Source organism: Ostrinia furnacalis, unplaced genomic scaffold, assembly GCF_004193835.3.
Source record: "Ostrinia furnacalis isolate ACB-3 unplaced genomic scaffold, ASM419383v2 OfSCF5395, whole genome shotgun sequence".
In the NCBI taxonomy this organism is placed as follows: domain Eukaryota; kingdom Metazoa; phylum Arthropoda; class Insecta; order Lepidoptera; family Crambidae; genus Ostrinia; species Ostrinia furnacalis.
Genome location: NW_021135634.1, coordinates 89,337 through 161,425, shown reverse-complemented (window position 1 = coordinate 161,425; position 72,089 = coordinate 89,337). Strand labels below are relative to the sequence as shown.

At 37.4% G+C, this 72,089-nt stretch overlaps 1 protein-coding gene across 1 annotated transcript; it reads left to right on the top strand.

The window, feature by feature from the left end:
* The first annotated feature begins 38,233 nt into the window (after positions 1-38,233).
* On the top strand, positions 38,234-50,218 carry LOC114361041 (uncharacterized). Its single transcript, XM_028315957.1, has 7 exons — positions 38,234-38,364; positions 38,847-38,937; positions 40,904-41,039; positions 43,216-43,349; positions 45,119-45,318; positions 45,881-46,026; positions 50,034-50,218. Exons 2-7 carry the CDS (start codon positions 38,893-38,895, stop codon positions 50,102-50,104), a joined length of 732 nt encoding a protein of 243 aa, XP_028171758.1. The 5' UTR covers positions 38,234-38,364; positions 38,847-38,892; the 3' UTR covers positions 50,105-50,218.
* Positions 50,219-72,089: the final 21,871 nt, after the last annotated feature.

Below are 72,089 nucleotides of genomic sequence, written 5' to 3'. Positions count from 1 at the left end.
CGACTTGATACTGCTACGAACCGTTTCCGGGTTGATCGGTGTGCTTCGTCCTTAATAAGGTTTTCCCTTACCACTCGGCCACAGAAGTGACGGTGGTTGATAAACCTACTGCTCTATTTTATACTGTGCCAGGAAAGTTCGTTGGAACTTTGCAAAACTATAACCAACTTGATTGTCTGTTCAAATATTTACTGCGATAAAAGTTTAAATTAAACTGCTTCTATCATTTTCAATTTTAAACTAGCCGCGAATGAGACCGTTTGTAGACGTTTACTTATTTAATTGGTGCGGTTAAAATTTACATTTTAACTTTAACTTAAAGTTAACCGCCATTACGAACTTCGTTAAATAGACATGATGTCTCAGTAAATCTGCAAGGCAATTAAGTATTGAATGTAAATTGAGTGCATCAAATTTTACTAACATTATTAATGTAAAAGTTTGTGAGGATATACCTAACTTATGTTTGTAACTCTTTCACGCATAAACAACTGAACGGACTTCGATGAAACTTTACTAATAATAGTATTATTGTTTACGCCAAAATAACATTATAGGCTATAATTTATAACAATCTGTGACAAAATGAATTTAGCGAGATGTGGGCAAAAACTAGTATTATTATACTGTTTACATATAATTAGTAGTAATGTTAGATATAAATAGGTACGACAATCGTATCCTATAAATAATCCAAAAACCCACACTAGAAGACCATCTATTTATTCTTCCTACTTAGCCGCATCATTATCAAAGTATTAAGAGACTTCCAAATCGACGAAACATGAGCCTGCCCTAATACCATTATCCTGAAATAAATACTGATCGGCCAAATTACGAAAACAAAGGCCGATGGCGAAATAATTCGACCTAACACAGGCTGAAGCCGACCTTAAATTGTAGACGAAAGGGTACACTTTCCCTGATGAAAAATGTTTTTCTGGGTTATACTTCTGTGCGGGCCGGTATCAATTACTCCTATTAATATAGCATTTCACTCATCCACCGAGATTTGAAAGGCAAATAATGGATGGAAAATATTGAGCGCTTTGCAAGTGACCGGGTGAAGGTAAAATACTATACTAGTAACCTACATTAGTGGTAAATTGTAAAAGAAGGTAAAACGAATTTAAAAAATTGTTCAAATTTGGATCATCATCATCATTACAGCCATAATACGTCCACTGCTGAACATAGGCCTCCCCCAATTGTTATAAAGGCTTGCATCAAGCGCCTTCTTCGTCATCGATCCACCTTGAGGGTGGGCGTCCTGCGCTGTGCTTTCCGGTACGTGGCCGCCACACCAGAACCTTGCTGCCCCATTGGTTGTCAGTTCTGCATACTATGTACCCTGCCTTTTGCCACTTCAGCTTGCTAATCCGTCGGGCTAAGCAACTTTAGTTCGTTTACGGATCTCCTCATTTGGCTGGCAATGTTTAAGCAAAATAATTAGTTCCTCTCCATTGATTCCTCCAAAGCTAATGACGGATATAACGATAAGTATAGGTATTATTTTAAGAAAAATGTTTTATTCTAGAGGCAAATACAATAAGAACATGAGAATCGACCTTTATTTAAATATTTAAAAACTGTAAGAATTTGATAATGTAAAAAACTTCTACTGAAATCTAAAAAAGATAATTTTACTTTACATACTAGTGTTAAAGATCATCTATGTACTTAAATTATCATAACCAGTGTAAGAAGAGCGGGGCCTCCTGCCACAGGTGTATCCATATTGTAGGGGCCTCGACCGGGAATTGAAGAAATGAAGAACGTAATGGACTGTATTACAGGTTTATTAAGACTACGTTAAACACAGTTTGGCAATTACAAGCAAGGGAGCGCGCGCGGTGTCTGCGGTGGCGTGAGGTGAAGTGGGCGGCCGATCGCCGCGGGTGCCGCGCGCCCGCGCCTCTGGGCCGAGAGCAGCTGAGGGCAGCCGAAGGTGCTCGAACAATATACTTACTATAGTCTTTTTCACGTAAGATGATCCGTATGACACTTCAAGGTTATCCATATTACGCATACTACATATGCAGAATATTTTTGAAAAAATATTTGTATTTTATTAGCAATATAATAAAAAAAAAATAACTACCTTGTCTTGAAATATATAGTAAAATCTGAGTTTATTGATTATATTTTAATTAAATACGATGTAAAAATATTATTTATTTCATGTACGCAATGTGTGAAACGGAATAGATTTAGTGCTGGGGTATTTCTTGTATAATAAAATCGATTATTTCCGCGGTTCATTAATCGATTGCAGTGAATACTTAGTTATTAAAAACATCACAAAAATCAACTATATTTGTCGATTATTGACTTTAATTAACGCATTAATAAATAAATTAATGGTTTTTAATTTAAAGAAACAGAACCAGTACTTTTTAGGAATCGTTTTTTTGAACATGAACCATGAAATTTGAATATTATCAATAAAAAATTGTTACAATAATATTTGTAATTGTAAAAAACATGTTTTTTTGTTAAATAACACCTATACAAAATATTTCTCTAAAAGTAGGTTTTACTAACTCTTCGAAAAAAAACGATAGATAAATCGCTATGGTTTAGTTATGTGACATCTCTAAATCTTTCAAACTCGAAACGTCATACGGATCATCATAGGTGAAAAAGACTATAGGTAGGCCCCAGCCTCAGATTAATGTACCTGCTTGTAAAAGTAAATAATTTTTTTTTTTTAATATAACCTACTTAGTTTGGAACCATTTTTTAGAGCTTAGCAAAGCGGAGCGGGCTTTTTAAAGATTTAACGTATTTAGGTAAGCGGACACTCCGCAACTCCGAGTAAAAAATTGACGATTTTGTGGTAGTGGGTGCTAACGACGTGAGCCAAACTAAGAAGAAATTTACTTAAAAGCGAAACATTCTGGGTTTAAGTCCCACTCCTAGGATTGAGCAAAGGATTTTAAAATTTAACATTATTTTACCTAAAACATTCCTCCACGAAAACATTGTTTATACTTTTGGCAGTCATTCTTCAATGTCGTTGCGTTAATAAAATATAAGGTCCGTCTCAGAGGACTGGCAGATGTTAGAAGTATCTCGTTTCATAAAAATTGAAGCCATTGTCTAGTTTATTAATGACTGGATGAAGGCCACGTCTAGAAACGGATGGCGAGCTTTTGGGAGGTTTTTATAATCATGAATCATAGAGATGAAATGTCTAACATAAATAAATAAAGTGAGTGACTTTCACAATAAATGTATAAAATATTATCGACATAATTTAAATTCCTTGTGGTTTTCCCAAGTAAGTAATTGATTGTAGTCGATAATTAGATCATCGATAGTTGTACAAATCATACTAATAATGCGAAAGTAATTCTGTCTGTATGTCTGTGTCGTTTTCACGCCTAAACCACTGAACCGATTTTGATGAAATTTAGCATATAGTTTGAGTCCCGGGAAAGGATATAGGATAGTTTTTATCCCGGTTTTTGAAACAGGGATGCGCGCGTTGAAGTTTTTCTGTGACGGACAAAATTTCACGCCGGCGAAGCCGCGGGCGGAAAGCTAGTTCATAATTGTAGCGGTAAGCAAAACTCTTTGCGCCGGGTATAGGCTACGGCGGTTGCGATGGTAACCAGGTTGTTGATGTCAGGAGAACGTCAGGTAGTAAAATAGGAGATTTTACAAGATATTATATTTTATTCAAAAGTGACTACGTGAGTTTCCATATTAAGCCACGTACCCTTTATTGGTGACCCCGATTTTCGTCCAATTTGTCTACAACTGTACTGCTTAATTGCTGCAACGGACAAGGACTACTTTTACACCTCAGACCTGAACTCCCGACCAAGGGTCGAGTAACGAGTTCCAACTTCATTTTGGAACCGCATCACCCCGTGCCCGAGCTCACACCTAGAAGTTGACAGACAATTTGTTCCGGGTTGTTCGCTCCGTGCTCCGTGTTCCGGGTTGACACACCACGCCGCGTTCACCACAGAGGGAAGAGGCGTTCACCTGCCTTGTGAATGCTAAAAAGCACCTACCTGTTTGCTGGACAACGCGACAGATTGCAAGTTTTTGAGTGTTTTTATTTTTTATTACAATATTTAATTAATGTAAATAATTACAAAGATGTTTTAATAATTTAGTCTAAATATTTTACAAATAAGATATACGTGCATAAATACTTAAATAAGCTTTATTTAAAGAAAACATATTATTTAATAACATTAAGTTACAACTTCAAATGTTTGTCACGAAAAACATTATTTAAATTAGCAATAAATCGTGTAGCAAATTAAATTATAATCAATTTGCAGTTTTGATTTTGTTTGTTTCTCTTGACGCCATGTCGACATGTGCGTTTCTTACGAATGCGAGGCAACACTGGCTGCACGAAGCTAGCGTGGGGTGCGGTACCAGGTGCGCAGGGTACAAGGTGCTTCGACCTGGTTTCGCATTGTGAAGACATTTTATTACTTCCGTGCGGTACCAGGTCTAAAAACCTGGTATTAAGGTAGGTACATCATTGGATTCTATTTTAAGAATACATCATAGAAATATATTCATCACTTTCCTACACCGGACCCAATTGAAGTTATGCCTTTCGCACGACAAGGAAGACTATAATTTTCTTAGCCGCACGGTAAGCGAGACGTGCACAAGGTCTATAGACCTGGTTTCGCACTCAACGTGTTAATAGACCTACTGTATTTCTTCATGTTAGGTAGGTATTTCCTTGGATTTTACTCTCGCATTTTTCGTAGTATTTCAATTCTCGTAAAAATAAAAATAGCAAATTCGCGGTAATGAGCCAGAGTCCTGACTCTTCTTGACGTATAATATAAGGTACTCGACCTGTAAGTACGTCATTGGCCATGAAAGGTCACCGATTCATTTGGTTTGTGAATCGCCTACGCGTATGCCACATTTATTTGTATTCCATTATTTCCATTCCAAGTGAAATAAAGAAAGAAAGAAAGATACATTTATTACAAGTGGGACTTAAGTGATGACTGATTATATTATAATTTTGATGGATTATAGAAACGAGACTTAAAAAGAGGTACAGATTTTAAAGTCTTTATTAAATTCTAGAACGGGGCTATTCCCACTTCTCGTTCCCACCGCTGCAACTACTGTGTAGCCAGGATCTACAGCTTGACTGCCAATAAAAACCCAACCAGTGAAGGTCAAGTTTGTCCCGGGGGTAAATTAAACTGTCATTGGACCCGCAACGAAATTAATCAGAAGAACATAATAATAATATGAGGTGTTCGAAGATAAGGTTCGACTTCCCTCCGTTGCAAATTCTAGAACAAATTTATTTAATACGAGTAGGTAAGTTTTTTAGCAGTCTTAAGAATATTTTGGGACACTATTCAAAATTTCAGGTCATTTGAACCAGTAAATGGGTCAAGGACTTGCGCCAAGTGAAAGTAAAATAAAAGGTGAAAGAGAACTTGTGAAAACAATCAAAATTAGCAGAAACCGTATCGATCTCGCCCCTTGAGCCTCCAAAACTAACTTCCCCCTGAATTTCTTTCGGCGAACTCGTTTAATCAACCCGCCAAATTGCGCGAATTGTGGCTCGGGACTGATCGGGAGTATTCGGGAATATTCGGGAATGGCTCGGACGCACCTGGAGCGGCGACGCCATGCGACTCTATTAGTCTTGAAGGGATGTACCGCAGCCATAGTTGTCGATATTATTGTAAGAAAATATTTCCTTTATAATAAAAATATTTTAACGTGATTCAAGAATACATTTTTAAATAATTTGTATTATTAATTTGAAACGCCGTATTAAAAAAGTATAGTCAAATACTTATGACCGTATTTGTCATTTTTAACACGAATTAAACACAGTAACATTTTGATTGTTTACATAATTCCTTTTCTATGATAGTTGGTAATATGCATAATATTATAAACCCCTGACTTTATTTATTTATTTATGATAAAAAAGAGGACATTTCCAGACAGCCGGCAGTTTCATAGTTTTTTTATACAAAAAATATATTTTCATATGAAAATCGTTACGCAGATGACAGATTAACAGTCTAAGACCGGGTTGCACCGTCTTCTGCACCAACAAAATCTGTCAAACTACTATACAAAAAACGCCGGTTATCGATAAAGTTACGGTCAAAGTTAAGTGGTGCAACTCAGTTCCAAATACAGTTCTAAAAAGTGTATCTTAAGTTAATCGATACTCGTTATCGACACCGCTCGCATCGGCACATCCCTCGCTCGTATCTCAGCAGGCGATCGCTTTGTCCCAATCAGTGGCGATCTCAAGACGCTCTGCCCGGGGTCGCTGATAACAGATTACAACCGGTATTCTCTTGGAGGTCTACCAAGTACCTACTGCAGAAATGTGAGATGTTTCTGTAGCTTAGAATCGTTCTGTTTCGAAACAATTAACTTAGTATTAAGGAACGTAGGTATGTTGTAGATCAAACTATACCTACCTACTAATTGTTCTAGAATTTTCGTTGTAAAATCGCCTGTTAACTATATTGAGAGACCACAATTTTCACTTTAGCTTGACACGCAGACGTCTGTATTGTTGAGAACGATTGTAGAAAAAAAAAGATTTTATTCATTGTGATGACGTATCTACACATGCCACTGGGTTTGCCGCGGGCTTTTAGACTGCCTTGCCAGTAAAAGATGGCGTATCAGCCATAAGCAAGATTTGGCACTTATGAACAATATGAACATCTTAAAAGGGCAAGAACACCTTAGGGCTCTTTACATGTCTCCTCATGTTTTAGCCCATAGAGTCAAGATTATAGAAATGGCAACCTAATGGCTTAGCACCAATTAGCATTATTTTCGACCCACAAAAAGTTTTTCAAAATTAAACATCAAAGCAGATTACAGATCCCTGCCTCCATTTTAATATCGACGCAAAAATTACTGCACCGAAAATGATAAAAACGAAGGAAGCTCCGAAAATTACCGAAGAATAAGTATCTTTTTACAACTTAATTAAAGTTCGGAGGACAAAAGCTCGCTCATTACTATACGGCGTCGTAAAGTGAAACGAAACCAAATAAGAAGGAAATCATGGGTTCCGTACATAATATTACACAGAATAACAGTCGTATTCAGAAACAATGCTTGCTTAAGTGAAGCAGCAAATCGAACGCATAGAGTTAAAGCACTGTTATTTGATCGTGCGTCACCCTGTGCGCACTGTGAGACCATAATAATTATGTTTGTGAATACGTGAGTAATGCCCGTTTTCACCATCAATCCCTAATTGTTAAGTGCCCCTTATGGTAACACATAACAGGCATTTTGTTTTCATAGGAGTCGCTTAAAAATTAGGGAAAGATGGTGAAAACGGGCGTAAGTCTCTGTAATGACCCATCTTCTGGTGCAGTCGGGTAAATAGGAAAAGCGAAGGTAGATTTGACTCTACTTCCCTTCCAAAATAAAATTAAAAATTCGAACGTGCAACGGTCGAACGTTGTTTAGAATTGAAATAAAAATTTACTTTGTTACATTTTGACGTCGGCAACTCATGTTGCAGCCAGTACGGTCTCCTTCTTGTTTGTAAAATTTACAGAAACAGTTACACGTCAACGTTTGCTTATTTTCACAAATTTTGATATGTTTGGGCTACAAAAATGAGTATCCCTCTCTATAAATGAATGAAGCAACGATAGCTGAACGGTGAAGGGGTCGGACTGGCCGACTCGTGATCCGATCCCCGCCGCCGCTCGACTATTGTGGTGAACTCATTCGTGACACAAGCATATTTAGCTTAGTACGAGGGGCTAACGGGAGTGTTAGTTAGATTCGTTCGTTTCAGCCAAATGACGTCCACTACTGGACAAAGGCCTCCTCCAAGGTTTTCCAAAATGTGCCACTTGGAAATCAAGTAGAAAAGTTTATCCTCAATTTTTAAGTCTTTACATCGAATAATAATTAAAGAACCTCCCGCGGATTCCTGAAACCAGTGAAAAGCAGTATTTGTCATTAGGAAGGTAATGAAGCGTCGGCTGCATAGTCTCTTAAAATATCTAGAATATTATACGAATTCACTTAGGGATATTTTGTAATTACGACCTTAATTATTTAGGCTGAGTTGCACCACCTAACTTTGACCGTAACTACGAGTATAAAGATAACCGGCGTTTTTTGTACGGAGTTTGAGGTTTGGGTGTTACTATTAGACGCCGACTATACGTACATGGATGTCATTAAAATTATGATTTTTCAGTCTTTATTTAGTAGGTAGGTAGCCCATTCATATTTTTAAGATAAGTTTGTTTTCTATTAAACACATTTTATAAAAAAATATCTACACGACAAATTAATTACCATTGTTACAAAAATAAATATCATACATTTTATATTAGGTAAGAAAGGAAGCTGTTAAGATTATTACCTAAACGGAAATCATCTATCAATGAGTAAGTAGTTTCTAGTAAGGCTTTTTCTTACAATAGGTACTCAGTACTAATGACCGTAACATACTAATTATATTACACTCAATGGCAACATTACTACAATGTCCTCATTAGAACATATCTGTCCGGGATCGGTTTCATTAAGCATCACTTAGCCTTAGATTCGGGGTATCGGATGAGATAATCAATCGATTAATTAGGCGTGATAATTATATTAATTAACCATTCGTAATTAATCTAGAATGCTATGTAGTAACTAGCCAAATATGAGGTGAGGAGGCTAGCTTTTGCATGTGGCTTTGTCCGTAACTTAACAAGAGTGAAATACATAACTTCGTCAATAATAAGTTATTCTGATGTATAAAAAAACTGTTTACTAAAGTTTCATCAAAATCCGTTCAGTGGTTTTTGAGTGAAAGATCAATAAACATCCTAACAACCTCACAAACTTTCGCATTTAAAATATTAGTAGCATGAATAATAGGAGGAGGCTCATAGTCTAGCAGTGGACTGTAAAGGGCTGTTGATGATGATGAATAAATATTTGTCACCGGTTTTTGCCGTCGACTTTGGCTCCTGCGGTGAAGATTAAAAAACTGATTTGATGATGAAAATGAATTCTAGAAAGTGTCATTCTATATTTTATGTCAATAATACGACAATGTGAGTGTGAGGAGCTTAGGAAGTTTGACCATTCACTGGATGGTCAAATAAAAAGTGATTTTCTTTAACTGGAATCCAATAATCCGCCGTTATTAATAAGTTAGGTGTCTTCTACCCTCGAGTTTATCTTACCATCCACTCCCAATAATCACGAAAATAACGCGTTCCCATTTAAAAAGGCGCAGTTAAACTCCGTCAACCCAATTCGGTTTCGCGTTAAAAATTTACAACTTTCCCAACCTCGTGTCCTGTATGTAATTCTTTTACAGCTTATAAACTTTTAGTGGCCACTTTATAGCTGAAATCGTGGCTTTTACGCCTACCACAGATGCACAGTGAAGAGAGGGTAAGTAGGTTTGTTCTAAACTTGGGGCTTTGTCATCGAATGAATACAAATATCGGCCACGACTCTCCAAAAGAAGGCTGGCGTTATTAGACCACGATCATCATTTAAACACGTTTTGACTTTGCTTTAACTTTAATCTTGACATTGCGAATGTCACAATGCAATGCGGTGATAATTGCTAACCATTAGGACTCTATCATCCGTATTTACAAACAATACAATGAGGTCTCACAGTGCGCGTAAAAGCACAAGGTCACACACGAACCAATCACAGAGCTCTATTAAACGCTGTGTGTTCGATTAGCTGCTTCACTTAGGCAAGTATCGTTTGTGAATACGGCTGTATATCGTCCTCGGATGTCTATGAAAAACTAAGATTGATTCTTACCTATGTTGTATCACAAGTATGCTTACACGTCGTTATACACAAATTCTAGTTTTTATTGACAATGAGAATAGACCCTAGGATGTATGAGTAGTTAATCAATCAATAATTAAGCCAAACTAAATCTGGTCTTGTATGGATACCTAGCAGCTAAAAAATAGCCTACTATTTATATTTTCACTGTGGCAAAGTTCTTAGCGAGTTTTGTAAGGATTTGGTTTAATGTCGCCATCACGGAGGGAATTTCCATTGCTTGACTCCAAGGGAGGAGACCGCGGACTTTACATTCCCATTGCGATTCCAATAATAATGGACTTTATTATGTGTTGAAGAGGGTTTTTAATGAGTTTTTTCCGCCGCTTCTCAGCACCAACCGCTATGTTGTCCCGAAGTGGTGGTAGGGCAAACTATACTATATATAAGTACCTAGGAGAGAGCCTATGTACTAAAGAATTTGATTTGATGTGACCAACCGGTAGATAGTCACATGAGTAAAGTGATAATAAATATGTATTTTTTCACCAATTACCCTTACACACAGAGCTTGAATTATCCTCACTGGTATACCGAATAAAAATCCTTGGTAAAGTAAATACTCATGCCGCATATCATCTAGGTTATGTAAATTATAATAGGATCTTAGTACCTATGATCAATCAGAAACTAATATTTTACTGTATTTTTACTAAAAACTTTAGATTTTACTTTAGAACTTTTAGATTACTGCCACAACCGGACTAGGTATAACCTAACTGAGACACTCTTCATTGAAATATACCTGATGAATTCCCGGAATTAATGTAGGTAAAAGCCGGGAAAACTTGCTATTTCCCGGGATTACGGGACGCTAACGCGGACAGCCCTATCATCTCCTTTGACAGTTGGAGGGCGCCGGCAAATTATCCGTAACGCACTCTTAGAGAGATTTAAGTGGAAAGTGCGAATCTTTTATCAAGAACCTATTTATACCATAGAAAATGAAGGTAAAAGTCAGTACTTCGCGGGAACTTGGTACTTGGAAACTTATTTTTATGACCACGCTTCCGGGAAGTCCACGTTTAGTCTCCCGGAGTTACCCGGTGAAGTTTTTAATTTTCCAGCTAAACCAAAATAATCTATAATGATGCGGTTAATTACTCGACCATAGAATTGACTGCCTCTTAATTTTAAGCCTAAAGACATTAAGTGGAACGGACTGTGATATTATACTGAACATAATGTACTTAACTCAGTAGTAGTTTTGTGTTAGATCTTCATTAATTTTCTCAAATATAATATTCAAATCTCAATGAGATAAGATAGATACTATCTACCTATATAGGACAAATCCTCCATTTAATTTTGTCTCTGGTAAATTCGGAGGAGGGGTAGGTTGCAATGGAGACTGAATGACGTGACGATGATGATAATGAAGATGATGAAGTCTTCATGTACACACGACAGCACATTAGGCTACCCATTTTTGTTGCAAACTCGCCCCTATTACAACTGCACAAGAACCCACAGTGGTTACGTTGACGTGCCGTCGTACTTCACCGTTTTAAACATTGAGGGTACAGGTACAGTAGCGTTACACCTTATAATCTTTTTACAATTCACAAGAGATAAGATAAGCATTTGTAAAATCCGAAGCAAATCCTCAGAAACTCCACGTCCAATGAACAGACCCGAAGAAAAACATGGAAATGGAGAAAAACGCAACGATTTATCGGCATATTACGTTTTAGGCATGATAATAAAACGCGATAAAAATAAAGCTCACGCACTAAGAAATACACAACAGCAGGGAAACACAAAGGGAAAGAACGAAAGAAAAATGTTGTTCAGCAAAAAACATTCGCGAATTTCATAAGATTCGGGCTCCGCTCGGATTTGACCTATTGTTTGAAACAACTTTTGGATTATTTCACGATTCTGCGATGGACATTGCTGATTTTATGATTTCTACTTAGTATTGTGACTTTTTTGATCGTTTAGTCATTGATTGAAAGATGAGTTCCGTATTTTTAAGCTTTTAGAGGTACTTATTTGTGACCAACCAAATCTTTTAAGCTAAGCCTCCTACTTACTACTTATTCTAAAACTTCTGATAAGCAATCACTTTAATGTACTTTTTGTTTTCAATAAACGTTCATTTATTCTAATCCCATATACATATAGATAGCTAAAACATCGCTGTCTGTGACCGCGAATCAGTGCTGTTCGATAACTCAGCGTGGGATGTCCCGTCTGTCCACCCACAAGGTGGAACGACGACATCATAAAGGTAGCAGGAAGGCGCTGGACTCAGGCCGCTACCAACCGGGCAACATGGAAAGCATTGGGTAGGCTTATGTTCAGCAGTGGACGTCCTATGGCTGAGATGATGATGATGATGAGTGCTGTTCGATCCTAGTAAGTAACATACCCAAGCATAATCGGGTTAATTTCCATATTTACCACTTTACCACAAACACTACATCCCCATCACTTCACACTTTCCCAAAACAAACTCCTCATTTGTCTCTCCATAGCCCACGTAACCCTAGAACGCTACTCCGAAACGCTGCTTACTTGGTTTCGAGTCTATCTGTCACCTTCACTCAAGCTCACATCTTACTTTGCGTGAGCAGGATGGCAACATTCGAAAAATCGGAACTTTTTCGAAGTAACCCTGCTCCGATCGGCAGTGCGGTCACAGAATTACAATAAAATAAGGGGGTTCTCGAGTGAATTCGCGCGGTGCTCGATTCGGACCCCGACGCGAGCGGAATACCAATGGTGCTAGCAGCCAAATTGTCTTTGGTTCGGTGACGGGTTAGGGCCAGCGCACGCGTAGACACTTTGACACGAGTGTCGGATACGCTGACGCGAACAATACTTCAGATCGTTTAATTAAGCTTCTCAGGTTTCGTGGAAATTTTAGGCGTCAACAAAATCCGAAACTGTAAAATACCTCGATAGTTTACGACAGCCACAAAATCAAAATTATTATGATTAGGTACGATATTGCCCGCCATTCCTAAATCTGTATCCAAGTGATTCTACGTTAATTATCGGTTAAATTGTAGTAGTACCCTATCTGGCTACATAAGATTTGCAGTGGTAGGAACACGAAGTGGGAATAATACTTCCAGTTAACTGTGTCCCATGAGAATGGTGATATAGTGTCTTCGTTTCTAGTCTGCGTACGCCTTTTCTTGGGGTTTTGCTGTTTGATTACTGAACTTGAATTGTAGATCTATTGATGAATGTTAAATCTATACTTAGTGCTTCATTGTTCAACTCTGAAATACTTAAGTACCTACTCGTATCTCCAGTATCATCAACGGCGTCATTCAGCGTCAAGTATATAAACAATGACCGCAATCAAATGCTCACCCTTTTCCTACTTGAAGTATCCACAAAACCCCCAAAAATCGAAATGTTTGCATTACTTGACAACCTTATACGAATTCCAGGACCCTTAAAACAACCCTTAAGAATGAATAAGGACTGCAATTTTGTCCCAAAACAATTTTAGGAATGAAGGATTTGTTTATGAATGGATTGTGTTGTTTATGGAATTCTGTTTTATTCCTAAAAGATATAATGTTCATCGCTAAGTTCAAGCTCATTCTTTTTTCATTTTATACTTCTAAATAAAGACCAAAACCCATTTGGCACATATGAGGTACACACGACGTAAATCAATTTTATAAGTATAATGAAAATTGAAAAATTTTCATACGATTCGTGCTGCTGTCAAATTGTATAGAAACGTCATTTATTATACAAACAAAATTGATCATAAATGACGTTTCTATACAATTTGATATCAGATGTGATATCAGCTCCGTCTATGATATAAACTGTCCTCCTATCTCTGTCGCTGATCAGTCCGGCGAGGTGTGTGATGGTTACCTATCGGGTATAGTACTGTCATTCGAAGAGGTCCTTCGGAAACTGAAACAATTAGACCCTGATAAGGGCCCGGGACCAGATGGAATACCACCTAGGTTCTTGAGAGCGTGTGCTTCGGAACTGTGTACTCCACTGACACTATTGTTCAATATGTCTCTTAAAGCTGGCATATTCCCTTCCGTCTGGAAGACTGCCCATGTGATCCCTATCCATAAGTCCGGTGACAAATCGGATTGTACCAACTATAGGCCAATAAGCATTCTATCTGGTATCCCAAAGTTGTTCGAGAGTGTTATCTATGACCATATCTACAGCCACGTCAGACCCTTTCTCTCTCAAAATCAGCACGGCTTCATGAGGCAAAAATCCACAGTTACAAATTTACTCGAGTACAAAAACTACTTGTGCACTGCGTTTGCCGGGGGTGGCCAGGTTGACGCAGTGTATACGGACTTTAAAAAAGCTTTTGATAAGGTTAATCACTCATTGCTCTGTCATAAGCTTAGACACTACTTTGGTTTCCATGGCAGTTTGTTACGGTGGGTGTGCTCCTATCTAAATATGAGGAGTCAATTAGTTACCCTGAAAGGATATAGCTCTGCTCCAACTACCATCTCATCGGGGGTGCCACAGGGGTCCCACCTGGGACCATTGCTTTTCTTGATGTTCATCAATGATCTCGTTGATCTCCTATCGTCCCCATGTCTTCTTTATGCGGATGATCTAAAAATATTTACCACCATAGCAAACAATAGTGATTGTCTCAGGTTGCAACGCGACCTCGATGCAATATCATCATGGTGTCGGTCTAATTGTATGTACCTAAGCGTTGGTAAGTGTCATGTTATCTCTTTTACTAAAAGAAAAAAACACAAAGTCCTCTTCGATTACCAGCTGGATGGTCATAAGTTGCATCGGTCGACAGTCGTCAGGGATCTTGGCGTATTGTTTGACGATCAACTCACCTTCAGAGATCATTATGACCATATCATATCTAAGGGACTCAGAGTGCTTGGTTTCGTGGCTAGGTCAACCAAACCATTTAAGAACAACCTAAGTCTTCTTTATACCTACTATAGCCTTGTCAGAAGCTGCTTAGAATACTGTTCTGTAATCTGGGCACCCAGCTACACAGTTCACTCTGAGAGAATTGAAAGGGTACAAAAAAAATGCCTCAGGATCTTATCCTTCAGAGCCGGACTCCACCGAAAACTGGTGTCCTATCAGGACAGGCTTCGCCACTTCAAGTTGACACCATTGATAGTGCGTAGAAAGCAACAGGATCTTCTTCACCTACATAAGATTTTGCACTCTGCCTTTGACTCCCCTATTTTGCTTTCCTTGCTTAACTTTAACGCCAGAATTCTTTCTAGAAACCGCAAAAAGACATTTGTATTGCAAGTATTCAAGAATAACACGTCCTTTTTCAACCCAGTAGTACGAATGTGTCGGCTTTACAATGAACTGCTACAGAACGATAGCAAAACATCGACATCACTAGATCTCGATATTTTCGAGCCTAAGCACGTCCGATTCCGTCGCAACGTCAAAAAGATCCTCTACTGCGCTTCCTCTTCGGGCATTACTTTGACATAGCTAGTATTGTTACCTATTTGTTACTGTTTATTACTGTTAATTAAGACAATATAATACTGTTTACGCAATATTTTAACCATGCTGTGTGTACACGTTATTTGAGTGATGATCTAGATCTAAGCATAAGTTACTTTCTTTATATATTATTTGTGATTGTTACTTGTTGTGTATGCCTAATAATAAATAAATAAATAAAATAAATGATGTAAGCGCATATATACTCAACATCAAATAAACCGCACCTTCCGCGACGCGAACTTTAACGATTTTCTTCTGACACAATCATGGTGCCCCAACAATATTGGTGTTATTTGAAAGCCCAATAAATATCCTTAAAGAAAAACACATTTAATTTCTTAATAAATGATTAACATATACCATAAATGTGACTTGAAAAAATACCTCACTTTGGGCCCACCTATGGGATCAATTAGACCAATTTTTATGGTTATAAAACCAAGTAATGATCTCACGTGTCCTCTTTAACAGATGGATAGCGATTAATCCCAACTTAACAGTTTTATAGCCATAAAATTTGGCTCTAGCGTAACTACCTATTTTTTGAAGAAGTGACTCTGGATCCTTCTAAAGACACATGTTTGGGGTAAAAACCTTTCCTTTAATGAAATGAAGGTTAGAACCTTTCCTTTAATGAAATGAAGGTTAGAACTAGGCTTTCAAATGGTACCAATATTGGTGGGAAGTGGGGAAGCATACGTTTGAAAATGCTTGTCGCGGGAGGTGCGATTTATTTGATGTCGAGTGTAGTTCTTGCGACTCACGAAAGCGAATGAACTTCATTGATTCTGTTAATCATTTTTAATGAAGCCTATCCTTAATGATGAAAGGGACCCGAGCACCGTAAAAGTAAGGCAAAGTAACGAAAGAGTGAGGCGAAGTAACGATGGAGTGTCAAGTTACATGGAAGTTTAATTAAATCAACACTTGTATTGAATTTCTTTAAGGTTTCTTGTCGGTGATTATTAAATAATAAAGTACTTTGATATTCTATCATTTTATTAGTCAACACAATCCGTTTCCATGGAAACGTCATACGACACGGCCATAGACATGACAGTGTCCTCCCCCGTTAATTCTTCAGTTAATGGTGACTGCTCGTGCCTGGAGCATTTGGTCCACGTGACGCCGCACCACCCCTCCATTCTCTGTGGCTACTTCATAGTGCAGCCTCCCGATGCGACTTAATATTCTTCCGAATTCCCATTTATTTGTACCATATGAACGAACTTGCACTTTGTCCCCTGGTTCAAAGGTTTTCATTATGGGTTCATCTGCTCGCAGACCACGTGATGTATTTTTTTTAAACATAACATGTAGTTTGGTACGGATCTCTCTCCCAAACATCATTTTATATGGGGTTTGACCGGAACTGTTGGGAGATTGTCTTAGTTGTGTCTTTATTATTCTCAATTTATCTTGTAAATTTCCACCATTATTTTGCATGCTCCTAAGAGATTTCTTGATAGTTTGAACAAATCTTTCAGCCTGTCCATTTGTTGCCGGATGGTATGGAGCTGACGTTCGGTGTGTTACTCCAGATTCCTTTAAAAAATTCTCAAATTCCAATGATGTAAACTGTCGTCCATTATCGGATATCAAAATGTTGGGATGTCCAAATGTAGTAAAAATATCTTTTAGCTTATTTACACACCATGTACTTGTAGTTGTTGTTGTTGGTATAACTTCAACCCATTTCGAGAAAGAGTCCACAAGAATAAAAAGTTGTTGTCCATGGATAGGGCCAGCAAAGTCTATATGGATTCTTTGCCATGGTTCGTTGCACTTGAAGTTACAAGAATTGGTCATTTTCTTTAATTCTGAAGCGTACATAGTGATAGTTTCGTTCTCATTCTGAAGTCTTGATATAAATTTGTGTTGTTGTACCCATATGCTTGGTCTTGGGTCAATATATTCATCTAGTAATTCAGTCAGCTCTTGAAATGTTTTGTGCGTCGGGTTTTCTGGTGAGCAAAGGTCATACAATTTCTCATGTAACTCAGGTGGTAAAGAAGATAATAAAATGTATACCTTAGTTTGTGGGTTATGTATGTTGTTCATTAATAGATGTAGCTCTAATCGCTTGATGAAATTTTTGAAGGATTCTTTCTCTAGTTGTAATGATATTAATTGCGTTTTCGGAATTGCAGGGGTTGTTCTGGGGTCTATTGTAGTTGTAGTTTGGTGGCTCATAGAGGGTGTTCGAAATCGTAGTAGTTTCGCTTTTAATGTAGTTGTAAGTTCCTCAAATTCAAACCTGTAGTCGATTTCATTCTGTAGTTCCTCCTCATTATCTGTTTCTTGTTCAATTTTAGTCTGGCATTCCTTGAATTTGTGTAGGTTGTCATTCAAATTTTCAATACGTAGTGTAATTTCTTCATCAGAAATTTCAGTAATTGAACTTATGACATTCTGTATACGCGTGAGATGGCCCTTCAGGGCTCCTCTAATGCGTTTTAGTTTATTTATTTCCATGTCCTTATCGCCAATTATTAAATAATAAAGTACTTTGATATTCTATCATTTTATTAGTCAACACAATCCGTTTCCATGGAAACGTCATACGACACGGCCATAGACATGACAGTGATTAAGAAACTTTCCCTTTTACAGCTCAAATTTCTCTTGTTAAGTTGCTAGCACGTCATTATACTACATTTTTGCAGAATCTTTTAAAACTAGTTAATAAGTCAGTTCTTAATTTTATATCCCAAAAGTTAGTTATACTTGAAGCAAGAAAATTTAAAGCAAACGCTTAAAAAACCTTTAAAGTTTTCTTATTACCGACAATATCATAAACTTGAAGTCTATAAATAAAATTACATAATTTTATATCAACAGTAAAACTCGAAAAAATCAAGAATTTATCACGAAATTGAACTACGTCTCTAAACACGCGAAGTAAAAAGAACATAAAATTGACATAAAATATCTTCATAAGTATATGGAAGATGTAAAAGTCGACTTTTGGCGAGTCCCGTAGGAGCCTCGTAAAAATACTCTTAATATATTGATGGCATCAAATAAACTGCTTGTAAATATTCCGAGAAAAATCTTGAATGTAACAATGGGTATGCGGAGTGGCATTTACCAAATATAGTCTTCTTCAATGCATATAATATCGCCGAATAATAATATTACCAATTTTATCATAATTATTATTATACCAAATATCTATCTGTAATAAAAAAGATAATTTGAGATAAAGAGGGATTGTGAGAAACTATGTACTATTTTAACCTTAGTGTCTTATATGGACTTGCACATGACTTACTTCTCACAAGACTTATTTATAAAAAACTTTAGATAAGATACGGGGTCTTCTCGCTCTACTGTTATTGCTTATGGTCATTTTTCTTTGAGAAGAAGTTCTTCCTTCAATGTTAAACGTAATTATCCAAAAACTAATGAAAATTAAAATGTTGTTACCAATATTAAGCCTGGTACATCATGAAACAGGTAGAGTCTACTTAAAATTAGCTAATTAAACTTCGTCGCTTTCTCAAAGTCACTTATCCCGGCTAAGTTATGTTCCAATCTAGTACGAGGGCTTAGTGTGAGTTTACATTAAACTTCGTCACTAGCGAGCGCGTCGAAAATATAATATAGAAGATTTTAGTTCTTGCAAGTTTCCGCTAGGGGCGCTGTACAATTACAGTCACACATTTAGAGTAGGCGCACACCGTTGATTTTTAGTTGGCCGATAGTTGTGCCCGATTTTAAATTGTATGAAGAATCGGCCAAATCGAATCGGCGTAGTGTGCGCACTCCCATACATGCCCATACTGATCAACTGCCCGACTAAACTATCGGCCGACGAAAAATCAACGGTGTGCGCCTACTCTTAATATCACTTTTTACGCGGTCGACATCGAATGCGTTTGACGTAAAACTCACACCATGCCTCCTGAAATGGGGTATATGTTGCAGTTCGAAGTAGAGTATACGATAAAAAATAAAAACATACATACCTACCTCCCTCCTTTTTTCAAAATCGGTTAAAAACAATACGATAAAATGACGAAGCACACTTATTACCGATCGTAACCATATAAACTCGCGGTCAGTATTCTTTGTATGAAACTCTGAACTGCAACGCACACTTCATCATTTCAGCCACAGGACGTTCACTGCTGAACATAGGCCTCCCCCAATGTCTTCCACATCGCACGGTTGGTAGCGGCCTGCATCCAGCGACTTCCCGCTACCTTTATCAGGTCGTCGGTCCACCTTGTGGGTGGACGTCCCACGCTGCGTTTTCCGGTACGTGGCCTCCATTCCAGAACCTTGCTGTCCCATCGGCCGTCAGTTCTGCGTACTATGTGCCCTGCCCACTGCCACTTCAGCTTGCTGATCCGTCGGGCTATGTCAGCGACTTTAGTTCGTTTACGGATCTCCTCATTTCTGATTCGATCTCGTAAAGAAACACCGAGCATAGCCCTCTCCATAGCACGCTGTGCAACTTTGAGCTTCTGTATAAGGCCTATAGTGAGGGGCCACGTTTCCGAGCCATAAGTCATCACAGGTAACACACATTGGTTGTAGACTTTCGTCTTCAGGCACTGGGGTATTTTGGACGAAAAGATGTTGCGTAGTTTCCCGAACGCTGCCCAGCAGAGTTGGATTCGACGATTGACCTCCTTCTCGAAATTGGACCTACCTAGCTGGATCGTTTGTCCGAGGTAGACATACTTGTCAACAATCTCAAGAATCGAGCTCCCAACCGACACCGGGTAGGGCGCAACATGGACGTTCGACATAAGCTTCGTTTTGTCCATGTTCATCCGAAGGCCTACCTGTTGGGAAACTCGATNGAGATGGGTCTGTAATTCTTCAGTAAGGTGTTATCTCCTTTCTTGAAGAAAAGCACCACCACGCTTCTGTTCCATGCCTCTGGCGTTATTCCCTCGAGTAAAACGGAGTTAAAGAGCCTCTGGAGGACCTTCAGTATCGGTGTACCACCCGCGTTCAGAAGCTCCGAGGTTATTCCGTCATCACCCGGTGCCTTGTTGTTCTTAAGTTGTTTGAGAGCCATCCTAATCTCGTATAGGCTGATATCCGGGATATCTTCGGTATAGTGTCGGGTTAGCTTAGCTCTTGGATCTGTGGCTGAGCTATCAACAGGTTCTGTATCGGTATCAACGCACACTTATCCCCACCTTAATGTAAACGTCTCGCCACGTGGCGAAAGCGATACGGTGTTGATCCATTTCCAGGTTGACGATTTCTCTGTTCGAGATTAATAATTTATTGTATTGTTTGTATTATAGGTCCTTAGATAAAAGAATTCCTAAGCAAACAATATACTAATTAACAAAGGTAATAAATATAGAATCAGTTCGAAGAATTCAGCTCTGTATTAAGCTTTGTGTCGCCGTTTTCCTTTTGTTATTTATAGAGAAATAATTATTTCCTTCTTACCAGAAATAAAGAATAAATAATACAGTAAAATAAAGCAGTGTATAATAAGATTTACAAATATTAGAGTTATTTGTATTTATGAAGGGACCTGCTACTTGGTTGTTACAATTTGATCAATTCTAGAAATTTTACAATAACTTTTTAACAGTTTCTTTAACAAACTTAAATCTCTCTAGATTAGTGTGCTCTCAAGTAACATAAAACCATAAAGCCACTAAGTGTTGCAGCAAAATTTTAAATTTAAAAGCTTATTTAAGCCCAAGGTTTTCCACAATGAACGGTCCTGCGCTGCTCGCATCCAGGCGCCTCCCGCGACCTTTACCAGATCGTCGGTCCACCTAGAGGGAGGCCTGCCCACGCTACGTCTTCCGGCTCGTGGTCTCCACTCAAGAACTTTCCTGTCCGTCAAAAGCTAGTGCACTATATTTTGTAGATCCTACCCACTACTTCACCCTAACGGTGTTAGCGTAATAGATTGCCGTGTGTCTAATCTGGCCAAGTTTGGGGTTACCGCATAATTTTTGATAACACGTTGGACCAAGTTCGGACGTAATGGCCCGAGAGGGTGTGACGGGGCGATAATGGGGCAATCATAGCGCATTAACAGAGTGATATCGAGTTGGGCAGTTATTGGTCCAGATGTTGGCTTGGTATTGAATTTACTATAGATAAAAATTGTTTTAAGACAAAATATAGAACGCTGGAATGGAGGCCGCGTACCGGAAAACGCAGCGTGAGACGTCTACCTACAAGGTGGACCGACGACATCGTAAAGGTAGCAGGGTAGCGCTGGACGCAGGCCGCTACCAATCGATCAACGTGGAAAGCGTGGGGGAGGCATATGTTCAGCAGTGGACGTCCTATGGCTGAAATGATGATGATGATAGAACGCTGTGATATTGAAAATCAAAATCGAATCCTTTAAATAATAAGCACTAATTTACAGAGCGGGCACTCGTACACGTTACAAAATAAAGACAGCTCTATCACCATTTCGGGAAAACAATCAGCTGCTGCTAAGAAGAAGTGGCGGAAGAAACACACCTTTGACAGCTTAAATAAAAAAAAATAACCCTGGGCTGCATGTATGGAACTTGACAGACTTTTGACGTTTGTTATAATTAAATAAAATAAAATCTCACTAAAAACATTGTTATACAAATTGATAGTATGCTGTGTACTATCCAAATAAATAAATAAATAAAGTAAGATGGTGTGATCCAGCCTAATTGTCATTCTAAACTTCTGTGGTGTCGGTACTCCAACACATCAGATCCCTAAAGTTCTTACTTCTTAAACAGTCAGGTCAATATAATTTAAGGTCGTATTTCTAAGAGAACCAAACCTAGAAAGTACGTCGAGACAGTCCCGAATATTTAACTACTAATAAATGGAGGCGTTTTCTAGCATGGTTTCTACGAATATAACGATATCAAACAGAATTTTCGACTCAATAAACATATTAAAATTTAATGCTTCATAAAATACGAAAACAATTTTAATTAAGATTATTCCTTAATTAATGAACCTTTTTGTACCTTTGAGACAAAATAGATACATCAAGCAATAAATAAATTATACGTAACTTAACAAATGATATGCGTACATTAGGAAAGAAAGCAGATTTGTCGTTAAAAGCAGTTTTTAAAATCTTATTTGCAAAAAATAAAGTACTTGTCTTATTTTATGACTTACTAGCAGCCGCCCACGACTTCATACGCGTGGTCCTTGTTTTACCCCCTTAGTCTGTTGTTAGATATCATGTTGATAGATGGCGTTTCACGGCTTCCCCCTAATGAATATTTACGAACGTCAAAATCAAAATCAAAAAAATCAAAATCAAAAAAATATTTTTTCAGTTTAGACCACAAGTGGCACTTATGAACGTCAATAGAAAATAATAAAAAAAGAAAAAGGTAGCCCTTATGGGGCACTTTACATGTCTCCTTATCTTTTGGGCCCTACCAGTTTCAAAAACAGTAAACGTCAAAAACAGTAGTTTGTCCAGCGCTGTAGATTTTAACCATTTAATATTTTAATTACTTCTCATTATTTTATTAAACTATAGTTTTAAAAGTGACTACCAGAGAAATGTGGGTGAAAATGATCATACAATTTGAGCCCTCCAGATCTGTTTGTTCTAAGAGAAAAATGTACGTTGAAATCCTCCGGTACACGCCGACATATTGGGTCTATTACCAAGCCATCCCCTTATTGCTGATCGTTACGCTCACGACATCATCCATCGCCGCTCCGGCGTCGACTCTCGCGCATTTGTTTAGAACATTAGCGGAGGCGTACTCGCAATTACATGATTCGCTCGGATAATTTGACTAGATTGGAGTATCAGTCAGTGCGCAACGATTTTGTAGGCGTGGGACAGTGTTTATTCGTTTGAATCTTTATTTGTACACATTCAATATTAAAAATTGCACAAAAAAGTTAAATAAATCTTTTTCTTAGTGAGGTTACTGGTTTTCTTGTGTCGTTTCTTCTGGGCACTGGCTCATTTTATTACCTACCCTGAAGCAGTGGTAGGGTAAAAGTTATACTGGGACGCATAATAGCTTATTTTTGCAGTAAATAAATTATTTTTATGTCATGCCATTAGGCTTCAAGATAATGACAATATGTCAGCTACCTTTTTTAACACAGATCACAGAAACTAAAGGGAGATGTGGTAACCTAAGAAAAATCATGAAAAACGATAAACGTCCCTGTAACATTTGAGGGTTGCCCTCGATTCCCCTAGGATCCCATCATCAAACCCTCACATCGTGACAATGGGACCACCACGAGAGTAGACCCTATCGAGCAAAAAAAATTTTGGAAATTGGTTCAATATTGACGCAGTTCTGCAACAAAAATACACTCGAATTGTGAACCTCCTCCTTTTTTGAAGTCGGTTAAAATGGGGGCAGGGCAGATGACTTCACCGTCATCAATGGATTGGACATCCTAAACTAAAGTACGGCCAACTAGCAGCGATACAAAAGGTCGATACGACTGTCGAGTTGACAATATATTCTGTCTCTTCCCATCTTGTGTATTTGTCGTAATGTCTCGTTCTTCCGCCAAAATATGTCAAAGGTCTGACTTTGACATATTTTGGCGGAAGACGGGTTCACCCATGACATTGGTTTTGTTTTCATTTGGTATCGCTTCTCGTTGGCCGTACTTTAGTAACGCACAAACTACACACTGGAGTACAGATGGCGATTAAATTTACACCTAGGACTATAGACTAAGTACCAGAGACAAACGTTATTGTTGATGACACAATAACAACGGCGAGGATGCAGCGGGATTAGCAGGTGCGTCCGGGGAATTGTTAGTCTTGGACGGACAAAGACTAAAATGTTAATACAGATGATACAGTTTCTATAACGAATTTCGTAATTTAACTTTTTTTTTATTATTTAATATTATGATTTTTTATGCAAAATAAGGCAAAACATTTGACCGCATTTAAACTCTGACAACTGAGATGCAGTCTAGGATGGTACAGAGCCCTTTAAAAAGGTCTATTCCACTTTGATCCTGGATGATTACCCAGGTGATCAATGTAGACTCCTGGCGACACTTTGGTGTCAATTTGTCACATGGATAAAATTACCTAGGTAATCAAACTGGTCTTCTTATCCATAGGCAACCTTAAAAAAAATGTAGTCATTTAATACTACAAGAATATTTTCATACCTGAACATGGTCTAAAAAACGCAGGACTAGTGCCTTACTACAAACATTTATCACCTAGTCAGCCTATTGACTTGAAAATACTTTCATCTAATTATAACCCTCCTTCATTCAAGGTCTTTTTATTTTATTAGCTAAGAAAATACTATTGCATTGTAACGAAGGATACTTATAAAGGCACAACAAGACCAATTATACCCAGTGGCCACTCTGCGAATGCATATTCCTTGCCCCTCGAGTGTCAACATAAATTCCTGTCAGATCCATAGAGGATTGTTGTCGGGTCATCCATCAGTGACGTCATTTCCGGTGCGACTGCCGGGATTTATACGATTCTGGATGTCCCGTCTTATCTCCAATACATATCGTGTGTGCTGATAGTAAATAATATTAGATTTATTGCGAGGTAGCAAACATCCGTTTGACGAAATTGATTTGAATTGCGCACTGTCTTAATATAATATGATTTCCTTACAATACAGGTTCAAAGTAGGTATGTTGTACATATTATTAAGTATTATTTTATTTTGTTTTATTCAGAAAACAAACAGCTTACAAATACATAAATTGCATAGATACAGTGTAGTTGGTCAAAGCCTATAGTTTTCACCTCTATACAGGGTGTTATGTAAATGGGTATAATAATATAAGCCAACACTAGCCCATGTTAACATGTGTCATATAAATGGTATGGTGAAGTCAGAAAATTGATATCTTCATTTTAATTATTTTATTTTTCATACAAATCGGATTTTATAAAATTTATTTTGTATGAAAATTAAAAAAATTGAAATAATGACATTAGACGGGATTTTTCAAAATTCAACCCCTAAGCGGGTAAAACGGGATCCACGCGTACAAGTCGCGGGCGGCCGCTAGTCAACAATATACATGAGATTATGTAGGGTTATAATGTTTGATGATGAGATGTTTTTACTTCAGGAGAAGTCGTAGAGCTTCACCTGAAGTAAAAGTTTGGATGAGTTAATTTTTGCAAGTCATACATAATGTAGGTAATTGCATTTGGTTTTGCAACACTCACGTTGCAGGTTTTTGTGGTTAATCTTTTTATTATTTTCTCTCATAAAAACACTACGTTGAACTAAAAAAATAAAGTTTCGGATCAGCAAAGAGCTCCACTAAAATAAGGCCACAAACCGAGACCCAGTTGGAAAGTTGCCTCATAATTTTAAACTTGTTCGTAGTTCGCACACGCAGCGAGTTGTTGCTACAAATATTTTTAATTCTATCTACATACATTACAATATATGAAAAAACATAACATTTTGCCCGCGGCTTCACCCACGTGATTTTATTTAGGTTTGTCACAGATTTTTTAAACTTGCGCTTGCCTTGTCCCCTTTTAAAAAAACGAGACAATAATTATTTCCCTGACTCTAAACTATCTCTATCTATATCAAATTTCACCTAAATCATTTCAATGGTTTCAGCGTGAAAGAGTAACGAACATCCCTCCATCCATTCAGCCCCACAAACTTTTATATTTTTAATATTAGTAGGATAGAGCTGGGAGACATTTTTAGGTAAGCATTGAGAAGAAGCGACGCAATAGAAGTTCAAATGTTATTGGTACGAAACATAAGTATATTTAATTTGAAACTCCTAGATCCTTGGGAGTATCTAAGACTAACTAATAAGAAGCTTGTTCAAACTATCCGGATCAAACTTGTCATTAAATTGTGCCCCATCCGGACTCGAACTTATGACCCCCCCCGACCGCAAGCCAATCGATAGGCGACTACCAACCGCAAGCGAAGCCGGGCCTCCATTTTCAGGATAACTACCTGTATTTTCAGTACCCGGTATACTCAAAGTACGAAATTTCGTTCCAAATAATATTATTATAATATTAGTTTGTTTTGCGTATTTGCCTCGTAAGTAGACTTCTAGGAAGTGATGTAGGCAATTTTGGTATTATTAATGTTAAATTACTATTTCAGAGAAAACGTTTTCAAGTGAATCAAACCAATTTAGTTAAATCTCTATCAATTTTGATAGTTTAATCGGTAGGTATTTGTTTTCACTTAGATATGCTAATCTATAGGTCTATCCTTGAGGGAGGCCTTTGTAAAAGTGACTGAAGCCCGTTTTCACCATCAATCCCTAATTTTTAAGTGACCCCTATGGTTACATACAGGAATTTTGTTTTCAAAGGGGTCACATAAAAAATAGGGATTGATGGTGAAAACAGGCATGAGTCTCTTATGCTTCTTCTTCTCAGCACTGGCCCATTTATTGTCCCGAAGCAGTGGTAGGGTTAATACTAGGAAGTGTAAAAGTGGTTTTTAAAAGCCTACTTGCAAAAATAAATGAGTTTTTATGACTTCAACACTCTTTCAAAGTGCGTTTTCTTCCCGATTCCTTCAGAAATGTAGGAAATTTGCATAGACGAACCGTATTTCCATAGTTATTCCAAGCAGACTCCACCAACAAAGTTTGAACCGTGTTATCGTACGTAACTTTAGAAATATATGGCAATGATGAACTGACGAATCTATTTGCATGAAAGCCGCCATTTTAGATTCGATCGTGTACTCGTTACTTTTACCACAGGGTGTATGATATCAGCCATTACGTACATTATAATATTAAATAGTTTAATTCACGTTTTCATTATAATATGTCATCCTTTTGGAAGCTTTGTATTATTTAATTATCAATTCTAATTTACTTGCTCTACTAATCTTAGTTAAATTCTAGGAACCATAGATTATTTCCCATAATAAAGGAGAAGAACCAAAATTCAAAAACCAGCCTTGACACCACAGTTGATATAAAACATACGTTTGATCGTCTGAAGAATAAAAAGTTCGCAGTTATTAGTTCGAACTTGTTTGACCAGTAATTATAGACCATTTAGGTGTTTCCAGACCAATACGACCTGCAAGCTACTGACCCAAAAAAAACAGTGTAAGAAAAACTTAGACATAAAGTCTTATGAAAAATAACTGTTAGACTTAGATAGTCAAAGACCTTCCTATTTATTTATTAGACAGGTCACTGAACAAAAATATTTTTCAATGACAATACAAATTGAGATTTCAAGCAAGAATGTAAGAATAAAATATTTACTTTAAATTTTGCAAGTGAGCTGATCGATCCAAAGCGCTCGCAGTGCCAATTTGAAAATTACTTAATCATCAACGCTGGCTGTTAAGTCTTGGCTTTCATCTTAATCATGTGCGTTGGTTCATTAGAATCTAAATTAATGGATTAAATCATCTGAATTTAATAGGATTTCGCGTATTCAATAGCTGCCAATGGCTTTGATATTACGTGTTATCTCTGTGAAACTATTATTGGATTTCTAGACGCATGATTTAACTGATTGGTAAGGGCACGCCAAGTGCGTAGACACGACCTATAATATTATATAAGATGGCCCATTTACAATGGTTCGAAGATAAGTTTAAGGTAAAGGAAAATTATTGAGATGGGTACATTAAAATTAACATTTCTACAGCAATATTAATGTTTTGTTTATCTTATCCGATCGTTATTAACATTAGGACAACAGTTTTTGATTTCTAATAACAGAATGCTTAGAGTTGTTACGACCTACATGAAAATTGCAAACATTTACGTATTTATTAAAACAACTAGCGGCCGCCCGCAACTTCGTACGCGTGGGCCTCGTTTAATTACTAATGATGTTGATAGATGGCGTTTAACGGCTTTCCCTGCATGAATATTTACGAACGTTAAAATTTTATGTCTGTAGATTTTAACCAATGACGATAGATGGCGAATTTTACCCACGTCTTATTTATTTATTTATTGAAATTTAGTTTGTCACATATCGTCATAGATTATAGCCTATATGTTAATCTGGGTTATAAACAATAATACTGTAAAGTTTTAAAAAAATCCGTTCAGTATTTTTGCGTGAAATAGTAACAAACATCCAGACATCCACACAGACTTTCGCATTTATAATATTAGTAGGAAGTAGGATTAACACGTTCGCCTTCAAAAATTCTTAGAATTTCCAAAGTGATTCCTACGACGTTGTTACAACACTTTGAAGATGAAAACTTAGTACTTCATCCTTTAAATTTAATCATATCTTTTACAAAAGTTCATCGTTACCGTTCCCGGGGGATATAGGATAGTTTTTTTAGGCCAGACCTAAAATAGCACTTTCCTAACGATTTGGCAACGGAGTTAATTCACTCGTTGTACAGTACGGACACGTCTCACTCCTCTTGCAACCCTCTTTCATTTGGATTAGTTCTCCGACGAAAATAAAGTCCCAAATAATTTTAGAGGCACTAAATTTTTCAATCTAATTTTCAGACAGACTGTCTAAGCTTTGAAGTCAGGACAATAAACTTGGATCTTGTTTGTCTAAGAGCTTTCTTTAGAGGCTATTATGACAGGTTGTTGTGATAGCATCGCAATTTCTGACACCTATTTCTGATGACACTCGAAAGTTTTAGCTTTTACTACCTTTACTTCTATTGGACTTTTTACGAAAGCAAATAACTATTATAGTAGATATCTATTTAAAGGGTAGAGATAAATATGGACTCTTTCTAAAAATTTCATTAAATCTTTCAACAGAAACAAAATAGGTTTTTCTTTAATACTTATTTTCATTAACATAGTAAAGTCCCCTGAAGGAGAATTGTCTGGAAAACATCGATTTAACGAAAAATTCGTCTAAAGAAGCTTTATCCTTGCAAATTGTTTTATTTTCTGTATTCTGGAGCCTATTTTTGGTCATAAAACTAAGCCAATGTAACTAATAATATTGGTACTAAGAATGGATGAATCTTTGTGTACTCTAATTTGGATCAAGATTTGAGAGTGGTTCTAAAATAAAAGTCTAGTTTATTTAGGTTACAGAATATACAGGAGTACAGAAGCGACACCTTACGGTAGAATTTGTCTGTATACAGTGTGTCCGGGCATGTAGTAATCAAACTTTAAGGGCGTAATCTATAGACAATTTTATCGATGAAAATACTTCAAATTTGGGTCTTGACCCATTTCTCCCAAAATTACAAGGATTTAAGTTTTTAATTTTTAGTTTTCACCTCTTCCTTGAAAAACAAGTGAAAGCGTGGGTAACTTAACACTAATAAGCAAATATTTTATATCATGCGATAGCCAATAAAATTATGTATTAGTAGAAGTAGAAAACAGACACAAGTTTCATACATTTTATGGAAGTAAGAATGGATTTAATTTGAAAAAGACTTGATTTTTTTCACCTCTTTTTCAGTTATTTTCCAACACAAACGAATCACACAGCGCGTCGGAATAGGTTGTGTGATTCTTTCAGGCAGTGCATTTTCGCATGTTAGCAGCGCTATGGAACCAGCTGGGAAGAGGTATCTTTGTTCAACAATTACGTCGAAACTAATAGACGTAGACTAATAAATTTACATTCATTTTGTATAATAGCTCAAATACTAATAATACAATGCAAAAAAAAACATAATTTAACAACCTGGTTTTTCTTCTGTTGGAAAATAACTGAAAAAGAAGTTAAAAAAGTCATGAATTTTTCTAATTAAATCCATTCTTACTCCCATAAAATGTATGAAACTTGTGTCTGTTTTCTACTTCTACTAATACATAATTTTATTGGCTATCGCATGATATAAAATATTTATTAGTGTTAAGTTACCCACGCTTTCACTTGTTTTTGAAGGAAGAGGTGAAAACTAAAAATTAAAAACTTAAATCCTTGTAATTTTGCGATAAATGGGTCAAGCCCCTTTGAAGTATTTTTATCGATAAAATTGTGCCTAGATCGCGCCCTTAAAGTTTGATCACTACATGCCCGGACACATTGTATATTTCTACTTTGTATACAATATGTATATGTTACGGTTAATGTGATAAATTGAAAATTACCTATTAATAATAACCGGTTATTATGAATAATTACCGACAGTCGCGGTAAAAGTGATAAATTAATCACATTAAACAGTGATTATTTGATAATTCAACCTTAGTATTAACAAATTTCATAAAAGAAAACAACATCTTGTGTACGTGCTCGTGTAAAGCCAAACTTTTGAACGTTTTGATAATATCATATATCAATATAATTTGACATAATGAGTTTGGAATGTTTCTTGCATAATATTACTTTTCTATGATGCCTATAACATAATGTTTTGATTTAAAGTGAAAAATAGGTTAAGGTGCGGCGGGGGTGGCCCTTGGGCCACCCCTAAGCCGCCTATTTAGTTTTATACACACATAAATGACCTCATATTAATCACATTTACCAAATCATGCGGTAATTATGCATAATAACCGGCGATTATTCATAATTTTCACATTTATCACTTTGACCGTAACATATACATAGCGCGAACGGGGCAGCTCCGTCTATCACTTCGCATGTCGTCTGTCGCGGTAATGATGTTTGACGTGGCGCAATTAGTGGTCGTGGTTAATTAGAGATATGCTGAGGCATACTGGATGCTGTGACGTGTTGCAGCTTGATAAGAACAGCCAGGAAAGTAAGGGACAGGTGGTTTAGGTGGCGGGCTTGGAAAGTGGGACTGATATTCTACTTTCGGGTGAATTTTGAAAAACATTATTATACCTATCTATCGTAAGTCCATAAGATTATCTTACTAATATTATAAACGCGAATGTTTGTATGGATGTATGGATGTCTGGATGTCTGGATGTCTGGATGTCAACATGTTTGTTACTCTATCTTTGTTGGAATTTGATGAAACTTTACAGTATTATTGATTATTATCCAGAATAACATATAGGCTATAATTAATGACGATCTGTGAAAAAATAAATTTCATGCGGGTGAAGCCGCGGGTAAAAGCTAGTGGTCTATAAACGGCGTACGTCACGCAGGCTTCGTCACAATGCTTACTATAGAAATTTTAATGTATCTACTGTTCAGTTGTGGTCTTTTATAAACGTAAAAAATAAGCGTATGGTGTCTATTAGGAACGTTTGATGCTGACGTCGTATCCCACGTATAGCGTATAATAGGATACCGTAGTCTCATTTTTTTTAGCATATTAGAACAGAAAATTATATTTCTTTACTTTTAACCAAAACTTTACCATAAATCCATACTAATAATATGTATTATAAATGCGAAAGTAACTCTGTCTGTCTGACTGTCTTGCTTTCACGCCTAAATCAGTGAACCGATTTTGATGAAATTTGGCATAGATATAGTTTGAGTCCCGGGAAAGGACATAGGCTAGTTTTGGTTTTTGAAACAGGGACGCGCGCATAAAGTTTTTCTGTGAGAGACAAAATTCAACGCGGGCGAAGCCGCGGGCGGAAAGCAAGTATTAAATAAAACACATTTTCCATTTGTGCATTATGACCTGTTAACAGAGCAAAAATAGGTCTCCTGGCGGGATTTGAACCTGCAACAGTAGGTAATAGTCTAATCCCTAATTATTTCGCGTAATCCATCGCTGCCGGTATTTAGATGATTTACGTCACGGTTACTGTCCGACATGTTTACGAGCTCGTGTTTGATCACAGATTATCGTCGGTTACAGCCACATCGGTTGTGGTTTAGCGACATGATAACAGAATATACAGGAGTACAGAAGTGACACCTTTATATAGAGAGATATGCAAGATGGAGTTTATGCCTAATAAAAATATTCATACATGTTATTGCAGAATTTTCGTGCAAATAATTGAAAACACGTCAGGTGAAGGCATCTGACTGGCCGACTTGTGATCCGAAGAACGCAGGTTCGAATCTCGTCGCCGCTTGACTATTGTGGTGAAACTGGTGAACCCACTCGTAACACAAGCATTTCATTTCAGCGTACCACGATATTTCTAATGTACTTTTAAAAAAAATCTAAGTAGTAATTACCTGTAAAATTATGTTTCTAGCCTTACTCGGCAGTGGCGCCAATAAGTAAGCGCAATTAAAGACATCCAATAAATCTGTAGTGGTCCAAACCAATAACAATGTAGTTAAAAATAATCAATTTCCAATGTTAATGCATTCAGCAAATCAGCCGCAGGGCCAATAGACGTGCCAGTGATGTGTAAAATGTTGAATTTTAATCATTAAATTCATTCACCACGGGTATGTCACTCAAAATGCCAAACATTGAATTTGAAATGCATACAATTTAATAAATAGAAATTATCGTTTTCATATAAAACATTTCATGTGATTATTCATTCCAATCATTTTACCTACTTTTAATACCTATTCTAGAATTAATTTAATAATGTATAAAAGTCATAAAAACTCATTTATTTTTGCAAGTAGGCTTAAAGACACTTTTACACGTCCCAGTACCCTACCACTGCTTCAGGACAATAAATGGGCCAGGGCTGAGAAGAAGCAGCGCAAGAAACTCAGCCACTATTAATACTCCTGGTTTTCAGGCAAATTATAAATTATGAATGAATATAAAGGGTCTGAAAGAGAATAGGCCTTATCGGATCTCGTGTCAGTGTGACCTTTTTTCACCCCTGCCCTTAAATTTTTCGCTCGGCTGGTTAAAGCTGTTTTAAATTATCTATTTGTCAGTAATTCCAAGGAAGAAACATTATCTAAAACACTTCATTTTACCCATTAAATTCAATTAGTTTCTTTAGGTTAAAACTCAAATTAAGCTGGCAATTCAAAGCGTTATCGCCTGTGTACTAATTCAAATCATCCTCAGGTCTCTGTATGAAAATTTGTATGAAAGCTGTGAAAAGTTCATCAAAAGAATGACAGTTTTGTTCACGTCACAATACCATACCAACATTTTAATCATTGACTAGCCCGCGACTTTCTTCTTCGTACGCGTGGATCCCGTTTTACCCCTTAGGGGTGAAGTTTCGTAAAATCCTTTCTTAACGGATGCCTACGTTATAACATCTACCTGCATGCCAAAGTTCAGCCCGATCCGTCCAGTGGTTTGGGCTGTGCGTTGATAGATCACTATGTCAGTCAGTAATATGTATATTTTAGATTAGATTAGGTGTCTAAACTTAACGATAAGTACCTAGAGGCAGTATTTCCATGTCCAGTTAATCGCGAAGGTAATTAAAGAATTAATCACCAACTAGCTTGCGAAGCGGCTAATTATCCCGTCTGGGTTACGGCAATTTCGAACTTTGTCTAACTTACTATTTATGAGGACTAGAACTCTGCACAGACTTTTAATCTGCATTTTGTTCTTAAGAGTAAGGCCAATGTCTTGTAGCTATGATGAATTGATGAACCTTCATAAGTCTGTCACAGGGCGTTCCTCGATTGAATTCTTTATATTCACAGTTTTGTGAATAAAAAATCTATCCAATACAAAATAATAATTATGCTCAAAGCTAGTTCCTGATACTGAATCCTAAACCATAGAGGTGAAAAGGTAACAGACACATAGAGTAGAAGATACTTTAGAGTTATAATAGACTAGCGACCCGCCCATGCTTCGCACAGGTACAATGTATTTATACTTAAAAACCTTCCTCTTGGATCACTCTATCTATTTAAAAAACCGCATCAAAATCTATTGCGTAGTTTTAAAGATCTAAGCATGCATAGGGACAGACAGACAGCGAAGCGACTTTGTTTTTTAATATGTAGTGATTGTAGTGATAGTGATAATAATATGTGTACAGAACAGAACAGAAATAAACACAGATAGCATTTCGATATATTCATCGTATTAACATTTTCAATTCGTCCAATGAGATCTGATTATTTACTCAAAAAACATCGACACTGACAAAATAACCGCGTAATTTATTCAGCATTAAAACAAAGGCTTGATTAAAACATGAAATTTCAGTGTAAACGAAGCCAAATGAATCCGAGTACATTTTAATGGCGGATTTCATAAGAACCGAGCGGCCATGGCCATAACCATGAGCTTATTAAGCCGTACGATCGAAATGAGCCTTCTGAACAGCCAGTTAACGAGTAAGTGCTAGTCGAACAGCCTGTTATGCCACAGCCTGAAGTAATCAGCCAACTATTTTGCAGCTAATTAAAATAAAATAAAAAATACTTAATATACTTGGACATTTTTACACTGCGCCGCTAGCCCCAAACTAAGCAAAGCTTGTACTATGGGTACTAGACAACGGATATAAATACTTTTTTTTTTTGTAAATACATACATCATTTTATTATACATAGAAAACAATTGACGACTGAAGTTTTTGTATTACACAATAAATAAAAATGTTAACTATCACCAAATAGGCGGCATAGTAAAGTCCTAACCTAGTTTTAACGTTTACGTATTCATTAAGTGTAATAAAGACTTTATTACTTTATTAGTGTAAATTTAAGAATGTTACTTAATATCAAGATGTAGTATGCTCTTGTCATAAAATGTAATAAAAGCTAATAGGAGACTTCTCCAAAAATGTAACATGCCTTATGAACTACGAGTAGTAAGAGGGTAGTTTTTTTTTGACAGCAGTAAGTGGTTTAAGGTGATTGATTACGTTTTATTTTTTTCGCGAGTGATAAAGACAAAGTAATAAGGTTATAAATTCTGACTATATTTTGTAACTCCAAAATTTCTACCAAAATCATGTAAAACGCGCTGGCTGTTCTCTTCTACCAACAAAAGGGCCGTTAAACCCAGAACGCACTGCCGTAAACACGATAATTAGAGCAATTAGCGACAGTGTAGACTCTGCCTTTGTTTGGTGCAGCGAGGGGAGTCCCCTTCGGTGAAATGGCTAAGTGTTCGGTGCCGATCGCTTTGTTTCTTGTTGTGTGACGTTAAAGGGTTAAATTGGGTAACATTATTAGGTTTAGATGCAGAATCGATCATTTTATTACGCAAAGTGAAACGAAAAATAGGCTCTTTACTTTTATCGACAGCACATCTTACCTACTGATATTTTGTAAGGATGTATAGATTTGTTACTCTTTCACGCAAAGGCTACTGACTCTATAGCTACTATAGCCTTATCGTTAATATACATTTAGAATAACTATACTAAGCTATAACAGTATTAAAGATCTGTGAGAAGATGAAATTCACGCGGGCGAAGTCGCGGGCAGAAGCTAGTCTTTTATAAATACGGGTAGATAAGAAGATACCTCTGTTTTTAAATTGATATGCCGTCTGTACACCAAAAAATGTAAAAGACCGATTTGAGCTGTTCTGAAGAAAAGATGAAGAAAAATCTAATCTTTCTAAGCCATCACACATCACATTGCTTTCTAAGCCATCGAGCCAAATCAAAGCTCATTACAGGTTGTCCCGTTCCCGAATATTGCTAATATTCCCAGAAATATTAAATATTAATAAACAGGAACCATCCCAAGTCCCAGGAAATGGGATCGGTGTTTTATTGGGCAAAGAGAGCGAATGGACGCCCCGCAATAAACGGGCTCGTAAACAGAATGGACTATTCGATTTGTGTTTGCATTATAATAATAATGATACTTTATTATTATTTTATTGGCTTTAAAATTCAAAACATTTGAAATGAAAATCGTTTTACCACAATTTTTTTGAGACCCTGCAGCATTCATTATTTTTCAGCACTTTTTCCACTCTCCCTTTAGTATGATATTTATAGAGACAAACATCTAGGTTTCCAAATCATTCACTTAATAAGATCTTTATAAATCCTTCAAAAACTGTAAAAATAATGAAAACACCTATCTACTTTTTTGGGGTTCAAAGCCAAAAATATTATTCCTTCTTTCACCTTCTTCAGCGTTCATTGTACCGAAATTATGCATATCATTAATATCAATCCCGACCTAAATTTTAAGTATGTAAATCTAAATCCAATCCTACTTCCTAAAATCGGATATTAAGGCCATCTTTCTTTACACAAGCTCTCGAACTCGGTTCGACAATTGCCTACCCTCGCCATCGGTGGCCTTAAAGGAATGATGTTACGCCCTGCCTATTGCCCCCTGTCGCAAAGAATAAGCTTGTGTAAATTAGGCAGAAATGTTGAACGATTCTTATCTTTGTTTGGGTTGGTATTTCTGAATGTTATTTGATAGAAAACATTGAAACAGCTGACTGATGAACCCTTTTGTACACTATTATAAAGAATATAATTTTAAAAACGGTTACAAATTTATTACGCGAATTTAGTACGCGTGGATCTCGTTTTACCCCCTTCATCTATCTTACGCGGTTTAGATTTTTTCATACAAATGTTTTTTCCCGCTAACTCCCGTTCCCGTGAGAATTTTGCAATATCCTGTTGTAACATAAGCTTTAAGTTTACTAAGGTACCTGCATGCCAAATTTCAAGCGTCTAACTTAAGCGGTTTAGATTTTTCATACAAAAGTATTTTCCCGATAATTCCCGTTCCCTTGGGAATTTCGGGAATTCTTTTCTTAGTGCACCTCTACGGTACCTAAGCTACGTCCCATCCAAAGTTCTCATCAAATTTCAAGTGCCTACGTTTAGCCGTTGATATGTCAGTCAGTCAGTCAGTTTCTATTTTATTTTATTTTCTATTTTATTTGTTATTTTTAAAGAAACGTAAAATTTGTGCTAACTGGTAAATCAACTTTAATACAATCAATCACACTTTGAAATAAGCCCTGCCTGAATTATGATATTTACATTTTTGAGGTAGTAACATAAATGATGAAGTACCTACATGTCTTCAACGCAATTGGTCACTTTAATACGCACATAGATAGAGCGTCTTAAAGCAAAAAGAAGTTTCTTTGTTTGTAAAAGCTATATTAATGTGGCACTTCTGTATTTTTTGCGCAGTTTATTCTACAGCCGGGGTCAAGTCCTAATCTGGTGTCACTCGCAACATTGTTTTCGAGCGTTACGGAAAAAAGTTTCGAAGTCGGGTGTTTTAGGGTTCTCTTGCGAAACTTTATCCATAACAAACAAACGGGGACTGCCCCGTTATTTGAAATCTTTTATGTCGAATAAAAATATTACTGACTGAGTTACCTACCTTTATTTAAATAACTTGCGAATTTTAAGAATTTAAACATTATATTTTCTTGTACATTATCACAATGTAATTACTTTTGTAAAGGTAAATGGTAGGTGCATGCAAACACTTTTTATTTAACCTTGAACACTTTATTGTCACCACTGTACCACCACAATGTGTCCCTACAAATTATTATTATTATCATTCTTGAAACAAAAAAAATAACTACAAGAACGTAAACACACAATTTACTCACGATGCGACGCCTATTACGACTTACGAGAGCATTTTTCTAATAAAAGCTTAGATTTTATATCAAAAACTCCTCCAGAACCCTGAAAATCTCAAAACAACTGCCACTTTTATGTAACAAAGTCGACACTTCATCCAGCTTGGGTTTGAATATTAATTTCAATGTCACTTTAGCGTTCAGTTCTTTCTTTACAAAGATTTCGGGTTTTCGTGTTGACGTTTTATACTTTCGTGATAAAAAGTTTACGGTTGAAACTTTACTTTGTGTAACTTTAGGTTCCACTTGAAATTGCAGAATTTATTTCTAAATCCTTATTTGAAAATAAAAAAGATAGCTCTTAAAATGTGGAATTGAAATAGAACGCGACAATATAAAATTTTATATTATTATTACAAAATAGTAGATCAAATCAAATCATTTATTCAGCACTTAGCACATTTCCAGGGCGCAAATATAGCTTGCCCTACCACCACTTTGGGACAGCATAATATGGGCTAGCTGAGAAGAAGTAGTGGAAGAAACTCAGGTTGATGTTCTGATATATTTATTTGTGTAAAAAAATATATTGTTGAACAAGATGCCATGAAAGTAAATTGTGGGAAAAACCTTTAATTTCCACTTCAAAGTGTTGTCCTAATAATCCTAACTAAACATTGTTTTCCTTAACTCAAACTGTTTTATTGTTCCAGGCGGAGTGTGGTCCCTGGGCAACCTCTCGATATCGGTGCCCCGCGCGGTACTCTCGGGGGAGGGCCAGTCTGCGATCCTGAGGTGCTCTTACGATTTGGAGGGCGCTGCTTTGTATTCGATAAGGTGAGGAATGTTCTTGATATGTCATGCTAATTATAATAATGTCGTCGATGTAAATATATTTTTGTTTATTTTCAAAGATAACTTTATTAGCTACAAAAGATGCTGCGCGAATCCAAATGCAAATTAAGAAAAAACCTTAAATTATTATAATGTTATTTGTGTCTTGGCTGAGTAGTAAATATCCCAATGGATATGTTGGTCATATTATACAATAACCAGTTAATCAATCAACATAGGAACCTATGATATAACTTGGATTTTGTAGACTCTCGATTTGATTTTTCAGCATCGATTGACATAGATTTTTCAGTTTCAATCATTAATAACAGTATCAAGAGCGAAATTTTGCAATGTAAAGTAACCGTGTGATATTAAAGTAAATCGCTTCTACTACTTTTATCTCTCAACTTGAGAACTATTTAGCACAAATCCCACTTCCCTAAGAAGCCACACATCCTCGCTGACGTTTAATTTGTCGGCAGATGGTACCGCGCCGAGAACGAGTTCTACCGGTACGTCCCGCGGGAGATGCCGCCGACGATGGTGTTTCCGCTGCCGGGGGCTTCGGTCGATGTGAGTGCTTATTGGACAGTAAATAACTGTATTTAAAAGATTTGTTGGTTTAGTAAGCTTAAGATCTTTAACGGAAAGATAGTGAAGCTAAGGAAATGACAAGAACCGCCAATCTTAATTCACCCCTTTGGCTAGATTACTGGCATTATTCCACTTGGAATTTATTTATTTATTAAGGCATACACAACAGGTAACAATTAAGGGATACAACGGTAGTTACAAATAATTGCAATTATCTATACTTCTATACTAATATTATAAAGCTGATGTTGTGGAAGATGACGCTCTACCACCATAAGGAAGCTATGGTGTTAGAGCATTTAATTTACACAATCTTGGTTTGTCTATATATACTGGGCAGGGTAAAAAACTTCGTCACCGCGATGCAGGATTGTATGCGCGGTGGAGTTTGCCATAGTAAGATCGTAACAGCGCCATCTGTTGGTACGGTTTGTAGTGGCGCAATTTATTAATCACAGTTTGTTTATTTGGTTGAACGCGCTAATCTCAGGAACTACTGGACCAATTTGAAAAATTCTTTTTGTGTTGGATAGTCCGTTAATCCCTGAAGGCTTTAGGCTATATATCATCACGCTAAGACCACTAGGAGCGGAGCACCAATGAAGAATGTTTCAAATCAGTGATTTTTTTCCTTTTGAGAGCTGACGCTGCGTAAACGGTTAAAGTTTCGCATAAATTATGTATGATAGGATTTTCCCCTTTAAAAGTTCTACAAAAAAGTCCGCGACAGCATATGTCTATCTTTTATGGTTGGCTCACTGTAACCTTTTTGTCTGGATGTCTGGATGTTTGTTCCTCTTTCACGCAAAAACTAATAAACGGATTTTGTTGAAACTTTACAGTATTATTATTTATAACCCAGGCTAACATATAGGCTACAATTTATGATGATATGTGACAAACTAAATTTCAATAAATAGTTAAGAGGTGAGAAATATCTTTAAAAACGCCATCTATCGACGTGCTTTTGACGGTCGTAAACATTCATGAGAGCGAAGCCGTGAAACGTATCATTAGTCCTAATTAGGAACTAAATATTACATTTATAGAACTGTTCATAATATTTAAAATTTAGTCAATAAAGATATTTTATGTAATTGAATAATTCACTGTGTTTAAACGAGCAAATCAATGTCTAAATTAGTGACCGCCATCTATCGACGTGCTTTTGCGGTCGTTAACATTCATGAGAGCGAAGCCGTGAAAAGTATCATTAAAAATTTATGTAATTGAATCATTCACTGTGTTTAAACGATCAAATAGTATTCAAACATTTAGATAATAACGTTAAAAACCATTTAAAAATCCTATGAGAACTTTTTCGACTTCTACACGGACAAAGTCGCGGGCAAAAGCTATTTGTAAAATCATCATCATCATCATCATCATCATTTCAGCCATAGGACGCCCACTGCTGAACATAGGCCTTTGTAAAATAATTAGACTAAATTATTAAAAGTGCCTACCCAAAGTCATTAATCCACGCGGACGAAGTCGCGGGCACAGCTAGTTACAGAATAATGCTTATAAATCTAGATTGGAATTGAAATAGAAGCTACGTTTTAGATCATTAAAAATAAATGATAAAATATTTTCGTGCTTCACTTCATGTTTTGTCATATTAGGCTGAGTTGCACCAACTTAAATTTTAATCGTAACAAAACAATACACGGCGTGTTAAAGTAAGATGGTGTAACTCAGCCTTAGTGTTAGGTTTTTGAGTTGATAAAGATTGTACTTAAAATCATTTTACCTCTAAAAATAAATAGTTTATGATGATTAATACACACCAGATCAGATGGATCGAAGACCCCCATTTTCCTTTATTATCCTTCTTTTTCTTTCTTTAAGACCAGACTAATGAATACCCAATAGATTAAAATCAACTGCACTATCTACTTCAAAGGCATTTTAATTTAACTTCTTTATTATTTTTTCCTATCAGCTAGCGCAGTCAGACCACCAGCAGGTGCGAATAGTGAACATGAACCGGCGCCTCAGCGGCGACTACCAGTGTGAGGTCTCAGCGGACGCGCCGCTGTTCCACACCGACATCCGATCGGCGCCGCTCACTGTTGTTGGTAAGCCGACCTTGTTGTCCACACAATAGCTTTTTTATTACAATGACAGTGAACATTGTAAAATACAATTTGTAATAAGACAGCTAGAACATTAGCCACTTTTTGGAATCTGGATGTAGTGCAGTGATCACAGTCACAGATTCTACTCCGCAACATTAACCTTTTCAGCGCCACGTCAAATACAAAAGCCATCACTCTGACGCCATTTGTTTAGTTTACATATACTCAATTAGCCTATTACTGAAATCATTTTTAAGGCGGATTAATCCGTCGTTGGGGGTCACCCTGATGTACGGATGTATCCGTCATTGGCGTTGAAAAGGTTAAAAACGCCAAACGTGGCGATTGAGTTGCTTTTAGGAAGCTCGACGCAGCGACAAAAGTCGCTAAAACGCGCGATTCCGATACCGCGTCCGAACGCATGTTGTCGCAAAATCGCCGATCGCCGTCGTTAAAAGTAGCATGTGTGCTATGACCCCATAACGCGTCCGAACATAATAAATAAATAAATATCCTTAGACATTTTACACTGCGCCTCTAGTCCCAAACTAAGCAAAGCTTGTACTAGGGGTACTAGACAACGGATATAAACATACTTAAATACTTACTTAATAATGAAGTTGCCAAATCGCGATGCTGCATCGATACAGTCGCAAAATTTTGTATGTGCTAGGCGACTCTACAATAATTACGCAAGTTTATTATTTAAGTTAATACCTAATAACAAATCTTTTCCTTATGAATCCAACGGTATCAAAAAGAACCAAAAGATTTTCAATTAAAAGTTCCCCGAAGAATTCCCAAGTTTCCATCATATAAAGTGACAAAATCAGATTAAAGTATGACTTTATCGTTGGAGAGACCATCAGTGTCTTCGTCCTTTTATCGTCCAAGATGGAGGGAAAAACTCGAGCAATGGAGAATCGTTTCATCTTGCAGAAATATTTTTATAGAAAATGTTTGAAAATGATAAGTCAATTTACTTAATTCTGGAACCACCTTCTATTATTTTCCTACTAATATTATAAATGCGAAAGTTTGGATGTCTGAATGTTTGTTACTCTTTCACGCAAAAACTACTGAACGGATTTTGATGAAACTATTATTGTTTATAACCCAGAATAATGTATAGGCTATAATTTATGACGATCTGTGACAAACTAAATTTCACGCAGGTGAAGCCGCGGGCAAAAGCTAGTAAAGTATAATAATAGGTACCTACTATTAATTGCCGCAACAATACAATTCCCCGTGACAAGTGTTTTTAGAGGTTAGTATAGTAATTTTCACACATTCGTCATACTAAAGGCGACCCTTATAATGTCTACTAGTCTAATATACAGACTACAGGCATTTGCCACTTAGCCTTGGGCTACAATACCCAATGTAAGGCTTGATTTTAATAACAATGCCTAGCGAGTCTATTCATCTGTGACTTGATTGAAAGCCTTGGAGAGAGGAAATCTTGGCTAGTGTTTATTTCGTAAAGTAACTATAGGTATAATGCTTAAGCTCAGTTAGTGCCTGAGGCTTCAGTCTGCACATATTTGATGTACTTAAATTTGGCTATTCTTACCGTTAGGATAATTCCTGGCAATAAGTGGTGACTGACTTTCCGGCGTTTCTTCTCAGCACTTGCCATATGTTTGTCTCGAAGCGCTGGTAGGGCCCAAAAGATAAGGAGACATGTAAAGTGCCCCATAAGGGCTACCTTTTTTTTATATAATAATATTTGACGTTCACAAGTGCTACTTGTTTGTGGTCTAAACTGAATAAATATTTTTGATTTAGATTTTGAGGCATGGGGGCGGCACAGGAGGGGTGACATTGACATTTATGACGTGACAGAGTATACAAATCTGTAGGCGATTTGAAGTTTTGCTGACGTTTGACCGTCACAAAAGCAGTCTCCCGTGCCACCCCTATCCTCAGGCACTGACTCCACGTTATGTTTTGTTTTATTTTTGTTTTAGAGCGCTTTCACAGTTAGCGATTTAGCAGCGCGACAAAAGTGCGACAGACGCGCTGCCAAAAATTTCTTATTATGTGACAGCGGATGCAAGCCTTCACATTATAAAAACGCCGCTGCCGCGCTGCTGTCGCGCTTCTAACGCCCTAATGTGAATGAGCTCTTATGCAAGCCACCTTAATAATGATTATCTATCTGTTCCCATAGATCCACCGTTCCGAGCGCCCCAAATCACCGTCTCCCAAAGGAGCTACGCCAGAGGAGACCAGATCAGAGCCAACTGTTCGGTCGACGAAGCCTACCCGCCCCCTAACATTACATGGATCTTGGATGACCATAAGGTAACGAAAAATTATTTGCAAAATTATTTGCCAGAACGTTGATGACTCTGTCTGTACATTAAAAAACATTAAAAGCCACTTTACGACGACGACATCTTAAAGGTAGCAGGAAGGCGCTGGACACAGACCGCTACCAACTGGTCTACATGGAAATCATTGGGGGTGGCCTATGTTCAGCAGTGGACGTCCTACTACGGCTAAAATAATGATAATGGTGATTAAAAGCAACTTTTAGTCAATCTTTATAACAATACGCCGCGCCTTTTATGCAAGCAAGGCACCCATTAACATTATGACACGATCAACACCCATAGGTGTTTTGATACATAATATCAAAACACTAAAGCGTGGTCACGACGAACATTATGCCGAATCAAAATGTTCAGTCGCAAATGCTTTTGTTGATGCATTGACCATTTAAGAAAAAGCAAAAGAGCTTGACTCTGACACTATTTTTGCAGAAAATAATTACCTATAAAAGAAACCTCAATTTCTTGGCCATGTTGCTGGCTAGAAAAAATATATTTTTGTACGACTTATAACAAGACCAATTGAACGATTGTCAATTCCTTTGTCTCTTCTACACTCAAGGGGTTGCTTACAAATTCACGTGTCATTACATAAAGTGTAAATATCTCTGATACGTTATTTCGCAAACGCGACCCAAATATTTTGCCCAACAAAAGGTTTTCACCCGAAGGAGCGCCTGCTTTTTATTCACGGCCGGAGTTGAAAACAATATGCCGTTATTCGTAGATTTTTCTTCATTAGTAAAAGAGGATATTTTTTATTTTGTCCCAGATTTTTTTGGCGCAATCGTGTAGTCGCTGCTAAGTTTTTATTGATTCGAAAGGGACTGGGAGTTTTTCTATTCTGAGAACGATTTGGTTTTAATAGAGTTGTTATTTCATCGAGATTTTTACGATTGGAATTTGCTGATAGACCCTTTTTTGGAACAATATTGCGTTGTCTGTACCCCAATCAGAATTGTCTTTTATTCAAAGTAGATCGAGAACGCGGTAGAGTAGATATTCAAAAGGTATTTTGAGGCTTAATTTGATTCCGGAAGAATATAAATAAAGTCTAAAACAATGTAAGGCGAAAAGGAGGCTTTTAAAAGAAAGGAGAATAAAATGTCTATAAAACTATTCTATCACAGTTTCTGACTTCTGAGTTACATTGAGTACATTGTTATATGTTCCCGGTGTGGCAGTAAAGGAGATAAAGGTTTGCTTTAAAATGCTTCCATAATTCTGGCAAGAAAAAAATTATTTCGTGTTTGGATTGGGCCAAGATAGACACATAGTAATGCCTTTATAGTTTGACATCAGTAGGGACAATTTGACACCATTCTTCAATAATTCGAAATCACAACTTTTCTAAAAAGACACTAATTCATTCTGGTCTTAAAAACTTAATTAGTTTTAAATTACCTGTAAATTACGATTTTTGGTTGCATTGTAATTGAAAAAAGTAGTTTATTTGAGAGACAAAATAGTGACGTCACTTGCTTGTAGTGCCATACAAAATCTATGGGAGAGATTCGTTTTGACAGTTTTAAAAAGTACGTCAATTGATTGGTGGTGGCAACATGTCTAAATATTGACACCTCATTTAGTGCAGTTGGATTGGGTCATGTTAGACCCACAAAAGGGCGACTGACACTAGTGTTGTGATTATGTTAGATCCACATAAAGACCTGACCTAAATATCAACTCCGAACACTATAGAAATACGAAATTTTAATAGCATTCCCCATTGTATCACAGATAGCTGAGACGATCTCCTGGCGAGCCACCGAGCTGGACTTCAAAGAGCGGGCCGCCTTCAGCCAGCTGGAGATCTCCATCCTGGAGGTGGAGCACTACAAGATGGGCATCACCTACACCAGCTCCAGCCTCAACAAGGTCTACCACGACCACTACGTGTATGATCGGGATCATGATAAGGAGGACAGTGAGCTTCTTAGGTAAGAGTAAGAGTCAGAATTATTACTCGTTTCTATTTATGTTTTATCGACCTCTGAGTCTGAAGCAGATGGTCTTACTACAAGACCACAGATGCGGTTTAGACGAATTAATTAATGGAAAGCTGTTTCTGCAGCTAGGTATTATTGTTTCTTCGATCAATCAATCAGCATCAATCAGTAAATCATCAAAATATAATAACATGCTACAAACCGAAGGAATTAACTGCCAACAATACACTGTGACAGACCTAACTAGACCATAATTATTATAAACACATAGATCAGACTTTGTTAAAATTTAATTTAATGGGAATCTATTATGAGTAAAAAATATTATTACGACCGTCATAAAAAAAAAAAACAAAATCCACAAACGTTTTTGAGTAGGTCAAAGTAACAGATCACAGAAAACTTTTTTAGAACACATCTCACAAAAGTATCAAACATTTTATTTCTATGGCAACATATTATAGCGACATTTCCTATCGGATGTGAAGACACACGTCGCTGAGCCATGGAACCAAGTCAGTAAGAAATTAATGAATATTTTTCTTTCCCATAGATACACCCTCATACCTCCACCATCGAGCCAGTTCACCCTGAGTTGCGTGGCGACCATCTTCGACATCTACGAGCGGAAGAGTGACGCCGTCTACGTCAAGGAGGACTCGCCTCAGCCCGCCTCCGTCACGGGAGAGGACTCTTCAGGTAATCAGCCTAAACCATATGTAATTTCAAGGGGATTATACCCAGATTGTACGACTCGGAGTCGAGTCGCACAGCGAGCAATGGGAAGACAGATGCTTGGCGTTTCCCTAAAAGATCACAAAAGGAACGAGTAGATCAGAGAAAAGACGGGGGTTAGCGACGTGGTAGAAGTGATTGAGAGCCGTAAATGGAGATGGGCAGGGCACATTGCACGGATGAACCAGGATCGCTGGGCCAGAAAGACCCTGGAGTGGAGACCCCGCAACAACACCCGCGGCAGTGGGGTCGTCCACTAAACGGTGGATAGACGACATCCGGCAACAGGCTGGAGTGAACTGGATGCGTGTGGCCAGGGACAGAAGTCGGTGGAGGGTTGAAGAGGAGGCCTATGTTCGAAGGCGAACCCAAAGGCTGCTATAGATAGATAGATACCCAGATTAGTCTTCATGAAGGAGGACTCGCCTCAGCCCGCCTCCGTCACGGGAGAGGACTCCTCAGGTAATCAGACAAAACCAAATGTAATTTCAAGGGAACTATACCAAAAAGCATTTTTTTTTTCTCTTTTCTCCCTTTTTTTTAACTCAAATTAATAATACCAAGAAGCTGCTTCTCCCCCTTATTTCCACCTCCTTTTCCTCCCCTTTTTTCCTCCTCCTTTTCCCCTTTTTTAGTAAAACAAATCCCACTAAAAACATCTTCATACAAAGTGTTGCCAAGACGAGACCATAATGGATCGCATTTTGGTAAAGTTTGATTTTTGATCTCATGTAGAGCCAGGCCTGTTCATCTCCGCGAGTTTACATCGAAAACAAAACACGCACGATGGCCCACCTACAGGATACTATTCGACAAGGCCTCACATACGAGCCAACATTGACTCACGCACGCGTATTCTTGTGTTTGATGGAAGAAAATAAAGAAAATGGTGTACTAAATACTGTGCAGTATTTAACTGCCTAAATATAATAAAAACACAGAATGTAATTTTTTAAGTTGCCTCAAGACACTGAGAGGTAAATAAGTAGTTAATATCGTCCATATCCATGATAATTCATTCTAAATCATGTATTTCCTCCGCCATTTTCCGCAGTTTGGCACCTCACGTCACATCATTTTACCAAAGTCAGCCCTATAGCTTCGGCGCAGTGCCGATCACTGACGTTTGTCAACAAAATGGTGCTTGACTCTTGAGACAGGCTAAATTACACCATTTTGTTAATGACATTGAGCATAATTTTTTTTAAATACCTTCGCGAAGTAAAACTTCTGTACGTAGTACTTATTATTCTGTGGTAGAGCCAAGATTCTAGCTCTACACCCCATAGCTAAACAAACTTTACATAGTCAAAATATTGACATGGCCAAGGTGCCATTCCATTTCGCTTGACTCATTAGTACATGCCGTATTCAAGAAGCACATCAAGAAGCAGTTTTTTCTGAAGAACACAAAGCATCTATAAATAAATAATAATAAATAAATAAATCTTTAGACAATTTCACACATCGCCAGCTAGCCCCAAAGTAAGCAACTTAATGCTTGTGTTATGGGTGCTAGCTTAACGGATATACTACTTATATACTTTTTTTTTTAAATACATACATATTATACATAGTAAGTAAATCTGCTCCCATTACTTTAATTAGAATACTGTTCATTGAACGGAATAATTTTCTATTCCTACAAGATCAGTGAATTTATTGCAATAAACTTCGTGGAAAATAAACGTCCCTGTAGTTCAATCGGCCAGATAAAAGTCTTCTTCGACCTTTATCATTTTACTTAATTAATGTTTGGATTTTAGTTTCAGAATGAAAATTAATATTTTGTTTGTATTTTATTTAAGCTTGTTAATCGTAAAAATTACTCGTATGTAAAAAAAGAATAAATACTCTTACATACATACCTACCTTTACAAGCACAAAACAATTTAGTATTCGTAACCTTATTCACCTGCAGTGTCTTTAGAATAATGTCAGTTGGTGCGGATCCAATATTGATAATATCTCAAATTCTCTGGGGTGCGTCCTCAGTGTAAGCGCGATGCAGGAAAACGTGCAAAGTGCCAGAAAAATAGTGACAGGGATTTCTTATAATCTTGAGACACAAGAAGCAGTAAAAATGGATAATTTATAATCTTTTAACGTCTTCAAGTTACCTGACCTGGAGATGGATCTCAAGTTCCAAATGTTATTATACTGTCACATAATGTCTATCTCGTCAATGTGCAGTAGTTAAAAGATAAATGGCTACCATTACTAAAAAGTTTTGCGAGTCCTATTCTGGGAAAACTATTTATTTTTCATTTTTTAATGGGACAGGAGGCAAACGAGTTCTTATCACATCTGGAAATTTTAAACATAATAAGGTTTTACTGGTTAACAGATTGTCTTGGGTAGTAGTAGGCGTTATAACGGTATTAAGACCTACTAAAAATTCCAAAAATAACGAATGAACAAATTCCACTCGGTCGCTAAACGCTACCGCTCCGCTCCCCGCCGTAACTCAGCCCCCAAATGTGAACTATGCAGAAATTTTTCCATTTCATCTGAGCACAGTGTTCGATAAAATCACTCTAGAACTATGCAATATGTATGAGATACAGCCGTTATCATAAATATAGTTAACATTCATGTATTCCCCTAGTGTGGCCGTATGAGGGAATCCCAGCATTGTCTGGGCTAGAAATGGATTACTTTTTTATGTCAATGCCGCAATCTCGGCGAGCACTGCCAAATATGTAATATATCCAGTTAAGTTATTCCGCTGAGGGTTATTAAGGGGACTAGTTTAAGCCGACGACTTTGCCTTTGCGAAGACATACGCCTTTTCTTTTTATTTGTTTCGATTAGAATCTAAGATAAACTTTTCTGCCGAACTGCACTTTTGAGTTTCGATGAGATTTGTAACCAGTACGTACCCAAAATAGGGTATTTGCTACCACCAATCAATAATTGGCGTACTTTTTAAAACTGTCAAAACGAGACTCTCCCATAGATTTTGTATGGCAATACTAGCCAGTGACGACACTATTTTGTCAAGTCAATTCAATTACTTTTTTCAATTAATTTACAGGTAATTTAAAACTTATTAAGTTTTTAAGACCAGAATTTAAAAAACTTGTGCTTTAGAATTATTGGGGAGAGGTGGCAAATACTCAATTACCTATGACCTACCAGCTTTAAGACAAGCTTTGGCAAGGTATGCTTGGCTTCCTACTAGAAGCTTTGCAGCAATCTCAGTCATCACTGTCTGCCAATTTTATTATACAGGGTGTTCGGAAGAGGATTAGCCGTAACACGTTAGGTCATAATATAGGTTAGATAGAGCCATTTTACGAATACAAAGTCGGCCATTTATTTTGATCCTGTGTGAGCATTTGAGCAACAGTTTGTTTGAGCAATTGTAGCTATTGGATTTTGGAAAATACTGGAAGGATTTTGAATTACATATTTGAAAAATCCTTACAGTATTTTCAAATGTAATTGGTTCCAAACCGGAGACTATCAAATATAAATTAAAATTCTTTATTACCATGTAGGCCCTTTTAGAGCACATAAATATAGCAATACTTTGGGACAACATAATATCAACTGGTGCGTAGAAGTGGTGGAAGAAACTCATGTCCGTTTTCACTATCAATCCCTAACTTTTAGGTGACCCCTATGTAAACACTATTCCTGATATTTTTACCATAGGGGTCACTTAAAAATTAGGGATTGATGGTGAAAACGGGCATTAGTCACCTTTATACTCGTATTACTTTTTCAATTACGGTGCACAGTAAAACCAAAACTGGTTTTTGTGACACCGTCAAATAGTTATCATTAATATTTGGAAATGCTATGTAACTTGTTTTAAATAAATAAATAAATATAATTCTACCTATAGTAGATTCTGTGATCAATTTTACTATCGGTATTTTCTTTATGTAGTAAAAAATAAACCTCTACCTTAGCCCTTTTACGATATTTTTAAATGAAATTTCAATATGCTCCCTCTATTCCAGGTACTGCGCCCTCATCCAGCGCCATCTTGCTGATCGCCTGCGCGTGCGCGTGCCTGCAGCGCGCGTTATGATCCCCCCGCGCGCCGCGCGCCGCCCCCCTTAAGCAGTACCGAAACTGAATGTTGTGATAGACACTTAATGAAATAATAGTCGATTCTAGTGTAAGACATATACTTATTTGAATGTTGCCGATTACTATATGTGAATATGTAAATAAATTCATTAGTTACTGATTTTTGGTGTTTTATTTTGTAGTGTAATATTGCCCTGTTTAATAATGTTGCTTAAAGGTCATAGCAGACCTATATCTGTGTAAAGCCTGGTCCGTGAGCACGTAGAATCCCGTCCAATGACCCCAAGCTACCCATCCTTATCGCTCGCGCCTAATTATATTGCTGTCGCGACTGTGCGACGCGCGCCCGCAGTGAGTGTGCGAGCGCGCCAGCAACATAATTACGTGCGAGCGACAAGGATGGACAGCTTGGGGTCATTGGACGGGATTCTACGTGCTCACGGACCAGGCTTTAGCAGACTTATCAACTCTGAAAGGGATCAACACTGTATCGCCTTTCGCGCGCTGTCAACCGCGAGGCGTTTACGTTACGGTGCGGATAAGTGTGCGTTGCAGTATGGAGTTTCGTACAAGGAATACTGACCGCCTCAAGTTGATAAGTTGATACGGTTACGATCCCTTTCCGGGTTGATAAGTGTGCTACGTCCTTTAATGGGAAAGCAAGTTATACCTAAAATTGTTCACTGAACAACGTTTTCAAACGCTGAGCATTTTTCTTTTTGTAACGATATAGGTAGTGTTTTACTGTTATTTTTATGTACTCAACTAATTCCTTAAATATTTTTCCTGCAATGTAGCATTTAGGATGGATCATAGCATTTAGTTACAGTCATCTTTGTATGAGTTTTTCCCGGGAAATACATTTCCCACGAATTTCATAAAATAAGAGGATATTGTTCCCACTTTACAGTGCGCACTGGAACCATGATATTTCAAAAGAATTATTATCAATAGCAAAATATTTGTTTGGAATTAAAAAACAATATTGTGCACAGGCCAAAAATAATGCACAATATTCAATATTATATACTCGCTATTAATTCACTCAATATATTTTTGCTGCATACAGTTATTCACTCTTATTTTCCAAAGGAAACGTCTAATGCAATAGAAAGATACCTTTTTCCATCAAATAAGCTCTCAAGACAAGAGACAAGTCGAAGCTTTAAATAATGATGAGTTTAAGTCGTGTACCTATGGCTGCAGGTTCGAAACCTGCCGAGATAATTTTACAATAATGAACGTGGGCATTTATAAATTCTAGAATCATGAATGTTTATGCAAAAAGTCATAAACGTCATTATTCCTTTGAGTTAGTAAGGTGGCTTCAAAGTCTTTTTACAACGTCACAACTTAACTTTTTTACCTCCTCTAAGTTTAGAGATCTTAAAGATCGCTTAAGTAAAGCTATTTTTCACAGGAAAAGTGCGCGATAAATCTAGGTTAATCAATCAATCAATTAACACGAAAGAGGATCAAAAGTTCATGGCCAGAAAACCAAAGAAAGTATTACATACATACATAAAACTTACGCCCGTATTCACAAACGATACTTGCTTAAGTGAAGCAGCAAATAGAATAGAGCTCTGTGATTGATTCGTGTGGCATCCTGTGCGACCACGAGCACTGTGGGACCTCATAGTAATGTTTGTGAACACTGGTGAATGTCTTTTCTAGCATTAATATCCGTAAAATATCCCAAAATCTCAAGTTTCCATAAATTTCTCCCAGATACTTACATTACACCGTTCCACTCAATTTCACACAAAATGTAAAACACTTGAAACTGAAAACTTAACTGTAATACAATCCACGATAACTCAAGCAAGACCCAATTCCGGTATTCAATTTGAGGACTTGCGCCGCGACAAACGCGACCTTAAGCTATTTTATTTTAGAGTCCAAACTCGGATAGTGATACTGCTGAGTGAGTGAGTGCAGACCAGAAATACGATGCTTAAATTCTTTTAATATAAGGTTCAGATTTGAGATGGACTTGGACGTTCCTGAGATCGTTACTCCAAGCCGCGCTCTGAAGGGCCCTACAATAAACCAGCTCGAGTCAGGCCAGAGGTATACGGTGCTTGATAAAAGTATGTGGTATGTTTTATTAGAGAAGTTGCTGGAACTTCGCCGTTTTCAATTTGCCAAGAAATTAGGGTGTAAGAAGTTTCGTTAAGTTTGCAACTTGGATTTTAGTATGCGATCTAATCGAAAGAGTTGCCGCAAATTCGAGACGCAGAAACTCGCGTTGAGTTTGAGCGATTCCGTCGAGTTTAATAGGTTTCGCGTAAATATGTTGGTAAATGAATAAAATGTTGTAATTTAGACTGTAAAAATAAAAAGAGAGCGTAGAGCAAGTACATAAACTTAAAATCAAGATCTAATAATAGAGTTATTGAGGAATAATCAGAACCCTACCTAAAAACCTCCTGATTAAAATTAAAATTATCTGACCTTGACAAAATGACGTAGCAATAATTTTTAGGAGAATGTGCCTGAATACATTTTCCTCCTATTTAAATTATTTTTCAGAAGATAAGCACTTGTCATCATCATAAGCGAGTACAGACTAGCTAGAGCATTTCTATATCTTAGTCAAACGATTCTGAAAGAATAAGTGGCAAAAATCGGAACTAATAACACAGTATGCCCTCCAGTAAATGTCACAATTATAAGGTTGTCCAAGTGGCAAATCTCAGAATTTAATAATCCAGTGTTGATAGAGCGCCCTCCTGACAATGCTATAGCTGGGACGGTACAATGTTGGACAACTATGATGCAACGTTCTTACGAATTGTAGATACAATACAGGTGACATGTATGCGACAGATGATACACAACATTCATAGGTTCGTTGTTCTGTTATAAGTAAACGCTCCAGTCTACACTCGCCTTTAGAATGCGGCATATTAATGCAACTAGTTATCAAGTCAGCCAGTGCCACAGCATCAGAAACACTACTCCCGCTAAACGTACTTTAAAATTCCCAACAGCTGCTGCAGCAGAATTTCCACTGAACTTTCCAATACATATAATTTTATTGCATTCGCATATGGTTAGAAAGTTGCTACTTCAGCACAGAACTAGTGTTATTTTTATATTTATGGTAATATCTTCCTGTAGTACTGGAATTTTGGATATTGGAAGTCGTTTTAGTTGGACTTGGAGTTTGTCGTGTTTGGGCTTCAAATATTTTTAGGTACTAAGTGTGAATGTGTATGTTTGTTACTTCTTCACGTCTAAACGGCTGGAGCGATTTCAATAGCATTTGGTATGGAGTTAGCTGACACCCTGGATTAACACTGGCTATGTTTTATTGCGGGTAACACCGCGGGGCACAGCTATAAGGAATGAATCTCTAGTACTGCCCAAGTAAAAACTTTAGATAGTCAAAGGATTTATGATTAGGCTAAACTCTAGGAAAATAGTTAAATCGATGAGTTTCTCTACAAATACCTTATTATCTTTCAGATTAACGCCCGTATTCACAAACGATGCTTGCTTAAGTGAAGCAAATCGAACGCACAGCGTTGAATAGAGCTCTGTGATTGGTTTGTGTGTGACCTTGTGCGTCCACGCGCACTGTGAGACTTCATAGTAATGTTTGTGAATACGGGCGTTAGTTTCAAATACGTATGTCAGTCAATATGTTAATACATAGTAACTAAGCATTAGCGAAGGAGAACTGATCCCCGAAAACCGTTGGACTCTTGGGGTAAACCACAGATCACAGAAACTAAAGGGAGATGACGTCACGTCACTGCATATGTAGTCGTGCTGTACGTACATTACTTGCAACCTGGTATGCGAACGAATAGTACTTAGCTCTGAATACGATGTGTGAATGACACACACTCTTCGCGACGTATTGTTTTTATTTTGATTACTTTGTATGTGTGAATTTCTAATGCAACAACACTGAGTTTTAAACTCAACGCATTAGTTGGTATCTCTCTATATCTCTATGGGGTAAACCAACTCCTACCACAAGCCTAAATCTTAAGTTGCGCGCCGCGATAAGCGGTTATCACGCCATTTTGTCGATTTTGCCCATACATTTTGATGTCGATAAAGTAGACCCGGCGCGCATCCTATCCCAGTTGGACAGGTTATTATGACAGTTAACAAGAAACAATACGATTAATAGTCTTTAAAAAAACTTCATTATTTAACTGTGTCATCTATAGCGTCTACAAAAGAGAATAAACTCGCAAGCTGGCTATATGATAGGAAATAAATTGTCAGGGCACAGTGCCTTTTAACAGTCATACTGATTAATGATTATATTGACATCATCCTGAAAACACGTCTAGCCCAAGGAGAACGGTAAGCCCAACCCACGAGAGACCATTAGTTACAAATTGAGCCATTAGTGGGCTGGCTGCGCGCCAGTGCGCTGTCACTCCGAAGGAGCCGAGTTATTTCGTCGAGTGGATATTTTATGTTGTGGACTGGTTTAGGAAGTGGGGTTTTAAATGTGAGTATTATACTTTGGCTGTAGGCATCTATTTTATTTTCCAAGCTTAGAGCGCTTTCACATTTAGCGACTTTAGCAGCGCGACAAACGCGCGACAGATGCGCTGCCAATAATTTCATACTACATCTAAATTATACAGGGTAGAAACGATAAGTGATCTCACTCGATTATTTCTTAACTATACAAGATATCCAAAAACTGGTTACTGATCCTGAAAGTGCTCCACGAGCTTTTTCAAACGGTATCAGTAATAGGTTACAGAATTAACTGGATCTATCCGAAAATTCAATGTTTTCAGCCTCCATACTAAATGTATGTCAGCCGCACAATATTAGAAGTGTTAATTTTTTTTATGAAATAATAAACTCTTAAAGTTCTAAGAGAACTTGCTGTGCATTCTTATTTAAAATTATTCATGGAAAACATTGAATTTAGGCTTTACTTGCTATAATAATATCAAGACATGAGTGCCATGACTATGGCAGTACTAAATGTAAGAGCTCGTGGAGCACTTTCAGGATCAGTAACCAGTTTTTCGATATCTTGTATAGTTTAGAAATAATCGAGTGAGATCACTTATCGTTTCCACCCTGTATAACTCAAAGGTGACTGACTGACATAGTGATCTATCAACGCACAGCCCAAACACTGGACAGATCAGGCTGAAATTTGGCATGCAGGTAGATGTTATGACGTAGGCATCCGCTAAGAAAGGATTTTACGAAACTCCACCCCTAAGGGGGTAAAACGGGATCCACGTGTACGAAGTCGCGGGCGGCCGCTAGTAATTTATATGACCGCGGATGCGTACCTTCACATTAAAAAAACTCCTCTGTCACGCTGCTGTCACGCTTCTGACGCGCTTCTAACGCCCTAATGTGAAAGCGGCCTTACTCTATTTTAAGCGACTTTAAAAAAAGAAGAGTTTCTTTCCATAGTTCATCAATGATGATGAACTATGGCTGAAATGATGACATCATCATCATTTCAGCCATAGGACGTCCACTGCTGAACATAGGTCTCCCCCAATGCTTTCCACGTTGATCGATTGGTAGCGGCCTGCGTCCAGCGCTACCTTTACGATGTCGTCGGTCTACCTTGTAGGTGGACGTCTTTCTATAGTTGGTCCAGTCTAATCATCGAAACGGACCAGACCTATTTTGATGGGAATTTCACTGGTATATAGCTAACTTTATGTGAACTAATTTATGCTACACTTATATTTTTAGTCTTATTGTACCTAAGCAGTAGTAGGGTTAATACTGGGACTTGTGAAAGTGCTTTTTACAAAAAAGTCTACTTGCAAAAATAAAACGAGTTTTATGAGTTTTATTTTTGAGAAAAGTAAAACATCTGAAATTGAAAACAAAATCCGTGATAAGACTAAAATCCACGCGAGTGAAAAGAACTCAAAGTTTCACATATAATTAAGTAAAAGTATGAAAAAACCAAGTAAGTAGTAAGTACACGTGACGCACTTACATTACAGCATGGCAATTTTTGAGAGCTAAGTGCTTATAGCTTAAAAATCTAGTGCAATATGAATCTTTCCGTATACTTTTAAATCAAAAATCAATAATTTTGTTTCACAGAACACAATAAAGATGCAGGTGTTCGTGGTAACTTTTGAATTTGTAAAATTTTCTCTCCACATTTTGAGGCAGGGTGCTTATAGCTTAGTGGTGAAGTTAAGCAATCTACTCCACAGTCGTAAGCGTAACGGCTTCGATAACCACGCAAAAGTTGGTCCCAGCTAATATCAGTTTGTGAACAGGCCCTAAAATAATGTTACAAAAGTTGTAGGTACGTATTTTTTGTAATTTAGCATTTGTAAAGTTATTTTACATGTTGCAATATCTATTTATTTGTTACCTATGGATTTCACAACTACTGAGCGGATAACTTACTTTGTTTAATAATTATTAACAATAGCATATCAAGCTAAAAATTAAATATAGGTTCTGATCTTAGTAAGTTATAGCTAGTACATATCTAAAAATATTTCTGACTCCAAAAAATTAGATAGCTAGGTATTTTTACAAAATGATCGTAAATCGAGGTATACTGCTCGTATGTACCATAAGAGCAAATAATTTAAATTTATAATAGCATTAGTAGGTATACCTACCATTATATTACGAGTGACGTTTAGTTCTCAAAACATGTATGTCAGCTGTCAATAAGCACCACACGCGATTCTCAAGGCCTACGTTGTCCCTATCGGGATTCAAACCCATATCTACAACTAGTCCGGTAGTCCACGGCTTGATTACATAAAACCAATACCCAAGTTTTACATGGCGGCGTCTGTAGCCCCAGGGAAGGAGCATCAGAATCCAAGTCCCTTTAATTACATTCCGGGGATTCCCACTCAGTTTGTATTTAATTCTTGTCTTGAACGATTTGCTTTATTGCTTTGGATAATCTATTTTTAAATCCCGACAAAAGCTTCGGGATTTAAGAGGTTTTTACTTAGATCTTGTGTTTACAGAAATATGGGATGAAGGAAAGGAGGTAGCAATTTTATTTGACATTTTTGTAATTATTAAAATTTTGGTAAGTAGCTTTACTATAATGGAGTTTAAAGGGCAGATTAGTAAAAGCTAAAAAAATAATTATGCAGGACAAGTCAGGTATTTGGCCCGAACTTTAAATGATTTTTGCTATAAAGATGAAAATCCATATTATTACAGCACTCCTAGCTTGCTTATCTGGGGATATGAAAATAGTCAATTTCTTTTAAATATAGATTTAGCATAGCTACAGGGCTAGCCAATTGCTAGAGGGCAATACAATAATTACCTGTCATTTTGAATACCAAATCAATACAACACACTGAGCGAGAGAATTATCCGCAATTTCTAAACCACACTCCAAAAAAACACATAGTAGAGCTAGCACTTTTCCCACCTCTCGTTCCCACCACCGCAACTCCTGTAAAATCGTGTGGTAGCAACCAAATCGGTGTTTAACCATCCACCCGCATTAACCTAGGGTCTTTTAAACATAGTACTATAACGCCCTCTAAAAAGCCATCTTATACGCAATACGAAGGGTGGTCACGCGCAGAACCGAATCATTTCGTTCTGAAACAATCCTTTCGCTACGGAATTACCTCCAAAACGATTACTGGGCGCTAAAGTATTCATAAGGCAGGCTTAGTACGGTTCCAGATATTTACCATTCTACAAACAAGTCAGCCAACGCATTGAGCTTTCATATGTAGTATTGTAACGCCCGTATTCACAAACATTACTATGAGGTCCCACAGTGCGCGTGGATGCACAGGGTGACACACGAACCAATCACAGAGCTCTATTTAACGCTGTGCGTTCGATTTGCTGCTTCACTTAAGCAAACATCGATTGTGAAGCTTGCCACCAAACCAGGTGCGACGAGCACGACCACTCAGCAAAAGTATAGCGACGAAGAAAAAGAATGGAAGAAAAGGTTACATGTATGCAGCATAAAATCAGCCCATCAAAATACAGTCAAGACTCGTAGGTAGGTCCACAACGCAGGCTGTGGTTTTAATCTATACTAATATTATAAAGCTGAAGAGTTTGTTTGTTTGTTTGTTTACTTGAACGCGCTAATCTCCGGAACTACTGGTCCGATTTGAAAAATTATTTCAGTATTAGATAGCCCATCGAGGAAGGCTATAGGCTATACAACATCACGCTACGATCAATAGGAGCAGAGCAATAATGAAAAATGTTGCGAAAACGGGTTTTCACGCATACGAAGTGTTTTATATTACAAGGTCTACTATGTACATTTTTGAAAAATACTAAAATATACTGAAAAACCTAGTGATAATTTTATTATTACCATAGCAGAGTTGCAAGAATGCCAAAACCCCATACACGTAAGTATCTTCTTCAAATCCCTTAATCCCTTTGCTTCACAAAAATGTGCCCAAATCTTGACTGACTGTACAATTTTAACTGTGTCAGTGGGCGATTTCTCTTAAAATCGCACAGTTCATTTTCCATTCATGATTTGCGTACTTTACCGAGGATTATGGTTAATTAAATAATGAATAGGGTTACCGCTTACATTTGGGGGTTATTAGGATTTTTAAATCCCAGAGGATTAAGGGAAGTGGCTTTAACACGAATAAACGTCTTTTAGGCAGTAGGCTCGTAGGACTGACGGCCTTTGGGGCACAAAAGTTCACGGACTGGCTTCCCACTCGATGGACTGATGATCTGGTGAAAGTCGCAAGCACCTGGATATTGGCAACGTTGGACCGGTCGTAGTGGAAAAACTTGGGAGAGGTCTTTGTCCTGTAGTGGACACTGGACATCCTATAACTAAAATTCCAGCTGTTTCACTTTAGAACATAGGCAATAATTTAATGGCAAGCTTATGTTTGTTTTCCCACAAGGTGGACCGACGACATCATAAAGGTAGGAAGGCGCTGTACGCAGGCCGCTACCAACCGGGCAACATGGAAAGCATTGGGGGAGGCCTATGTTCAGCAGTGGACGTCCTATGGCTGAGATGATGATGATGTTTGTTTTAATATAAATACAAATACTTAACTATAAATTCAGTTTTATAGCCGAAAGATAATACAACTGTCTAGGGTTTTCGTTATTTAGTTTTTCGGATTTGTTTTCTTGTTGAAGTAGCTAGACCTGAAAATTACATTTGGTCGTAAAAGCTATAAAACTGGAAATCCTGAGAGGCCTTACAAAAGTTTAAGTAGCATGTTTTTGTTTAAAAATAAAATTATTCTCATCTGCTTGGGTGAATCTTTCCAGCTCTATTATTTTAATACATTTTTATTGCATTTATGGTTAGGTAATAATGTTGGTTAAAACACCATTAATAACCTGTCACATAAAAAAAATACATAACATAGCTGGTCTCCAAAACTAGTAGAAAACAAGTTTGACCGGTCACAAAAAAGTATTACAAAAGATTAAACTGGACTACCACGAAATTCACGTAATTATTTACATTCACGAAATAATATACAGTGTGTCCGGGCATGTAGTGATCAAACTTTAAAGGCGTAATCTATGGACAATTTTATCGATGAAAATACTTCAAATTTGGGGTCTGACCCATTTGTCGAAAAATTACATGGATTTATGTTTTTAATTTTTAGTTTACAACTCTTCTTTAAAAAACAAGTAAAAGCGTGGGTAGCTTAACATTAATAGGCAAATATTTTATATCATGCGATAGCCAATAAAATTATCTATTAGTAGAAGAAGAAAACAGACACAAGTTTTATACATTTTATGGGAGTAAGAATGGATTTAATTAGAAAAATACATGACTTTTTTCACTTCTTTTCCAGTTATTTTCCAACACAAGAAAAACCAGGTCGTTAAGGTATGTTTTATTTGCATTGTATTTTTAGTATTTGAGCTATTCTACAAAACGAATGTAAATTTATTAGTCTACGTCTATTAGTTTCGACGTAATTGTTGAACGAAGATACCCCTTCCCAGCGGTTTCCATAGCGCACGCGACATGCGAAAATGCACTGCCTGAAAGAATCACACAACCTACGAGTATTCCGATTACTATGGAAACCGCTGGGAAGGGGTATCTTTGTTCAACAATTACGTCTAAACTAATAGACGTAGACTAATAAATTTACATTCGTTTTGTAGAATAGCTCAAATACTAAAAATACAATGCAAATAAAACATACCTTAACGACCTGGTTTTTCTTGTGTTGGAAAATAACTGAAAAAGAAGTGAAAAAAGTAATGTATTTTTCTAATTAAATCCATTCTTACTCCCATAAAATGTATGAAACTTATGTCTGCTTTCTTCTTCTACTAATGGATAATTTTACTGGCTATCGCATGATATAAAATATTTGCCTATTAATGTTAAGCTACCCACGCTTTCACTTGTTTTTTAAAGAAGAGGTGTAAACTAAAAATAAAAAACTTAAATCGACGTAATTTTTCGAGAAATGGGTCAGGCCCCAAATTTGAAGTATTTTCATCGATAAAATTGTCCATAGATCACGCCCTTAAAGTTTGATCACTACATGCCCGGACACACTGTATAGGACTCCACTGCTGAACATAGGCCTCCCTCAATGATTTCCACAATGGTTTTGAATCTCATTTAACGATTAATGTCAAATATACTCAATATAATGTAAAAAGGTTACTGAGTTTCTGCTGGCATTTCTCGGAATCTTCCGATAAGTAGGTATATTGAAATGGTTGTGGAGCGAGCCTATATTACAAGTAGGACGTATTATAGTTCCCAGAAAAGTACTTTTATACTACTCAGTAATCTGTATATTTTCTACATATTCGTTCTAATAATGTCTATTATGACCGGGAAGCGTACATTGTAGAATATTACTTAACTTACTTTAACCGTAACTCTAACAATAACCGGTGTTTTTGTATGGAAATTGATAGATTTTAAGTTAAAGTACAATGGTGCAACTCAGCCTAAGAGGTGTTTAAAAACCTATGTAGAGTTCTCTAAAAATCAATGGCAGTCCACCATTGGACATAAAAACTTTACATGGAACCCATAGAGTATTATCTAACTTTCTTTTTTTTCATCCATTCACTAGCCAAAAAATTTTTACATCATCGAAGGTTGAGCAGGGGACTTTTACGATGTATTTTACACTATTTTTTCATTTCTTTACACACTATAGGTAATCTACGTACGAGTATATCTAATTATCTACTCGTATAAAAGCGAAAGGTCACTGACTCACTCACTCATCACGAAATCTCAGAAACTACAAGTGCTAGGAGTCTCAAATTTTGCATGGGGGTTCCTTAAAGAACGTAGGTGCTCACTAGGACAGGATTTTGCAAAATTCAACCCCTAAGGGGGTAAAACGGGATCCACGCCTACGAAGTCACGGGCGGCCGCTAATGTCTATTAATACAAAAAAACATAGCACACACCAGCGAAGACCCTATAGTAGTTACTATAAAAATATTAGTACATTAAGTAGGAAAAGAATAAACAGTGAATAAAATGTAGATATGTGAGCATATTCCAAGAATAATAAATCTGAGTAATAACTGGAAATATTACGAGCGAACTCCGGAGGAAATTATAATAAGAAACTGGCAATATTGTGAATAAAATCTAACCTTTACCAGTCACTATTCTTATTCAAATGCGCCTAGATTTATTTGCTTTTTGTACTTTTTCCTCAACCTTACTCAATTGGTATTAAGGCTGATATTCCCCTGGCAGAGGCGAGCAGAAATCCTTGATAAGCTTTTATAAGAAAGGAATTGTATTAATTTCGTTTCGTCGCAGAATTGACGTATGAATAAAGTGGATTCGGTAGGCTTATAGTTTGCAATTTTTGTAAGATACACCATTTACAACACCATAATTAAGGTTTTTATTGTGAGAAACATCCACGGTCTCCGACTCCATCCATGGCTCATCATAATGACACAACCAGACATAATTATCTCTTCTTCTTCTTCTTTTATTATAGCAAGGGCTTGGCAGTCTACTATATGTATCTAAATAGTAGACTCAAATCTCGTTGAGTTATCTCCAAAACCCTGGTCTTTAGACTATTAGATTAGAGTTTTGGGAACTTCAATAATAGGTTTTGTTTTTCTAAGTCATTGACTTCCAAATGGCTATAGTTTACAAATTAAATAAATTATGAAGAATAAGTAAATAATGGAGAATAACAGCAAATAATGGAGAATAATAGTAAATAATGGAGAACAACAGCGAATAATGGAGAATAACAGCGAATAACAGAGAATAACAGCAAATAATGGAGATTTACTTAGCTTTTTATATTGTTTTTTATCTGTTAGCTCAAGGAATTATTTTGTGTCTGGTTCCCTAATAAGTACTACAAATGATCCTACCGTAACAAAACTGAAACATTTCTATTGTGCCCGTAGTATATTACTGGGAATGTCGTTCAAGGCAAACGGATCGAAAAAATTACGGCGGTTTGTACAAATCTATCTATTATGAGCTATTCTGATGACGTCAGCAAAGGGACAAAAGCAAAGCGAGTGAATATAAGTCACTGGAAACTATACTTAGGTTCTTAAAAGGTAGAGATGATATCTTAAATCAGATAAGTATCATTTTTACAATCCAGAAAGTAGTTATTATTAAGTTGCTTTAGAGTAGGCGCATACCGTTGATTTTTCGTCGGCCGATAGTTTGGTCGGGCAGTTGATCAGTATGGGCATGTATGGGAGTGCGCACACTACGCCGATTCGATTTGGCTGATTCTTCATACAATTTCGAATCGGGCACAACAGTAACTATCGGCCAACTAAAAGTCAACGGTGTGCGCCTACTCTTTTTTTTTTTAATTTTCTAATTTAGTAGAGGCTCTTTGAAAAATTTGCATTGAAAATCTTGCGTCCTTGACTTTCTAAAACCTTAACCAAGTAAGACACAAATTCACGATACACCTCATAAGGAGGTCATGAACTAATAATCACACTAGAAACGACATCCTGAGCGTTGGTTGGTTTACTGTATTATGCAATATGATTGTGGTTGAGGATTCCACGTGAAGCTCGCTTTCACGTTCATCATCATCATCATTTCAGCCACAAGACATCCACTGCTGAACATAGGAATAATTTGGTAGCGATCTACATCCAGCGTCTTCCTTGCTACCTTTATGAGGTCGTCGGTCCACCTTGTGAGTGGACGTCCTACGCTGCGTTTTTCGGCGTTTTGTTGCGTTTCCACGTTCAGCCTGGTCAAAACTTTAGGTAAAATTAGGTCAGGAACTTTCCTGTTGTGGATAAAAAATACAAGATACANTTTTTTCGTGTTTATGGAAGAAATGTTATTGTTTTGTTTTTAAACTTAAGTGTTGATTTTTCATACCTTGTTCCTAAATACATATTTTCGATCTCAATTAATAAATACTGATGATTGTAGGAGATTAAGAGTACAGAATACCAATAAAGGTGATGATTAGATAAACATAACTACTTTTATTGCCTCATATATTATTGGTACAATTGACCCGTTGTAGGGGTCAATTGTAACATGAGACATCGTTCAGTTCAAATTGGTTTTTCATTAAGTATTCGAAAGAATAGTTCAACTCTGCATGCTTAAATTTGTAGCTTAAGAGTCTAGTTTTTACAGCATCCTAACAGAATAAGTTATATTTCATTAGATTTTTCTATATTGAACAATTTCCAAAAAATGGTACTATTGTCCCCGGTCTACCCTACATAAAAAAAGTAATATACAGGGTGGCGCAATAGAACGTGCATATTGCATCATTTTTTTTTGCGGGGTAGAAGGGGCGTGGGCGAGGGGAGACCGATATCGTTGGGTAGCGCGGTTCATGAAGTTTTAGTCACTATGAGTCATTTTACGAAAACTCTCGTTCGTACGTAGTTGTCAGGCGACTATTTTGTTCTGAGTATGGTGTACGGCAAATTAGGGAGGCTCCGAGTGCTAATTTAATTAAAATCTGGATAAAGCGGTTTGAAGAGACTGGATCGACGTTTAAACCACACGCAAAAGGTCGTCCACGCACATCTAGGACCTAAGACAATATTGAGAGTGTTAAGCAGTCGGTACGAGAAGATCCACAAATGTCTACTCGTAAGAGATCGTCTGTCCTAAACATATCGTGACGAAGTTTGCAACGAATTTTAAACTTGGATCTTAAATTGCATCCATACAAGCTGCAATTAACTCAAGAATTGAAAGACTCTGACTTCATAGCACGGCTCACATTTGCTAATGAAATGCTCAATCGGTTTTCAAATTTTGAAAACATCCTTTTCTCTGATGAGGCACATTTTCATATGAATGGGTTCGTAAACCGCCAAAATTGTCGTTATTGGAATGGTGAGAATCCCAGACTCAAACATCAAAAACCGTTACATAGCCCTAAAGTGACAGTCTGGGCCGCAATCTCTGCCAAAGGAATAACCAGCACTACTTAAGAAAGTTTTCGGTAATTTCCGTTTGCGGTTAGAGGAGTGCCAACGTAGAGAGGGTCATCATTTAGATGATGTTATTTTTAAAAAATAAACTTCAGTTATCACTTAATAATTGCTTAGTTTTATTTTAACTATACCTTTTGTATTTATTTTTTAATAATTATTTTAAAAATGCACGTTCTATTGCGCCACCCTGTATTAAGATATCAAAACGTTCAAAATGTGTTGCTGTATACGCTGTACACAAGCCGGTGTTCTCTTTTAAGATATTTGTAAGTGATAAATTAATGTGATTACTTTCTTACTTTTACCTCGACTGTCGGTAATTATTATTAATAACTGGTAAGTAACATAATATACATAAACTAAAACGAACTGTCCCACCCGTGACAGTGACAGGGGGGCGCCACCACCGTCAATACCGAATCGCTGGTTCCGATTTTTGCCACGTTGGAAACTATATAGTTGAAATGATGGTGGCGCCCCCCTGTCAATGTGTTTGGTGACACGGTTCAGTTTAAATTAGTTCATCTATATGACTGTAAGTAATGAACAGCGCAGCCGCCGCCGGTCTTATTGATCCTTGAGGGGATAATGACATTAATTAATCAGTAAGACGTACTATGGATCAAAATAGCGATTTATGAACATATTGATTTTTTTCTTTCACAATTTCTATTTGAAATACTTATCGAACGTAACTTACGTTATTCTGATGAATAAATGTCGTTAAAAGTTTTTTTCTAAAATCAATAGTTAGGCTGAAAAAAAATATTTTCCATTTTCGTTGTATGGAATGAAACTTAAAGTGGTCGATTTCGACTAAGCCTATGGCTTGTTGACTATAATCCTAAACTGTCAGCGCGCGCCCAAAGTTGCCCGTTCAGAAGTTACAAGGTTCCAAAATATGAGTTAAATATTTGTCAGTAATTTAAGGTTAATTTAAATTGTTAACGTATGGTATCTTTATATTTTCGTTGAATCTTTAATGATATTCCNTTGGGCCGCAATCTCTGCCAAAGGAATAATTGGTCCTTATTTTTTTGAAAACGCACGGGGGCAAAACATCACTGTTGCGATGTTGGAAGGTTTTTTGGCCCCAGAACTTGAAAATTCAAGAATAAAGAACTCTAGGACTTGGTTCCAACAAGACGGAGCTACCAGTCACACATCAAATGACTCCATGGCGGTTGTGAAGCAGATGTTCCCTGGCAAACTGATTTCGAAAAGAGGTGATATCCCATGGCCTCCGCGCAGTCCAGACTTGACGCCTCCTGACTTTTTTTTGTGGGGATACCTCAAACACAAAGTCTACACCAATAATCCGAGAAACATCAGTCAGCTCAAGGAGAATATTCGTGGTGAAATGGCAGCAATCACACCAGAACTACTTAAGAAAGTTTTCGGTAATTTCCGTTTGCGGTTAGAGGAGTGCCAACGTAGAGAGGGTCATCATTAAGATGATGTTATTTTTAAAAAATACACTTCAGTTATCACTTAATAATTGCTTAGTTTTATTTTAACTATACCTTTTGTATTTATTTTTTAATAATTATTTTAAAAATGCACGTTCCGAAGACAACCTTCAAAAAACCATGTTTGCCTGAATGTCAAACAGTTGATAAACTTTTTCTTCGCGTAATGTGAAGCTTGCTAATCCGTAATGATATGTGAAGTTGTAGAAAACGCAGCGTGAAACGTGCACCCGCAAGGTGGACCGACAACCTCATAAAAGCAGCAGAAAAGTGCTGGATGCAGGCCGCTACCAACCGCGCGATGTGGAAATCATTGGAGGCCTATGTTCAGCAGTGGACATCCTATGGCTGAAATGATGATGATGAAATAATTATATTATTATTGTTTTAAATTTTATGTACCTTAATTTTGAGTTTCCGATATTTCGGCACTGTTGCAAGCGCCATGGTCACGGAGCCATGATGAATGTACGAAGAAAGGGCATTGTCGTCTATAGGGAAAATCGTCACCCAGGATAGCTAGAGTTCAAGCTTTATTAAGACAGTTCCAGTAAATGCAACTACCCTCAACACCCAAACGCCGGGCGCAAATGAGATGGCCCTGAATAATTCAGAGGCTCGTGTGTTTACAAATATGTATTTGGGCTGTGACGAGGGCTTTCCAAGGCTTTGACGGTGAGGTTGTACCTGTTTTGTGCTGGTGGTTGAGATATACATTTCTAAACAACTGCTGCTTTTGAGATAGATGTCACAATAATTAGGATGATTTACGGGACTATTACCACCTTCCATTTCCACCGCTGCAACTCCTGTGTAGCCAGGATCTACAGCTTGACCGCCATAAAAACCCAACTAGTGAAAGTCAACTTTGTCCCGGGGAAAAATTAAACTGTCATTGGAGCCGCAACGAAATTAATCAGAAGAACATAGGAGTTCGAAGTTAAGGTTCGACTTCCCTCCAGTGCAAAGTGGATGAGGGGAGACAAAACAAAGGTTACTTAACCTCCTCTCAAAGGTTAAGTATATCAGGTGAAAAACTACAACCCATCAGAGTAGGCAAAAATAGAGGGTTACATTCCCCAAGCTGATATCGGCAGCATTATGCATATTTTATACATTTCCTGGGAATAGCTGGAGCGTTATTGGGTGAAATCGTTTTCCCGTATACGTACATCTTCAACAAAAATAACCTGTAAAGTACGAAAACCGGAAAATTACGTACCAATAGTACACCGATCTACAATCTGTCGATAAAACTACTTTAGCCGTTTCCTTATACGGTTCTATACAATTCCAATCTCCCGGCGCCGGATCAAATAAATATTTACCACGTAAATACCGGGGCATTGACAAAAGTAAAGAAAACCAATACTTTTAAAGAGACAGACCATTAGTTTTAAATCGAGCCGCTCTTGGCCGGCAGCCAGCAGATAGAGATTGCCATTATACTGAATGGAGATGTCAGGACTGGATACTTTCGGGATCTTGGTGGAGAGAGGATTTCGCCGTAAATAAAGGTTCAATTTCAATTTGCAATGATAAGGGAGCGCGTAAACTTATATGAAGTAGTGGCACGAGCTCTTTCAAATTAGACGTTTTGAGACGGACGTTTTGTCGCCCGCACACTGAAAATTGTATGATAACTGCGTTGGAAGAAAGATGACAGTCAATTACCAACCGAGTGTGTGGTCTTGCAAACGCACAACTGACGTCTTGCTAAAAAAAAGAAACAATATCTAATTTTAAAGAGCCCTAAGGCTGAGTAGCAGCATATCTAACTTTAACCGTAATTTTAACGATAACCGGTGTTTTTGTATGGAGTTTGACAGAATTTTGACGTTGGTTAATGTTAAAGTATGATGGTGCAACCCAGCCTTAAAGATCAAACATATCGTCGCTGTCAGTTCAAAAGGATGTATGTTATACCAGTAGGTTATTAGACAGATCGTGCAATGGCCCAATCATGAGACTAAGTGCGGTATTCGATTGCCCTGCAAAACTTTGTGTATAGCTTTGTGTATAATAAACTCGCAAGTACCTAATTAAATATTTTTAACCCATTTGTCTCATACACGGTCCTGATTTTTGACGCTATCAAATAATGGCATTTTACGCGAAATCAATGTGTCATGGCACCGTGGCGCCTCTCGCGGGCCATAAAGCGCGGCCGCGTAAACTCGACGACATCGTAAATTCAGTGACGTGACTTGAGTGCGTGAACTATAGGAGCTTCCCGCGGCTTTGTCTACGTGCCTTTGAATCTGCCAAATAAGGCTTAAACAGCATAGGGTAAGGTGGGGCACAATGTTACACGGGGTACAATGTTACAACCGCTAAGAAAGTGTTTTGATCAATTCTACCCCCAAGAGGATAAAATAGGGGATGAAAGTTTGTATGAAACTTTTGTCAATTTTAAATCTATCGGAATACTTCTTAACGCGAGCGAAGCCGCGGGCAAAAGCTACTTATACATCCCAGAAACGAATTAGAGAAATGGTATTCCCAGCTAGATTTGAGGCCACCCCCTCATACTTAGCATTCGAGACACAAGGGCGCGTCTCACAAACAAGCAGTCGATGGCGAAATATTACATACACGCGATATATCTCGACAATAACTGTAGGACAACTGGGGCGGGGAGGGGAAGGGCGTAAGTCAGCTTTTAGTCATTTTGATTTTGTTAAAAATGTATTTATATAATATTACATATACGCGATATATCTCGACAATAACTGTAGGGCAACTAGGCCGGAGAGAGGAAGGGTGTAAGTCAACTATTAGTATTTTTTATTTTATTTTATTTATTTATTTAAGACGTACAAAACAGGTTACAGCCAAAATAATGATTTTCAAATACAGTACGATTTTATTTTGTTAAAAGTTTATTTATGTAGAGGGTTATAATAAAATTGCTGTTGTCTAAAAATAAATTTGATGCATGAATAACGGTACGATAATAATGTTGTTATACAGATTCCGTAGAATTGATGGCCATTGGGGCATAAAATTCTCGAGTGGCGACTACGAACCAGCAAACGTAGTGTAGGTAGGCCTCCCACTCGGTGGACCGACGATCTGATGAAGGTGGCAGGAAGCACCTGGATGCGGGCAGCATATTATTATGAAAAATCGTTGTGGAAATCCGTGAGGGAGGTCTTTGTCCAGAAGTTGACGGCTTTAGTGCGGTCAAATACCTGCCTTTTTAAGCATACAAAAAAATCGAAACGAACAACTATAGAAAGTCAACCTAGTTTAGTCTTAAGATAATCTCAAAATTGATAATTTCAGACTTAGACCCTTCTTCGTGGCAGCCTTCTAGTCAGTCTCGGCCATATCACATTAGGCAAATTGGTCGGAAACGCGCCGCCATTGCGTTTCCCCTTACGCCCAATGCTTATGTTTTTTTGCGTGAACCATCAACAAACGTTGTTTTAGTTGTATTGGAACTTTTACGATTTTATTACAATAAATATGGATTATTCCGCCATTTTATGTATTACCCTTCAAATATTTATTATAGCAAGTAAAAGAAAAAAATTTTGTATCATCCATCATACATAATAATACACTCGCGAGCAAAAGTATGGAATCACTTACATGAAGTTGTTTCCACGCGATCTTGTGTACTAACGAATTTGTTAGTAACAAAAAAAATAGCACCATTTTAAAGATTAAACTTTTTACTTTAAATTGATACCAAATTCATTTAAATCACACCAGTATTTAAAAAGATATCCCGGCTGATGTGAAGAAGTAACGAAAAAGACATGTATCAACTGTTTGATACGTCGCGAGTTGCGGCCTATTTACCCCCCATAAAAGCAAGTGTTTTCGGATTTTTGCTTTCACACGTTGATCCATACACATCTCCGCTTCTTTTGACACTTTACCTGGGATTCTACACCTTCAGAAGCAGCACAAATCGTTGCACTATTGCAAGAAGGGCTCAGCCAGCGGGCTGTCGCACGTCAGCTCCACATAAGCCAGTCCTGGGTTTCGAAAGTTTGAAGACGCTTTCGGGATACCGGTGGCTTTATCCTGAGACCAAGTTCTGAACATTGCCGGTGCACATCGCAGAGGGAAAATCGTTTTTTCATGTCAACTTCTCTACGAAATCGTCATTTGACTGGTATCGACGTCCAGCAAGAGCTCAGAAATGTTCGTAGGATAGCTGTTAGCGAGTGGACAGTTCGTCTAAGATATGAGCAATAAAATTTGACTCCAAAAAGGCCTGCCACAGGCTGGAAACTGACGGCAGGTCACCGACAAGCACGCTTTCAATTAGGTCGCACTCGGAAAGCGAGTAATGGAGGCGAGTTTTGTTCTCCGATGAATGCAGACTGTTTTTGCAGTGCAGCAGTCGAAGAGGTCGGGTCTATAGACGGCCTGGGGAGCGATTTGTGCAGTGCTGGTTCGCTAAAACATTGGCTTATGGGGGTGGCTTGCTCGACTTCCCATCGAGATGTGTAGGAGCAAATTGAAAGCGTGCTTATCGGTGACCTGCCGTCAGTTTCAAGCCTGTGGCAGGCCTTTTTGGAGTCAAATTCTATTGTTTATATCTTAGACAAACTGTCCACTTGCTAACAGCTATCCTACGAACATTTCTGAGCTCTTGCTGGACGTCGATACCAGTCAAATGACGATTTCGTAGAGAAGTTGACATGAAAAAACGGTTTTCCCTCTGCGATGTGCACCGGCAATGTTCAGAACTTGGTCTCAGGATAAAGCCACCGGTATCCCGAAAGCGTCTTCAAACTTTCGAAACCCAGGACTGGCTTATGTGGAGCTGACGTGCGACAGCCCGCTGGCTGAGCCCTTCTTGCAATAGTGCAACGATTTGTGCTGCTTCTGAAGGTGTAGAATCCCAGGTAAAGTGTCAAAAGAAGCGGAGATGTGTATGGATCAACGTGTGAAAGCAAAAATCCGAAAACACTTGCTTTTATGGGGGGTAAATAGGCCGCAACTCGCGACGTATCAAACAGTTGATAAATGTCTTTTTCGTTACTTCTTCACATCAGCCGGGATATCTTTTTAAATACTGGTGTGATTTAAATGAATTTGGTATCAATTTAAAGTAAAAAGTTTAATCTTTAAAATGGTGCTACTTTTTTTGTTCCTAACAAATTGGTTAGTACACAAGATCGCGTGGAAACAACTTCATGTAAGTGATTCCATATTTTTGCTCGCAAGTGTAGCTTCAGGATAGCTATAGATAGAATACACTTTATTGTACAGCACACAAATCAAGAAAAGAAAAGAAAGAAGATGTCTCTTTTAACAAAATTATAACCTTTCTAAACGTTACAATAGGGATGATGACAGTGTAATGAAATCGAAATTCTATTTAGTCCGTCAGACTATTAATAAAAAAAGTTTTGGAGACATTTTTTAATTTTTTTTTTTCATAATAGAATAATTACAATATTATATTGAGTTGAAATGTCGCGTGACGTCACTTTAGAGTAAAAAATCTACTCAAGCGTGACGTAACGCGCCATTTCAACTCGATGTAGCACTGTTATTTTAATTATGAAAGAAAATAAAAAGTATGAGTCTAATATTTTCTAATTATCTGTTTGACGGACAAATAATTGAAATTTTGTCATCTAGTCTATTTAATTGAAGCGGCTAAACAAATCTAAGACCAGTCTGGGTTGCGTCTATCTAGAAGAATCTTAGATCTAAATCAGCTTAACAATTTTGGAGCTGCTGAGATGCCTCAAACCAAAATCTACATCATTTTCTGACACTTATCTTTTTACATTGGTACATAAATACCTAAATTCTAGCATACGGAACCCAATTCAAGAACGTGCCGTCCGCGCTTCGCGGTTTCCTTGAATATTTTCATTAAAAATGTATGTAGTCCGCGGTTTTTGGGGTAAGCAGCGGGTAGACGCTCGTGTGGCGCTTATGCTCTATTGCTTTTTGCTCGCCGTGTGTTTACTCAAAAGTAGGGTAGCCATGCTTCTGGGAAAACCGAATAAAAGCTGTAAACGACAGCCAATGGGGCGTTTGAAAAATCTAAACGTTAAAATGTCGGTATCGATATAGTCAATGAGCTGCTGTCAGGGTGACATTGACATAAGTAATGTCAACGTC

Excerpts from the sequence above, each read along its gene's own strand:
- LOC114361041 (XM_028315957.1), top strand. The coding sequence starts at position 38,893 with ATGCCGCCGACGATGGTGTTTCCGCTGCCGGGGGCTTCGGTCGAT. Across the intron at positions 41,040-43,215 it reads GGCGCCGCTCACTGTTGTTG|ATCCACCGTTCCGAGCGCCC; the intron begins GTAAGCCGACCT and ends CTGTTCCCATAG. Across the intron at positions 45,319-45,880 it reads GAGGACAGTGAGCTTCTTAG|ATACACCCTCATACCTCCAC; the intron begins GTAAGAGTAAGA and ends TCTTTCCCATAG.